Source organism: Onychostoma macrolepis, chromosome 07 (genome assembly GCF_012432095.1).
Source record: "Onychostoma macrolepis isolate SWU-2019 chromosome 07, ASM1243209v1, whole genome shotgun sequence".
Classification (NCBI taxonomy): Eukaryota; Metazoa; Chordata; class Actinopteri; order Cypriniformes; family Cyprinidae; genus Onychostoma; species Onychostoma macrolepis.
In genome coordinates, this window is record NC_081161.1 from 6,087,987 (window position 1) to 6,160,075 (window position 72,089).

At 35.7% G+C, this 72,089-nt stretch overlaps 1 protein-coding gene across 1 annotated transcript; it reads right to left on the reverse strand.

The window, feature by feature from the left end:
- Positions 1-22,409: 22,409 nt before the first annotated feature.
- Positions 22,410-44,488, reverse strand: hnf4b (hepatic nuclear factor 4, beta). The gene is made up of 10 exons (XM_058783201.1): positions 44,064-44,488; positions 39,089-39,272; positions 36,532-36,626; positions 32,472-32,575; positions 31,244-31,387; positions 31,062-31,149; positions 30,244-30,396; positions 28,638-28,901; positions 25,963-26,082; positions 22,410-24,015 (listed from the first exon to the last, which is right to left on the reverse strand). Exons 1-10 carry the CDS (start codon positions 44,176-44,178, stop codon positions 23,888-23,890), a joined length of 1,395 nt encoding a protein of 464 aa, XP_058639184.1. The 5' UTR covers positions 44,179-44,488; the 3' UTR covers positions 22,410-23,887.
- Positions 44,489-72,089: the final 27,601 nt, after the last annotated feature.

The window sequence follows — 72,089 nt, forward strand, 5'->3', positions numbered from 1 at the left end:
TTTGCTGACACACTCAGTGAAACTGGGATCCACTTGATCTTCATCATTACATTCTTAGCACAGCAGAAGTCTTCTTTTTCAAATGCCTTAACACTTTTTCATTTGTTTCACACATTTTTCACACCCTTTGTCAAAACAGTCACCACAGATCTCATTGAAAGACCCCAGACTCTATTGGATTCACTATGTTGAACAAAAGGAAAACATCTATTCACAGCTGATAGAATGTACTTGCATAATTATGAATCTCCAATGCACCTGTGTGAAACTCGTTTGCACAACTCTTCAATCAGCAATCAGTCCTCATCCCTCTACAAAAGATCAAAGAGGCCAAAGGTATGGAGTCAATTTAATGCCACATATACACACATATATATGCAAAAGAAAATAAAGTTTTGCAAAAGATAAATTACGTATTGCAAAAGAAAAATAAAGCATTGAGCAAAAAAAAAAAAAAAAAAACTTTGAGAGAAAAAAAAATTAGGTTTTGCAAACAGAAATAAAGAATTGCAAAAATGTAGATATAATTCATTGCAAAAATCAATGACAGTTGTAAAAGAAGCTTATGACCTTTGATTCTATTTCATCTCTGCAACACATTTTCCATGCTCACACCTACTAATTCATTTGCAACGCTCCATTTATTTTGCATTTCAGTCAAGCGTGAGCTTGCGATACCATTTTCCCTTTGCGCTTCACTTTTCTGTGCGTTTCACTTCATGCACTGTTTTGATGTGGGGGATGGAGTCAAGAAACTGGGGCGTGTTCAGCGGGCCTGGGCACGCCCCCCACAAAGCCACATCTTTAAACATTAAAATGGGTGTTGTTTTGTCAACTAAATGCGATTACTATTAATGTCGTTTGCCAAAGTTTAAGAAGTTAGAGATCATTTACTCGCGCACATGAACGTGTTGGAAAATGTTAGCATCTGCTAGTCATTTATCTCAATATGCATGCGTTTATACTGTTGATGGATTATGTTGTATACTTTTATTGATGGCAATAAGTGGCAAAACAGCTAAAACTGGGAAATGATTGCATTTAAGAAAATCGATGGGACACTGAGACGTCTGGTCACCCTAGTAACAAGCTAATGTACCCCATCAATGATTATCTAGTGAAGGCCAGGCTGATTTTGTGTACATTATGTTGTACGCATGAGTAGGCCTATGCCTAATAAAACCACCACTTAAACTGATCTCTAACTTGGCAAACAACGTTACAGTTTTTCCTCAATAGCTTAAACACACAGGCTGAAACTGACTCATTTTGTTTGCAAAATGCACCAACACTCACAAAACATTAAAAACATGCAACATAAGCAAATACTTCCATCAAACGCCACAGCTTGTGGTCAAATTAGTTTATTCTTTCCAGCAGTCATTACACAATGGACAACAAAATACAAAACACAGCTATCAATATGAAATTACACTTTTCAAAATCAGAAGAGTTGAATATAGTAAAAAAATAAATAAAATAGAAGCTTATCGGTGGTAATATTTGAGATACTCAGAACTTCACACTGGATGTTTTCTCTTGCAGTGTTGCAATGCTCCAATGGAAATATCTCGTTGCATTGCAAATCCATCAACGGCCCTCCCTCTTTAGGTGAAACCAGTCTATCATTTAGTGAATCAAGAAATGTGATGAGGTATTCTGTATTGAACTGATAGTTTGTATGTGGCAAAGGACACCATCAATGGAGATGGCAGCACACATGGTAATATTGGCATCCCTCTGACCTGGCACTGCAACAGTGACCCTCTGCCCAATAAATATTCCTCCCGTGTCTCCTCACTTTACAGAGGTTGAAGCTGGCTTCATCCACAAATTAATTTGTGATGTGCCCCTTGAGCTTCAAGTACATTACTCTCTAAAAAATCAAATTCATAGAGCAAATTATTTCAGTTGCATGTAACTGTATGGTATAACGATGCATTACAATAACAAATCTGAACAAAGAAAATCAAAATTGACATTATGGCAAACAAAAATGGTACTGATGCAACATCTGCATTACTAGAGACAAAGTTTGTTCTGCAAACAGGGCAATACAGTAAAGCTGAAATACACAGTGGTACAGAGTAACATTGTGACTTACCTGTTGTCATTTTGAAAAATGCCTGGCAATAGATGCCACTGCAGAGCTCCGACTCAAATGGGTTTGACCCTTTGTCCAGCCTCTCTAAAGGACCAAATGTGATTGATGACATGGTCAATAATTGTTTCTTGAATTTCATTTGAAACTAGAGCTGCATTTTCTCATTTTACAGTAATGCAGCTGCTGCACCATGTATGCAAACTTCTCTTTCTCTGGCCCTCTGCCGTAGTCTTTTACTCTCCTTCCATGCCTTTGGCCTCTTTGAGCCATACTTGCATGCAAATAGCAGGACAGAGGTGGAATCTTTTGTAGAGGGATGAGGACTGATTGCTGATTGAAGGGTTGTGCAAACGAGTTTCACACAGGTGCATTAGAGATTCATAATTATGCAAGTACTTTCTATCAGCTGTGAATAGATGTTTTCCTTTTGTTCAACACAGTGAATCCAGTAGAGTTTGGGGTCTTTCAATGAGATCTGTGGTGACTGTTTTGACAAAGGGTGTGAAACAAATGAAAAAGTGTTAAGGCATTTGAAAGAGAAGACTTCTACTGTGCTAAGAATGTGATGATGAAGATCAAGTGGATCCCAGTTTCACTGAGTGTGTCTCAGCAAATGAGAAAAACTGTAATAGTAATCGCATTTAGTTAACAAAACAACACACATTTTAATGTTAGTGAAATAAAAGGAAACAATCAACTTTACATACCTGCCATGCTGACTTTCGAACCTGTTGTGATCTGCGTCTCCAGCTAATGACGTGGCTTCATGGGGGGCTGAACACACCCCAGTTTCTTGACTCCACCCCCCACGTCAAAACAGTGCATGAAGTGAAACGTATAGAAAAGTGAAGCACACAGGGAAAACGGTATCGCGAGCTCACACTTGACTGAAACGCAAAATAAATGGAGCGTTGCAAATGAATTAGTAGGTGTGAGCATGGAAAATATGTGTTGCAGAGATGAAATGGAATCAAAGTTCATAAGCTTCTTTTACAACTGTCATTGATTTTTGCAATTAATTATATCTTAATTTTTGAAATTCTTTATTTCTGTTTGCAAAACTAATGCAGATGTTTCATCAGTACCATTTTTTCTCGCTCAATACTTTATTTTTCTTTTGCAAAACTTTATTCTTTTGCATATATATGTGGCATTAAATTGACTCCATACAAAGGCATGGAAGCAGAGTAAAAGACTATGGCAGAGAGCCAGAGAAAGAGAAGTTTGCATACATGGTGGAGGAGCTGCATTACTGTGAAATGAGAAAATGCAGCTCTAGTTTCTAGTTTATGTCATCAATCATAGTTTGTCGCTTAGAGAGGCTGGAGAAAGGGTACAACCCATTCTGAGTCGGAGCACTGCAGTGGCATCTATTGTCAGGCATTTTTCAAAATGACAACAGGTAAGTCACAATGTAACTGTATACTACTGTGTATTTCAGCTTTACTGCATTGCCCTGTTGGCAGAATAAACTGTCTAATGCAGATGTTTCATCAGTCCCATTTATGTTTGTCATAATGTCAATCTTGATATGCTTTATTATAGTTATTGCAATGCATTGCTATATCATACAGTTACATGCAACTGGAATAATTTGTTCTATTAATTTTTTTTTTTTTTTTTTTTTAGAGAATAATGTACTTGAAGCTGAAGGCAGCACATCACAAATTAATTTATGTGGAAAGTGAGGAGATGCAGGAGGAACATTTATTTGGCAGAGGGTCACTGTTGCAGTGCCAGGTCAGAGGGGTGCCAATATCACCATGTGTGCTGCCATCTCCAATGATGGTGTCTTTTGCCACATACAAGCTATCAGTTCAATACAGAATGCCTCATCACGTTTTTTGATGCACTAAATGAAAGACTGGTTTCACCTAAAGAGAGAAGGCTGTTGATGGATTTGCCATGCAAGGAAGTAGTTCCATTGGTGCATTGCAACACTGCAAGAGAAAACATCCAATGTGAAGTTCTGAGTATTTCAACTCTTTATATTGTTGTTTAGATATCCCCACCTATAAGTCTCCTTTGTTTTTTAATTTTAATTTAATTTTTAATTTTTTAAACTATATTCAACATATGTAATTTCATATTGATAGCTGTGTTTTGTATTTTGTTGTCCATTGTGTAATGATTGATTGAAAGAATAAACTAATTTGACCACAAGCTGTGGTGTTTGATGGAAGTATTTGCTTATTGGTTGTTTTTAATGTTTTGTGAGTGTTGGAGCATTTTGCAAACAAAATGAGTCATTTTGGCCATTGAGCTTCAGTTTCACCCTGTGTGTTAACTGTTTTGAAGATGTGATGTCTGAATGGAGAAATGTGTTTATGCAATTGAGCAATTAAGTGGACATTGCCTTACATATAACAGCAATCACAGTAAACAATGCAGGTGTCTGTGCCCACAAAACTCAGATTTCCACAGAGAAAAGTACAGTACCTTCAGCTCTGCTGGACACCAAAAACTAGGCCTGGTGGTCATTAACATTAGTCTTTGAACTATCATGATATCCAGATGTCTTTTCTAAAGTACAGTAGGTTTATGGTACATCCTTGTCTTCCGGCATGTGATATAGACATCTGTTCGAGAATCATGCTATAAGAGAGCGGTCAAAGGTGAGGGGCCTCAGAGACACTCAGGACCCTCCAATAACAGAAGCAAAGGAAATGGTGTGTATCTCAGGAGTCTGGGCTGTAGAAGAGCTGCAGTAAATCACCTGAGATCTGGGAACACCATCACTGAAGCTCTCGTCAGACAACCACAAATATTTGTTCACACTCTGACTAACATAAAAATATGTTATCTTACAGATACATTATATAATCAGTATATAAACACATCTGCATTTTATGGACAAGAAGACTTAAACTCTTAACAAACACAATATTCAGTGTTTTGAACTCATGTTATGTTAATTTCCCCAAGCTATGCAAAGATTGCATTGAGATTAATATATACAGAACCATTAATAAAGGTGCAAAATGTTTCTATTCCCTGTCTGAACCCTGACTGACTAACTCCTGATAGATTTATAACACAGAATCTGCAGATAATGAACTCTGTAAAGCCTAACAAATGAAATAGTCACAAAATTCATTTTCTTTAAATACGGAGCAGTTTATTAAACCTTTAGATGAAAAAATAAACATAAAACATTTGTATGTGTTTTTTTGTTCATATTTGATGTCAGGCTTTTATGGTTCATATAGGAGAACATGAAGCTCATACTTGAGGAATAAAAGCATCTCAGTTTTATTCAGAGGCCTAAAATGAGAAAATTATACAATTTGGTGAAGTTGCTGATATTTATAAGACCAAAAAGTAAGATGACATTCAGATAGCTTGTAATGTAAATTGATGAGATATTTAGCAATGAAGCAGAATACCTGCAAAAATAAATATCAGTCGTCACACTCTACCAGTATATTTCAATAATATGTCTTTAAGATGATAATAATTTTTTTGATCAAAGCTTTTTATTGTCAGGCAAAACATATAATGCAATGCAATACAATGATGATTGAGAGATGAACAAACAAACGCCCCTCAAAAGCCTAATGGATCATATTTGATAATTACTTTTCAATTTACAGAAGCAATGTTGCACAGAAGGCATGTAGTAGAATGTGTACACTAGGTTTTTCAGTGAAGGTCTGATCATGCTAATAATTTAGAGGACTTAGAAATTAGAATAAGGCCTTTGAAATGTCTTTAATTTCTGCAGTATTCAGCTAAACACAGGGTGCCATCGTGTTGTTTAGTGTGGAGAAACTGTTTATCATTCTGAGCCTGAGGGATATGGAGTATGAGTCAAACCGTGGTGTAGGTCCAACTGAACCACAATGCTGTTTTTTGGTTTACACTTTAATGGACTCATTTTTCCCAAAGTGACACACTTTCATAGTGGGAAGACATGACAGATGTTACAGTTTAAGTGTTCTATTCCTGTACTGCATTTTACCACTCTGCTAATGCACAGACTCCCGCAGTACTGCTGAGACGGTTAAAACAACAAGCTGAATCTCTGAGATGTTTTGCACCATTGATGCTCTGGTGGCTTGTTCTTAGGTGCTATTTGATGGATGTCAAGTCTTTTATTGCCACCATATGCTCATGAGATTCTCAGAAGATTACGCTGGCGTCCACAGGATGGGCTCTTTAAGGCCCTCTGCAGTGTTTGTAGAATTGTTGTAGTCAGTGTAAGTTCATCCATTAAAGTTAAAACCGTGAAAACCATATAAATGTCCTTCCAGAGAGCATTGCATGCAAATGCCTTTTATTGGATATTGCATAACCCAGAATTGTGTATTAAGACTCTAAGACACTGACGTTTTTGATGGTGATGCTTCTCAACAACGGGGCTCATTTTTTGTGTGTGTGTTATTTTGTGTTATTTTTACGGTTAAAATGCAGTAAAAGACATTGTGTTTTGAACAAAATGCTTGATTCATTACATTTTCTAGACACATTTTCTAAAATTACATTATAAGCATCTCAAAATGCACACCACTAAATTGATAAAATAAAAAATTATACCATTAAATATATATATACTGTGTGTATATATATATATATATATATATATATATATATATATATATTATTATTATTATTATTATTATTATTATTATTATTTTTATTTATTTTTTTTTTACATTTATTTTACATGAACATTGAACACTGCAGCACCAATTACACATAAAAAATTAAAGGTAAATGAATGGGAAATGCCTTAAATAAAATATTTACAAAAAGGTAAATTAATAACTGTTAATGTGGTGGGGAAAATCACTATGGCTGCATCCCAAATTGCATATACTATATACACAGAGCAGGCGAAAATAGTGTGTGAAAACAGTAGTATATCCAAATTCACAGTATCCTCAATTACATTGATTGCAAATATTCTCATTGATTTAATAAATTTTTCAGTATGCAATCAGCGTATTAATTGAAGCTACTCAGGTGACTGGCGAAACATCTTCAGAATAATTAATTTTAATATGAATATAATTTTATGAATAATATTATTAATATATTAATCAAATGCTATTAATTTAATAATAATAATACTTTTAAATTATTAGATGTTTTAATTGTTTTTATTTATTTATTTATTTATTTTTCTTTTTTTTCAAACTTACCCCGATGCTTAACCTGGAGTTTCTTGATTTTTTAATTAAAAAAAAAAAAAATTATTAGACAGACATAAAACAGTGGTTAGTAATGGCACTTGAGTAATACTTAACCCAGACAGAAACCACATGTCTAATAAGGTTTAATATTTCTCACACATAATAAATGATATTACAGCAACTCTTCTATAAACACATGTGATTCATTGGAAATACCCTCTTATCATCAGAGGTATACTCACTGTATTCCAAGAATGATTATGATTGTCATCAAACCGGAATTGTAGAGAAAACTTTCCCATATCACAGACTGTGCAGTCGTGACGTAGTCTTTATGGGACGGCCGTTCTCGCCAACACTAATGCCAGGCAGTTTACGTAACGAGCCCCTGTTACATTTTTGATAAGCTTACAACATATGATTGAGCTGTACAACAACAAAAAAAAAACCTCAGCACATGCGTAATGCAGGACCTCTGCGTCTGATCGGAAAGGTTCTGGGAAAGGTTTCTCTCCCAGACTGAAAGGACTAGACTGTGAGTGAGACGAGTTTATTCACCCCACAGGAGGCTCGGTCTCTCTAGGCCTTTTGCACTGGCATTACAGGAATAGTTCACCCAAAAATACAAATTTTCTGAAAATGTACTCACCCTCAGGCCATCCTAGATATGGATGATTTTGTTTCTTTATCAGAACAGATTTGGAGAAATGTAGCATTGCATCACTTGCTCACCAATGGATGCTGCAATGGATGAATGAATGAATGGGTGCCGTCAGAATGAGAGACCAAACAGCTGATAAAAACATCACAATAATCCACACCACTCCAGTCCCTCATCTTGTGAAGTGAAAAGCTGCATGACTGTAAGAAAACATCCATTATTTAGACGTTTTTTCCTTTAAGCCATTTCTCAAACCATAATATTGTTTCTCCAGTGAAAAAGCCATCTCGTCTGAATCAGGAGAGAAATATGCACAGATCAAGCACCGTTTACAAGCAGAAACAGTCTAAAACATTTTGGCAAGAAGCAATGGTTTAAAGTTAAAATGACTTGGCAATGCTAACTTTTCACTTCACAAAACATTAATTGATGGACTGGAGTGGTGTGGATTATTGTGATGTTTTTATCAGCTGTTTGGTCTCTCATTCTGACGGCACCCATTCACCGCAGAGGATCCATTGGTGAGCAAGTGATGCAATGCTACATTTCTCCAAATCTGTTCCCATAAAGAAACAAACTCATCTTGGACAATTTCAGCAAATTTTCATTTTTGGGTGAACTGCTCCTTTAAAGTTCATGACACAATACGCTTTTCGAAACGTTTGTTTTTACTTTGCTTTTCCCCAAAATGTCACCGCTTTCACAAAGACTATAACAAGAAATTGTCTCTTGATGTCAGTTTAACTCAACTCTGCGTGGGGAATGTTTTCAATCAAATTTCAATCAAAGCTGTAATTTACTTACTTTAACCATGTAGGACGTGAATGGCTTTATTTATTCAACGGCGTATAGTTAGAAGACTACAAGAACCAGATGACTATAAGAGGTGAAACTTGAGCTGTGTGTTGTTCCACTGAACCATAAATTAACTATATAGTTGGTTTGTTGTGACGTCTATCCGCACATGTTGGTCGTCGCAGGGTCTGGCTCTTTAAAGAGTTCAAATGCCCCAGCTTTGTTGATTCATATTTTTATTTCCCAGGAGGAAAAACACCAGTCTGACATGTGCAGAGAGTCACCGAGGCCTGCCGCTGACGTCTGCTGAAAGAGGAGGGAGCAGCAGCCCCGATTCCAGCCAACATTCTCGTTCTTGGAACTAACATTTTCAGCTGTGAAGAAGCAGCTTACAGAGAAACAGAGGGACAGAATACAGTTCATACTGTTCTCCAGAAGTCTCACATCCCTCACGTCTCTTTAATTTGTTCAGACACGGCATCCATTCCAATGGACGTCACTTTTCTCTGAGGTTTCTTTGGTGTTAGTCACTTGGTGGTGGCGCCAACCGAAATGTAAATATCAGATGCTACCATCTATGCAGTCAATGTGTGTCCTATCACATATTGTTGACCAAATTCTATTCAATTCTAAAAAAACAACAGCAAAAAAAATAGTGGATCATCCCTACAGTAAGTGCACATGCTTGAAAAAAGCAATTTCTGTTCTACTTTTTACAGTTGTTTTTGTTTTATCTGTTTGCAGAAAAAAGGTATTAGCCTTTATTAGGTAGTAGTCTACAAATATTTATTATTTAGAATTAACTTTTTTTAAAGACAATGATTAATAATTTAGAAATATTTTGTATTAACTCATAATTTATACATTTTTGTATTTATTTTATTTATCAGGTCCCTTATGTGTAATTATTATGCCCTTAAATGCTGAATTTAATATCGTCTCTCTAAAATATTTGTATAAAAACAAGGAACCATCATGTGGTTTAGTGAGGGGAAATTGTTTATCATTTTACACTGTAAAACATGTTTAGGATGTAGGATTTACAATTTTGACTGAGAAATTGCTAGTAAATTAAAAAAATTACAAAGAAACGGAAAGTGACTTATTAAATTGAACTTGACATTTTGAAGTAGAAAGACTGTAATAATAGTTTCTTGTAAAACGTACTTCAATCTTTAATTGCAACTTCAAAAAAAATTTTTACAGTGTAAGACTGAATGATTTCCAGCATCAAAAAATCCAGAGAATCCAGAAAAGATAAATAAATAAATAAATAAATATCAGTAATTGAAGTACAGCTATTAATTTTTCAAGAAAATTATTGATAACAACTATTTGGAATAATTATGAATGAAGTCATAATATATTTCAAATGGTTTAGATAATTATTTGGTTAATTATTTGGATGCTACTGTAATCAGAACCAATGCCTATAACAATGGATATTAAACATAACTATGAAAAGTATCTTCAGCAGAATTTTCCTGATTGATTGTCTTTCATGTTTGCATTAAAAATAAAGTAAAGTCATATTTTGTCTGCTAGTTAAGATTTGGGTTTGAAAGGTGTAAGAGAGATCTTGCCTATAGTAAATGGAAGAAAAAAAAAAATCACATTTTCATTTTGTTCTCATGGAATTATTTTGATTTACACATGTTTTCCCTGACTGCCTTATTTTTCCACAATAGTAATTCATGGTTATCTCTCCCGTTCTCCAGAGAGAGGCATTACTCAGAAGAATCCTGCAGTATAAGCCTATTTCCTGGCTCTTGTATAGAGCATCTTATAGCATCCTGACACTCTTTCTGTTATATTTGACTTTTTTTATTCAATATACTGTCATTCTGTAGGCTATTTGGTTGAATATTTGCGTTTAAAACATGCATTGCATGGTCTGAAAAAAGCAGAAGAGAGACTTTTCACAGATACACATAAGATACTTTTCACAAACTGTAAGGTTTTCTCCATTGGTAAAGGAGCCAATACCTGTTCAGGAACGTCTCAAGGACTTCGGGTTTCACATCAGTGTGTACAGACTCAGCTGGCAGGATTCTGTTGTAAACACTTTCAGAGACAAGACATGTTCTTCCTCTTTTAAATCAAAATCATTCAGGAAGTTCCAACAAAGGCTGCCAAATACTTTATGTTTTGAAAAACACAATGATCCACAAATGAAGCATTGCCTCCTCCAGCTGCAGAAAGTCCCATTCAATGACTGTCAATCATTTCAGAATTTAAATTATGTGCTTCTTCTAAGGCTTGTTTGCAGATCCTCAGATATTCTAGTGGGTTGCAGGTATTTTTGAGGCGTATTATCAAGCTTAAACTACGACGGCGTTTTAGTGCCACATTAAAAAAAAATAATAACCTAAGATTACGAGAATAAAGTCGAAATGTTTCGAGAATAAAGTCGAAATATTACGAGAATAAAGTCGAAATGTTAAATAGTCATGGTTTCAGTATATTTTATACTCATATTTAAGTGTCCACTTAAACTTTGAAAAGCATCATACATCAGAAATTGCACCCACATTTGCAGCAAAAAGATCATTTTGACCATGCAGATGTTGACCCAGAAAGAAGGGGACGATATGAGAGAGAAACAACCAAAAATTGAAATTGTACAAAATTAACAATGCATCCCTTCAAATGTGTTACAGTCTTCAACCCTATCACCACTTGTCACATTACAGTAAATTGTTATGAGGGACACATGAGCAGTAGGTAGAGGTTTGTTTTATAACAAGTTCTGTATAAAAAAGGTGTCTTAATCTGAAAAAAAAAAAAACTGAAAATAATAAAAGGTCTTTAATAAGTTGAAATGTTACCAAAATCCAGGAATTACCCAATAATAAATGTGGGCTGCTGTGTGTTATGGTAGTTAGTTAATGGCTATACAGGACCAGCATCATCAAGTCAAGTCAAGTCACCTTTATTTATATAGCGCTTTTAACAATACAGATTGTGTCAAAACACTTAACAGTATCAAATTAGAGGATAGAGTGTTAGTAATGTATAATGATAAGATTAAACACTCAATTTTCAATCAGTCATCAGTCAACAGCTTCTGTATTCAGATTGACAGCTACACACAGAGCTGACAGATGATTTCACTTTTGTTTAGTCTCAGGATGTGCTGTGAGATTTTGTTCTGGCTCAATAACAGCAAATATTTTTCTGAACCTCGAATGATTATAAACACACTCAGGTACACGAGGGTACTTAGAAAGAACACATTTGTCCCTTTCAATTAATTGTACCTTAAGTAACGTACATGAAAAACTGTATGGTTGAGAGCCCAACATATCAACATAAATATGAAGACACAGCCATGAAAATATAGTCATCGTAGCTGGGAGGAGATGCTGATTTACTATCCAAGAACGAGAGAAGATGCTGAAAGCCAGAAGTGGTGAGAAGTAAAGCACAGACCTGTCACTTGAAGCCAAGCATCCCAAAACCTCAGAAGCCGTGGTGGAATTGGCTGCTATCGTAGGCAGACCCAGGTGCCAGGGAAAGACAAGGACCAGAGCACACAGACAAAGACAGAGCGGTCAGCCTTGCATGTAGCCTGGCCTGATTTTCATTAAACTCTGCTGATCTGTGTCATAAACAGCTCCTCTCTGGATATATTCTCCACTTGGACTCCGTGCCCACAAAAACAAAAAACATCACTCTCTGAAAGTCAGCTTTAACTCATCTAAAATAAAATACAGATCCCTGCCACCATCTGATTTCCCTTAATTAATTTAGCTTCGCTTCAATTAACCAGAAACTACAGCATGTGATGGCAAGCGAAAGGACAGAACGTTTCTCAGTCAAGACCACTAAAGCAGTAAATTCAAACCACACAGTTATTCCTAATTTTTTTGCCCACTTTAAAAACAATAGAGTTAGCACAACACAAGCACCGCCACTCTGTTTATAATGGAGTTGCAAGCAGTCAGCTGTTTTTACTCTTCTCTCATTTCCCAGCTTCTACTGTGCAAACTTATTCATGACGGGAAACCAGATTGCTTAAATGAAGCATTTGCATAGATGCCAAAAAAATAAAATGAAATAAAATAAAAATGTTGTTCTTTTTTAAATTACCTAAATCTTGTTTCTTGAAGAATTTTGGAGGAATCAAAATTGTTAAAGAAAAAGAAACAAACAATTTCAAACAAGCTCAAAATGGGTTAAACTAAGTAAACAAATGTGCACTAATTACTAACTGTTTTTTTGTTGTGTTTGCAGATTAAAGGTAGTTTACTTAGCTAGCATTCTTAGCTAGTACACACATTGCAATGGTACATTTGCAGTTTAATACATTTCTAATATATTAACTTTACATGTACTGTTGAACACACTAGAGATCAATTATAATAAAGTTGTTTACATGTGCTTTATCAAAGCAAATGTAGGCTACTGTAATTCTTTAAAGCATGACAAATATTATTAACAATTAAAGATTTAAAATGTAAAATAAAACATTATTGCAAAGTGCATTTAGTCATGAAAGTCCTCACTTAAGCACTCTTTAAGACCCAGAACATATATATAATTAAAACACTTTTTATAGAAAGGTATTGTAAGTACAATCAATTTACAGTGCGTGCATGCACACCACTCAGCTAACTCTTTACAGAAACAGTCTATTTCTTAATTTGTAAAATTTTTTAAATCAGTGCCAAACTTCTGAATGCACCTTTCAATTGGTGTTGAAAACCAGACATCAAAGCTTGTGTTTAAGACTTTGAGGTTTAAACAAAGCCTGTCTGTTTGCAGTCTTTATAATAAGATGTAGAACAAAGCAGCACAATAGTATGCTGAGCCAGCGATTAGTCAGAAAAACAAAGTCTGACATCTTGATGTACTTTCAGCCTCTCAGTAGTGTTTCAACAGACAAGCCTTAATAGAACACAGGCCTTTATATGATAACACATCTACTGTTATCCAAATATGGTTATGACATACTATAAATCAGACATTGAAAGTTTGTGTGATTAACTCGTCACACATAATGAATTTCAGTAGTGGTAGCAGTTTATCATCTTAATTAAATCCTTTGGCATGTCATTCCTTTAATGTACATCACACATTATTATCAGTTCTTATATGGTAGCCACAAAATGGCTTTATCTAATGACATAGGTGCGATATGCTTCCTTTTTCTTCCCCCTCCATCCAGAATGAGCTGTTTTCTAAAAAATAAAGGTTCATTATTTATGGAAAATTTACTCACTCTCATGCCATCAAAGATGAATTTGTTTGAACCTGGAGAAATGTCGCATTACATCACTTGCTCACCAATGGATCCTCTGCAGTGAATGGGTGCCGTCAGACATTAATTGATGGACTGGAGTGGTATGGATTACTTGTGCATTATTGTGATGTTTTTATCAGCTGATTGGACTCTCAATCTGACGGCACCCATTCACTGCAGAGGATCCATTGGTGAGCACGTGATGCAATGCTACATTTCTCCAAATCTGTTCCCATTAAGAAACAAACTCATCTACATCTTGGACATTTTCAGTAAAATTAAATTTTTGAGTGAACTGTTTCTGGATCTTTGAGCAACATTAAAAATGATTCTTCTATGGCATCACTGCAAAATAAAAAAGAAAAAAACCTTTGGAGCCTTTCTTAAGAGTGCAGTCAGTGTTTTGTGAAATGTAACTGGCAATACGGGCATTATAGCACGTAACTCCAAATTTCACACACTGTGGCCAACTATCACAGCCTCCTCAGAGTGCCTCGAGTTGTCATTGTCAATGTTGTTTTACAGGAGAAATTCTCAGGCACATCTTTGTACTTCCCTTTTGACAGTGTTTATGGATGGCTCCCTGAATTACTATGTCTTTCTGCTGATGTTTGTCGAGAGGAAATCTAGGACGTGGGGTACTATAAATTACAAAAACGGAGCAGGGTTACTGAGGGCACATGGGCAGCTGTGTTTGATCTGACAGGGCCAGAATGTGTGTCCAGCCTTGACTCTATTGTTTAGCCAGATCATTCACAATACCACTATTTGCATGGCATGAATCTCTCTTATAACGAATGATGGAAGAGCCATGAGCTTCAATGCCAGATCTGTGTAGGTTATTGTACAAAACGTACACTGATCCTCCAGAGCGGAAAATCTGAAGATGAATGACCTCCCTGCAACCTCCAGCTCACATTTTCACCCTGAACCGCACATTCGCACCTGTAGCCTGGCTCTTGAGGCTGAGATATGAGTGAAAATAAGGAGCAAACGGGCAAGTCTTGGCAGCCCTTGTACTTTGGCTTAAATTGAGGCCTCTAGCGCACCTGATTACATACAGAGTGACTCCAGAGGGAGAATCAGGCACAAGCAACGAGGCCACAAGCAGGAGAGTACTTTTCCACTCATCTGATGTAACCATGTCTCCTTAATTCTGAAAGACCATTTACACATTACTAGTATTAAGCAATAACATTACATAATGTAAAATAATCTAGTGAAATACAGAAGCTTTTCTCTCTCAAATGGCTTCTACACAGTACATAAAATCTGTCATTTCTTTCTCATGTCAGCCTTGTATTGCTACCTCATGCCAGCAGCTGTTTGCTTGATGCATGTTCACTCTAGAGCTCAAACTGTGAACTGGAAGCTAGTTTGTAAGTTACATTTTCTAGTACAAGGAAAATAACCTAAACTAACCTAATGCAGTCAATTATAGTGTGCATAATATGCGATTACTTTCCATTAGTTTGAAATGATTTCAGACTGATTTTTCGGATTTGTATTCTGATTATTTTAAGTCTTATTTAGCATCAATTTTACATGAACTATAAGCTTAATACATCAGTTATACTGGAATACTTTTTTTTTTTACAGTTCATACAGTTCCTGAATCTTCTGTAATCACAAAATCAATCCTGGTTAACTTTAACATGTTAACACTCCTGGTTTCTGTTAATATATATATATATACACGGTGGGGCAAAAAAGTATTTAGTCAGCCACCAATTGTGCAAGTTCTCCCACTTAAAAAGATGAGAGAGGCCTGTAATTTTCATCATAGGTATACCTCAACTATGAGAGACAAAATGAGAAAAAAAATCCAGAAAATCACATTGTAGGATTTTTAAAGAATTTATTTGCAAATTATGGTGGAAAATAAGTATTTGGTCAATAACAAAATTTCATCTCAATACTTTGTTATATACCCTTTGTTGGCAATGACAGAGGTCAAACGTTTTCTGTAAGTCTTCACAAAGTTTTTCACACACTGTTGCTGGTATTTTGGCCCATTCCTCCATGCAGATCTCCTCTAGAGCAGTAATGTTTTGGGGCTGTCGCTGGGCAACACGGACTTTCAACTCCTCCAAAGATTTTCGATGGGGTTGAGATCTGAGACTGGCTAGGCCACTCCAGGACCTTGAAATGCTTCTACGAAGCCACTCCTTCGTTCAGGCGGTGTGTTTGGGATCATTGTCATGCTGAAAGACCCAGCCACGTTTCATCTTCAATGCCCTTGCTGATGGAAGGAGGTTTTCACCAAAATCTCACGATACATGGCCCCATTCATTCTTTCGTTTACACGGATCAGTCGTCCTGGTCCCTTTGCAGAAAAACAGCCCCAAAGCATGATGTTTCCACCCCATGCTTCACAGTAGGTATGGTGTTCTTTGGATGCAACTCAGCATTCGTTCTCCTCCAAACACGACAAGTTGAGTTTTTACCAAAAAGTTCTATTTTGGTTTCATCTGACCATATGACATTCTCCCAATCCTCTTCTGGATCATCCAAATGCTCTCTAGCAAACTTCAGATGGGCCCAGACATGTACTGGCTTAAGCAGGGGGACACGTCTGGCACTGCAGGATTTGAGTCCCTGGCGGCACAGTGCGTTACTGATGGTAGCCTATGTTACTTTGGTCCCAGCTCTCTGCAGGTCATTCACTAGGTCCCCCGTGTGGTTCTGGGATTTTTGCTCACAGTTCTTGTGATCATTTTGACCCCACGGGGTGAGATCTTGCATGGAGCCCCAGATCGAGGGAGATTATCAGTGGTCTTGTATGTCTTCCATTTTCTAATAATTGCTCCCACAGTTGATTTCTTCACACCAAGCTGCTTACCTATTGCAGATTCAGTCTTCCCAGCCTGGTGCAGGTCTACAATTTTGTTTCTGGTGTCCTTGACAGCTCTTTGGTCTTGGCCATGGTGGCGTTTGGAGTTGGACTGTTTGAGGTTGTGGACAGGTGTCTTTTATACTGATAACGAGTTCAAACAGATGCCATTAATACAGGTAACGAGTGGAGGACAGAGGAGCCTCTTAAAGAAGAAGTTACAGGTCTGTGAGAGCCAGAAATCTTGCTTGTTTGTAGGTGACCAAATACTTATTTCACCGAGGAATTTACCAATTAATTCTTTAAAAATCCTACAATGTGATTTTCTGGATTTTTTTTTCTCATTTTGTCTCTCATAGTTGAGGAATACCTATGATGAAAATTACAGGCCTCTCTCATCTTTTTAAGTGGGAGAACTTGCACAATTGGTGGCTGACTAAATACTTTTTTGCCCTACTGTATATTATATATATATATATATATATATGAAAATAAGCAGCTATATACAAGAGGAAATAACTTACTTCATTTTGAAGGGATTTTGAAGGTCTTAAAGTAAAAAAAAAAAAAAGTTGAGAACTAAGGATTTTTAGAGGAAGAAAAGCTTAGACGTAGCCTTACAGCTGAAGCTCTAGGTTTTCTTTGATTAAAGAATTAAACACAGATACACACTCATTTCCCCTCTGTTCTCTACCGCAGTGTTGTTTTAACATTTAGGCTCTAATTTCAATGTTCTCACAAAACATAAAAACATATAGCACCAAAACACTATTCTTAGATGTATTAAACCAAAAGCAGGATTTGCAGTGGGCGGTGATGTTCAGCTTGTTCAATTTTTTATTTATTTTTGCATTCGCATGGTTTCAGTTCTTACATTAAAAAAAAACAAAAAACATTTTAGTGTGTGAATCATGAATCATGTGTTGGTGAATCATGATTGTGAACAATCATATGCAAATTGCATGCTCAAATTCTTGTGTATACATGCTTAAGGAATAAGACCCATTATTTATGTCCACTTTTTTCTGGGTTTTGGCATTGTTTTTATTGTTGTTTTCATACCTGCTGAAGGTAATGACTGATTAGTAGTTTGACCAGGCATAGACCAGGCATTGTGCAGGCATTGAATATATTCAACCAATCATGAGGACAAAGAAGGTTGGCTTTACAGAGCCGTCAAAACAAGGCAAACATTGTGCACAAAAGGGGTGCTTCTCAAACAGAAGGACACATCCTAGTAAGTCTGCATATTTAGGCTGCAATGCCAAAAAGCTCTGTCGAAGGATGTCTCAAATGGAAGGATCCTTAGCAGCAGTCTTTGTTTTGCGTCCTTCATTTGGCCTGTTTTGAAGGATGCATCAGGTGTATCCTTTGCGTCCTTCGATTACCCGCAATCTTATTAAATCTTAGTGTATATACAGATCACTCACCAAGCTCATGCACAACAGGCTGCCTGCATTTCAGTGAAAAAATTATGAATTTCAGGCCAAATTTACTCAAGAAATATATACACTCACCGGCTTTAAGCTACTATCAATCTTTGTGTCATGAGCCAACTACAGACACCTGTACAGTCATGCAAGAGCCAGGAAAGATGACTGAATCCAGACATGGATGACAGCTGTTCTGGATAGCAGCAAGAGGGATGCAACTTAGTTGACTTTTGAACTTTTCCACAGGCTTCATTTCTTGAGAAATGGGAGAATTTGGATTATAGTCTATGGATCAGTTTGCGTTTGGTCATTTTGATTCATCATTACCATTCTTGTTGGCAGTACTGAAAAAAGAGATGTGTTCCTAAACATTTACAGATGCCTACTGCCCTTTTGTTTCTGAGCATATTTATTCTCCAACATGTATTGGCTACTGTGCTGGAAATGGTTATAGACAATCTTATTTAAATTGGCTTATAATACATAGTGAATGTTATGTAACGAATCACAGGATTCATTAGAAATACCTCAGAACATTTTATGTTAGGTCTGCTAATACATTTGCACTACAGCTGTAAAATCTGTTACAGGAGCAGAATGAGGAAGTTTTTTATTTATTATTTTCCATAAAGCAAAACAAAACAAAACAAAACATAAGCACCACAAGTCCAATGTTATTTTAGGATCATTGATGTACTATTATAGTTTTCAATATTTTAAATCAATTCCATTTGCAAATTTTCTGTTTTCCTTTTAGTTTTAATGTTTATTTTAGTTTGAAGTATTTCACATGTTTTTTTTTAATGCTTTTAGTTTTTGTTTGAGTTGATAATGATATTAACCCTGACCCAGTCACTCAAAATGACATGCTGTATGATGAGAAACTGCTCCAACTCCTACTAATGCGGTCACCTGTTCACCCTTTACTTGACTCTGTATTAAACTACTGACTAATGTCTGACTGTTCATTATAGTCATCACCAGTATATGGTATATTTTTCTTTCATTGGAAACATATAAGACGCACGACAGTTCCGAAGCTGTGTGTGGGTGTGATTGCGTGTCTATGAACAGTGTGTTTATGTATTTGGATGAATGTTTGGGAACGATGTTGAAAAAAAGGCTGTCTAGTCAACTTCCTCTATTTCCCTGAAATTCAACAATGTACTGTTTTTCCGAACCTGATTTATTAACGATATATTTATTTATACATTTATGCATTTATTTTCAACATCAAAATCAGTATTACATAATTTTTGTGTTTTAAGGCACTGCTAATTTTTGTACGATAGCTGCATATCTAACATGGAATTTTGCTGTTAAGCTGTTTAAGAGATTGCAATTAAATGAAAATGTATTATAGTTTAAATATTATTAAATATTATTATAATATATTAAATGGAATTACATTTGACCAACTTAAGTAGGACTTAAAGCACGTCTTTATATGCAATTTCATATTCACGTCTATTGTCTTTAAAATATGGTTATACTGCCAAATACACAGACAAGAATTCATGGTAAACTAAAATATACTTTAAAAGTCATTTCTGAAATGTGTGTTGTGCATTTAATTATATTTCTAATTACATATTTATAATGAGAAAATTGCAATTTAAAATATGCTAACTTTGAATGTAATATTAAACAACACAGTACATGCACTATAATCAAATACTTTACATGTGGTTTAGTATGTTAGTCAACACATCAAAATAAGTGTACTTCTCTAAAACACTGCAAAATTGTATTAAAAATAGTAATTTAAAATGTACTATAAAGTAAAACTTTGAATTTGACATTATTACACTCTTTTAAAAAAATGCAGTGTACCTTTTGAAAAAGTGCTGCCCCATTGACAGCTTTTGTACCCTTTTTTTCTGAGAAAGTTGGAAATTTACATGAAATTAGTCTTAACAATAATAAATAATGTCACTGACTTGCCAAAAGTGGTGGCGAAATCAAGTTATCCTTCCAGCAGAAACTCACAGGCCCTGCCAACAATTACAGTAACATCCGGAAAAGAAGAAACCTGGTTTTACAAGGTCTCACAGAAGCAAGACTTCAGGTCAATAAGTGCGACGGCATGCTGAAAGACCCAGTTTGTGCTAATGTGGACTGTGTGGTTTGTCGTTTATTCAATCTGTTTTCCGATGACAGCAAAGACGGGACTGAAGCAGCATGGAAAAGCCCAGGGAAGAGCACAGAGAAAGGGGTGTGAAAGGCAGCCAGCTGGAAATAAGTGGAGTTCTTGGAGAATTTTGAACGGCTTTTCAACACCAGTCAGCAGCCCCGTATAATCATGAAGAAAGAGGTATCTATCTACTTGAATGAAACCTGTGGTTTACACAAAATAAACTGTTATAATAAAAGGAGAAAAACTTTATATTTCACTGTTGTATTTTAAAGTGATGACAGGCATGCAGTGATACTGGATGATAGAATATGTGGCATGGATGGTTTGGATTATTGTTACAGCAAAAAAGGTGAATTTACTCATAACTGGCATGAATTGCCTTAGACACTGGTAAAAAACCAATAGGTCAATTTTTTTTAAATTTTTATTTAAATGTAGCTAAAATAAATTGTTTGCAACCACTTACCTTAAAAAAAATTTAGTATCTCTTTTTTTTCAGTGTACAAGTAATGCACGTAATGTAATCAGATTACTTTTTCAAGTAACTAAGTAATGCATTACATTTAAATTCACAACAAAATAGCTGAATTACTTTTTCAAATAAGTATTGCAAGTTATCACTGACACCTCTCCTGTACTGTGTTGAGAGAAATTGGGAGTGTGGTGCTTATTAATTTCACTTTTGGTGTGAAAGGGCCTTTGTTGCCAAAAAATGCCTAAGCCTAGCCCAGGTGACAAAAAGTAATGCAAAAGTAATATAATGCATTGCTTTCCATAAAAAGTAATGCAATTAGTTAAATCTTATGGAGTAACGCAACATTGTAATGCAGTTCACTACTTTTAAAAGTAACTTTACACAACACTGGTGGTGAACACAAGCTCAAGATACATTCACCTTTTATTCTATGACATAAAATACATCAATAACACCCCCTTGTGATTTTTAGAAAGATTTTACTTGTCTTGAAAAAGGCGGTTGTTAAACATCACTTTCACAGCCTCACCATGTTTATAATCACAGTCTTGCAAACTATTGTAACAAATTATAACTTTCAGGAGAAATGTTCAGCGTTGGTGACGTTAAAGTCATGTGGCTGTGGTGTAGATTGTTTATAACCTATGTTTAGCTTTTTACTTCTGCCGACTAAATTTATGCTTCAAAATGCATCAAATTTGTGTTACTTTGTACAGATTATCATGATGGACAAGAAGTGTAAGAACTACAAACTTTTATCAGTCACAGAGTTTATTTTCTGCAATAATCCGAAAGCCAGTGGAAAAATCCTATTGGGTTTTTGTCAAGGGACCGTGGGTGATGTGAACGTACGGGTTGGCTTACAAAAATACGTCATCACTGCAAGTACTTTATTTACAGCTATTCAGAAGATCTTTTTCCAATCTGACTTTCTGAAGGCCCTTAAAAACATGAAATAAACTTTTTTCCTTTGAATCTGAATCTGAACTGGATTACAAACACACTCTCAACAGGTTTTTTTGTACTCACTGACAAAATATGTGACCTACTTACTGCTGTGATGAAATTCTTTTTCTGATAATTTACAGACTAAAAGTGTTCTCCTGTTATGTTTTCTGTCTTTCTGTCATTGCATTAATGCATAAAATTCACAATGCCTATGGCAATAACATAGTAACATAGTGGCAGTTTTTTGCTAGCTGGGGACATGTCTTCACAGGTGAGGAGAAAATTGTACTGAACTTGGCGCAATTAAAGCATTACTCATGCATTAGCTATGATTAGTTTTGCAAGTGTGTGTGTTTATGAAATCACAGGTTTGACAAAAAAGAGGTCCTATTGAATAAGTGTTACCAACTGTAGTTCTTTGTTATTTGGACAGATCCTCTCGTTGTGGCTACTGTTGCCAGGGGGGGCAAATATTTCTTGTTCCATCTCTTTATTGATGTATAGCCGCCCACTAAGCCCCTCTGCTGCTGGTGAGTCAGACTATCCCTCCTGAATGCCTGACCAGCATAGTTGCTAACTTTAACTTGTTTCTTACCTACTGAGGGAGGGAGAACTCGAGAGAGGCTCTTAAAGGGACAGTCCACCCAAAACATCACCCTCTTGTCATTCCAAACCTGTATGCATTTCTTTTTGAAATGCACAAAAGAAGATATTTTAAAGAATATTGGTAAACAAATAGTTTTGGGTCCAATTGACGTCCATAGTATGGACAAAAAACCGACAGGACTTGGTCACCAAAATTCTTCAAATATCTTTATTTGTGTTCAGCAGAAGAAAGACATACAGTTTTGAAATGACATGAGGGTGAGTAAAGATGACAGAATTTGATTTTTTTGGGTAGACTATCCCTTTAAACACAAAATATAGCGATAACCTCATACATGGTAATTTAAACGATAATATTCATACTGAGTTCGGCGATAGTACAATGCATCTTTGTAATGATGATCTAAATAAAACTACTTAAAAGTGCTTCACATGTTCAGATTAGTTTTGTCCTCCTTGTACAGTTTTTTTTTTGAAGTAAGGTTTTGGTTGTATGGGATTATTTCTCTTCACAATTTGTTCTATTATGACTTGCTCTAAATGTATATTTATGGAGAAATAAGTCAAATAATATGAAAGAATAACAAGCCTCTTCCTGACATGGGAATCTTGGATAATAAGCATTTGGCGCCCTCTGGTGAATTTATTTTTCCACATTTAGGCCTATTGGTCTCTCATTTATTCTAGTTTGCCTTTCTAAACAATTTAAATTAAATTCTAATTCACTTTGACCTGATAATCAACAAAAAAAAAAAAAAAAAAAAAAAAGAAAAAAGAAATCTAACATGAGCATAAACTGCAAAATATGCATTTAAAAAAAAAAAAGTGACAGAAACAAACATATGATAGACTGACAAAATTGGTGTATTTTTTTTTTCTTTGAAACAATTTTCACTCAGACATTGCTAGTAAATTTCACAAATAATTACAGAGAAATGGCAAGTAATACACATAATTAAATTTGAAATTTTTAAGTACAAAAACTGAAATAGTATTTTCTTGTAAAACCTACTCCAATAATCTGTTTTATTTACAACAACAACAAGAACAAAATCATTTTTACAGTGTATGATATGATAACAAAACAAAAAATCTCTTATGATATATTCAAGTGGAAAAAAATCAGGCAGTCCTTTTTCTACATTTAAGGCAGACCAACCCTCATGTGTTTGACATCTGGTATCTGATTGAACCATGAACCCATGAGAGTTGTTGAACTGTAATGTTTATGCACACGGCCTGCCATGTCACCATCCAATAAATTAGACAATCATTTACCAGTGATCTCCATACAAAATATTTATATACTGCTTGGAGACCGTTTATTGTGTTCATTTTTCACTCTCATTAAAATTTTAACACTGTTAGATTTTAACACTATTATTAAGCATGATCCTACTCACTATATGTAAAATATAATGACTCCTTGTCCTCAGTTTTATGTGTTTATCAGCTGAGGTCATAAGTATATAAAGTTATTCATGTCTGTTTAACTGAGGACCTTTACACATGTGGTTAAAGGCACGTGTGGACAGTTGGCATGGCGAGACTGTTGGACATTTCTCTTGGCATGTCTGCTGCTTGTCCATGTGTGAAGACCTCATGCCCGGTGTGTGTGGGTAGCAGGGGATCTTCAGACAAAGCTGTTGCATACAAAAGGTCAGAATGACAAAAGTGACATTAAAAATGCAGTATATACCTAATGAAGTAATATTGGATTGAAAATGCTTTGAAACTATGTATTGTGAATAGTGCTATACAAATATAAGGCAGCTTGTTTGTGCCATGCAATAAATAAATACATTTTAAAAATGACCTTTTATCTCAAAATACCGACTTGATAAAAAGTTGCAATTACCTTTTTAATTTAATTTAATTTATTTTTTATTTTGTGGCGGAAACAAGCCACAAATTCCATGTAAACACTATAAAAACCTGGAAAAAGAATTATGATGGAACAAATAAGCCCTAATATTACAGTTTTTCTCGATTGCTAACACACAATTCATGAAACAATTGACCATTTTCTCACAACTATAAACACAATCTCAAAACTACACACCAACTTGTGCAAACTTCAAACTTCCAGGTCAAAGTCAAACATTTTAGTCAAAAACATATTCTCTTTTGTCAGACTCAATCTTTGGCCTCAGATGACACACAAAGCTGTCAAATACACAGACTATTTTCCTGACCAGAGAACACTAGTGAGATCAATTCAAAACACAAAAACCTCCTTTTGGGAAACACAAAACATCTTGCAAGTCAATGTCTGTTACAGTATGCAGCATAAATAGAGTTGTGCAGACACAGTAAAATTCACCAATAAACTTTAAGAAAAGTTTACTTTCATTACACTACTGTAAAGTTTCTTATTCTTCTGAGAAAAGACTTTCTCTACCTCCCCTCGACAGTCGACTCTCAGTTCTGCACAAATACATGTAAAAAGTACTTGGCTACAAATCAATTCAACGGTTACGAGTTTGAGGGTGTGTGCTACTGTATTTACAGTACAAGTTCTCTTATCTGAAGTACCGCTACTATGTACTGTAATTGTAATGTGTAAGTAGATGAGCCTGCAGGCAGCTTTCCTTATGATCATTCCATGCACAAGAACATGCTCAACTATAGTGCTTTATATTTCATCAGGAACAAATGACCTTTGACCTCATCCCCTTTTCCCCTCCAATTCCTCTTTGTCTCCCACTACCAGGATTCATTTTCCAAAACACATAACCACCTGTGCTCTTGTTCATATCATCCTGAGATTCTGACCTGTGTGTCATAAGTTTTGCTTCTTAATGTTCAAACACAGATAAATGTGTGCTGCTTGAGCTCATTTTGTGATTCTTGAGTTAATTATATTGTGTGTTTGTGTTTTCTGAATGCGAACATGGTTAAACCTTTGCAAAATGATGGTGTTTTTGTGTAGAGTTTTGCAGAAAACATTGAGCAAATTGGAGCGTGTGTGCAGACACGTGAAATGTGTTAAAAGTTTTGAGAAACGTGTCTTTATTTCGAGAATTGTATGAAAGGTTTGGAAAATTGGGCCAAATGAATCAGTTATAGTGTGTTAGCAATCGAGAAAAACTGTAATTAGATAATAATACTAGCCTTATAATAATAATAATAATAAAATATAATAATCGTCTTGCTTTCGTCAAAGGCATCAGCCATAGGCGATATCTCTATCGTTCCATACACAATACTATATTATACTAACGTCTATCGGCACAACCCTACTCTGCAAGAAACATGGAATTAAACATGCAATTTTGAAGCAGAAAGACTGAAATTGTATTTTCTTGTAAAATGTACTCCAGTAATCTTTGTTTTATCTATGGAACATCTTCAAAAAAAATATTTGTTTTAGAGCATGATGTTTAATTTGACTGTTTGGGAGAAGCTTCTGGTCACTGCTTTCATTGTATGGAAAACAGCAGCATGGATATTGTGCAAAATATCTTCTTTTATGGAGGTAGAAAAAGTCAAATGCATTTGATACGATATAGACTGTTGATTTTTGGGTGAACTATCCCTTTAAACGCTATAGGACTGACAGCTCGACTACCTGTGCTTGCGATACTCACAGGAGGGTACAGGAAGGATCACGGATGTGAAGTTTGGCATTGGGATGTGCTCCATCAGTATTCCTCTGGAGAGGGCAGACTCTGTAGCTGTGGTGAATATAAGTGGCTCAGGATTTGACTCTACAGAAAGGCAAAAAAAGAAAAAAAAAGAAAAAAAGTTGACTGTTTTATTCCATTTCCAACCTGTTCATACTTTAACTGCGGGTAAGTCAGAAAGAGCCCCCATTCCCTCAGAGAACTAATGGTGGGTCTTATCTTAAGCCCGAGAGCTTAGACTGAGACAGATGGACTCTGGACTGAGATCTCCTATGGAATCTTAACCAGCTCTGAGTTCGCTGAAGTTTATGCTGGAAAAAGTCTACAGTAACTCTCCACGATGTCTCCGGACCAGCACCGCTCTTCCAAGAGTCTATATACTGATCCTAAATCAGCAGTGTATGGAAACCCAGAGGAACATTTTATAGTTCAGGAGAGTTTATTGAATTCTCAGCAATCTTAGACTTTTGATTTCATTTTGTCTCATATATGTTCCTCCTAAAATTCCTTGTGAGACATAAACATAGAGGAGAGACTATTTTTGACATACACTATGAATATAAAGCTATAGAGCTTATAAAAGAGTTCTTATTATGCAAATAATATGCTTTAAAAGAATATACTTGAGTGCAGATTGACTATAATGTTTTCGGACACAATTGCATGTTAACTGCTAAAATGAACATGAACTAAACATGTATTATAGTACAAAACCAGTCTTAAGTGTCAATTTTTCGAAATTGAGATTTATAATAATTCCTTACATTTATATAGCGCTTTTCTAGGCACTCAAAGTGCTTTACATTGTGGGGGTCTCCTCATCCACCACCAGTGTGTAGCATCCACCTGGATGATGCCACAGCAGCCATAGTGCACCAGAACACCCACCACACACCAGCTTATTGGTGGAGAGGAGACAGAGTGATGAAGCCAATCAGCAGATATGGGGATTGTTAGGAGGCCATGATGGTCAGAGGCCAATGGGCGAATTTGGCCAGGATGCCAAGGGCACACCTCTACTCTTTTCGAAAGACATCCTGGGATTTTTAATGACCACAGAGAGACAGGACCTGGACATCTCATCCAAAGGACAGTGCTTTTTACAGTCTAGTGTCCCCATCACTATACTGGGGCGCTAGAACCCACACAGACCACAGGGTGAGCACCCCCTACTGGTCTCACTAACACCTCTTCCAGCAGCAACCTAATTTTCCCAGGAGGTCTCCCATCCAGGTACTGACCAGGCTCAACCCTGCTTAGCTTCAGTGAGTAACCAGTCTTGGGCTACAGGGTGACATGGCTGCCGACATACATCATCTGAAAGCTAAATAAATAAGCTTTCCATTGATGGTTTGTTAGGATCGGACAATATTTGGCTGAGATACAACTATTTGAAAATCTGGAATCTGAGGCTGCAAAAAAAATCTAAATATTGAGAAAAACGCCTTTAAAGTTGTCCAAATGAAGTTCTTAGCAATGCATATTACTAATCAAAAATTAAGTTTTGATACATTTACGGTAAGAAATTTACAAAATATCTTCATTGAACATGATCTTTACTTAATATCTATTGCTACAAATATACCCCAGCGACTTAAGACTGGTTTTGTGGTCCAGGGTCACATATTAAATGCAATAATAGATTGCTTTTTTGACCTAATTAAGTAGGATTTAAGTAAAAGACATTCCATAATTGCTTCTATTGTCTTTGAAATATGGTTAAAGTTATTGCTGAATGTACTGAGAAGCATTTATGGTAAACTAAAATATACTTTAATGTTATTTCTATTGAAACTTGTATGTCATGTATTTAAAAATACTTATAATTACCAACCTAGGTAATTACACATTTGTAAAATTGCAATTTAGTACAATACAGTAATTTACATGTAATCTAGTATGTTAGTCATGAAAATAACTGTCCTTCTTTAAAGCACAACAAAACATTATTATCATGATTTTTAAAACATAATGATTTAAAATGTATCTAACATTAATTTGACAATTAAAAAGTGTGTTAGGACAGACATTGCTTTTTAGTTAGTTAATATTGTATAGTCTGCAAGTTCAGTAAGTTAAAAAAATGTATAAGCTTAAGATTTGAAGTATACTACAAGTGAACATGTAATTGGCCTTCAATTAAGTGCACTTCTTGAAAGCATTTGATGAGAAATGAGTTCTTGATGAGATCTTTGATACTGAATTGCAGACTTTAATATCTTGGCTACACTGTAAAAAGTGATAAGTTGACTTAACTTAAAAAAATTGAGGAAACCCGTTGCCTTAAAATGATTAATTAAATAATAAAAAATAAATAAATAAAAAAAAGTTAAGTGAACTTGACAATTCACTTAACTTATTTTTTAAAATTATTATTTAATTAATAACTTTTAGGCAACAGGTTTCCTCCATTTTTTTTAAGTTAAGTCAACTTATCACTTTTTACAGTGTATCTGACCAGAGTCTGTGACATTGTTGAGATCTTTTTTTACTGGAGACACATGTAAGATTTTATCAGGAGAATAATCTGAGAAGCATGAGACTTCAGCAAATGTCTTAATTTGATCTCCATTTAAGCTCACGGATGTCTAGGAGGAATAATTGAGATCTCATTTGAGATTTTTAGATTGGTTTTATACCTGAGGCTGCCAGTGCTTCAGATCCTCTGCTTGCTTCTTCTCCCAGGAGCATCTCCATCAGCAGGCTGTCCACACTGGCTTTGCCCAGGAGACGCATCAGCTGCAGCTGCTCCACCATCTGCCAGGCCACACTCTGGAGTGTGGTCAGCAACAACAGCAGCTCTCCAAACCGGCCTCGCTGCTCGCTCGTGGCCTCATCCAGCAGCACCTGGGCCTGGAATCGCAGGCGGCGCACTGCCTGAGAGCACTGCAGTCCAGGACAGTCTGAAACACACAACCGGGTTCAGTGACACTGAGACATGTATCAAGATTAGCTGAGACTGCATTCGTCATTTGGTGCATGGATTGGATAATCAAGATTTGTATGTGCATGTCTGTATGTATTTCTGTGACAAAGTATATTTGAATAAGCAACAGACAGATCATTAAACTCTTTGGAAAGACAGCTGCAAATGGTTTTGGGGAAAAAATTCCAAATCAAGAGCTGAAAGCAAGTCAGTTCTTCAGTTCTTCAGTCTTCTTCAATTCTCTTTTGTACAGTTTTTTTCCCCCATACATTTTTTTCTTCTTCTTTTTTTAAGTAAAATTGGAGCATGTTTTAGAAGAAAATAATATTTAAGATTTTTGTACTTTAAAAGTTTTGTTAAATTTACTATCAATTTCAGAGTGAAAATGGTTTCTACACCGTTTTTTTTTTTTCTTTAAATGATGCCACTTCCTGGGTAAGAATGTCATTAAGGCTTTTGTAACGTAAAGCATATTACAAAAAACTAACAGGATGGAAATTATTTACACAGGTAACACATACTGTATAAAATAATCTGCAACTGAAATTTTCAAGAAAATGTACTTTGTTTAAATTACAGAAAATATATATTTGTAATATATGCTAAATATATGTTGTAAACAGTAAAGCTCAATGAAATATATTTTTGAAATTATAATATAATATTGAAATATATGTAGTTTGTACCTTCATATGCCAAAGTCAAAACTAGATTTATAATGATTAAATAATATTTTTTTTTATGTGCAATGTTATTTCTTCACACATTATAGACAACAAATTAAGTTTTTTTTATTATATAATAATAATAATAATAATAATATATATATATATATATATATATATATTTTTTTTATTATAAAATATTTTGCAACATATTGTAGCAAATATATTTTGGGGATAATATATATATATATATATATATATATATATATTTATATTAGCAAAATAAATATATTAAAAGGAATTTTGAATACTTCCAAAAAGAGAAAACCTGCAATATTTTACATTTTAGCTTTTCATGTTAGATCATAGCACATGGGTACAAAAATGGCCTCTGCTGAAACCAAAGAAAATTAAACAAAGCAAATCTCACTGACCAACCTGGCTCCACTCTTATAATCAGACCTCCAGGCCAACAGGCAGGAAAGTCTATAACTCAACAATCCTCACCAGCACGTCCCAGATATTAATAGATCCCCATAAAACATCATGAAACCAAGAAAGACAGCACAACCAAAGAGTGCCAGGAACAAGTGCAGACGCTCCTGGCATGGACAGAGTGTTTGACTGGGAACACAGCGGTGATCCCTGACTAACCTGGGGCGAAGAAGACGATGGTTTTGAGACAGACAAATTCAGTGTCTGTGATGTTCAGCTCTTTCAGAGGTCTCACCAGCTCTTCCAGGATACGAGTGGCTACCTTGGACATCTCCTGCTCGGTGCCTCGAACAGGAATGATGAAGTCGTTTCCTGTACAAACACAGTATAATGACAAATCTTGCTAACATTAAGGTTGTTACTTTCGAGCCAATACCTTGTGAGCTCTGTAACTTAAAAAAAAAAAAAAACTTATGTTTTTAAGCAAGCATTTATATAATTTATAAATTGGAACAGGTACTTAAAATTGATCGATTATACATTTGATAACATTTATACAGTGACAATAAAGTGAACAACACACCAAACAGGATGGAAGCTAGTAAATGAAATCTTGAAATCAATATTATTTTAGTATCATTAAGGTACTATTATAGTTTTTTTGTTTAATATTTTAAATTATTAGCAATTTTTTGTTTTCATTTTAATTATAGTTTAAGTTTTCATAATTTTGCTGTGTGTTTTTGCCATTTTAAAATATATTAATATTTAAAAATATAAATATCTTATTTTAAATTGTATTTAATTAATAAAAAAACAAAAAATAGTTTTAGTTAAATAATAACTGTGCAATTTTATAAGTGCAAATCTTTCAAGAATAGTTCACTAGTTTTTGAGGTAAAAACTAATATGATTTCCTTTTAATTTATGTATTTTAATAATTTATCTAATGCATACAATATGATTGAGACATGAAAAATGCAGTGCAAAGAGGAATGGCCAGTTTTCAAGTGACCCCAACCCAGCCACCCGCTCACCCAGCAGGATGATGTCATTGTAGGGAAGTGAACGTCGTGCCACCCCTAAGATGAGGTGTTCAGCGGAGTGAGCTCTTAACAGTGCCACCTGCACACACACACAGACACATCAACACACAACACACTCATAGACAAGAAGTGACAGCTCATGATCAAACAAACACGGTCAGGAACAGGCCTACCCTGTCATCCACCGAGAGCTCGCAGAACTCAGGGATGCGCTTCGCCCATTCCACTAGAAGGAGTAGCTGCTGTTTCATGGATTCACACACATCTCCCACGCCGGCTATCTTCTTGGTGTTGATGTCCCTCATGGGATTCTGGTTCTGCAGATGGCAGAATGACTCTGAGCTTAATATAAATAGTTCAAATACAGATACATGTGCATTTATGCATTTCCCAGAGGCCTTTATCCAAAGCGACTTACAACAGAGAAGCAGAAGCAATTTGTCTCAGAGTGAGCAGTATTTGCAGTATGCAATGGCACGTTTATTAGAAAGCTAGATTAGGACCAAGGCTAGAGCAGAGGAGAAATTCAGAGGAGAGAAAGAAGAAGATTTTCTATGTTTTTGTTTGCAAGTGCATTGGTTTAGTTGTGGAGTGTGTTTTCAGCTGCTTCGTAAAAGCTGTAATGGTTTCAGCTGTTTGGAGGTTGGCAGCTCTTTCCACACAGAGAGGAGCAGAGAGGGTGAAGGTTCTGGAAAGTGATTTTGTGCCTCATTGTGAAGAAACACCAAGGTGAAGATGAAAATGGGCCAGCATGAAAATATTTTTTATAACATGAATCCAGCTCAAGAAGCAAAATCAATGAGGCAAAGCTGTGGCTGTCTGATCCTTTTAGATGTATTATCCAAGACTGTAAGGTTCTTCAAAAAACAAACAAAAAAAAAACACTTGTTGACACAAAATATCTTGATTTTCAATTGTTTCCTCTTATTTTCATGCTTTTTTTTTGTCTTATTTTAAACCAATTTAAGCCATTCTGAGGTCAAATGCCCCCTATTGGTTGTCTCACTTAAATCATTGTTTAGGATTTATACTGTTTACTTAAAGTGTATTGTGTAAGAAAAGGATATTGTACGGTGGCCGAGAGAGCTCAACGCGTTGCAACTTCAGAAAACACATGCAGAGAGAAAAAGCACCAGCAAATAAAAAAAAACATCTTCATCAGTTTGACAGCTGGTGCTGCAAATGCTCACAACGCAAACAAATAAAGAAATTTATTTGCAGAGCGTTTCTTTGTTTGGTTGTGTTGTGAGCATTTGCAGCACATGTGTTGTCAAATCGATGGAGTTGTTTTCTTAATTTGCAGGTGTTTTTTTCTATTTGCAGCGCTTTGAGCTCTCTCGGCCACCGTAATATTGTTTACAAATGTGAATGTTTTGAAAGTAAGTTCAACAGAAAGTTCACCTGATGAGTGCAAGCCTCTGCCTGCATCAGCACATCAATGGTGAGAGTCCCGACGCCTTGACCTTCTCTACGACAGCTGATACGGTCACGCTCATTCTGAACAGCTAAGAGACACAAACAAAGAGAAACATAAAACCAACTTTCCTAATGTGTTACCTGATAGAAAACAGATAACAATATAGCCAGTGGTTGCACTTTGATAAAAAATAAATAAAATAAATAATAATAATTAAAAAAAAAAAAATATATATATATATATATATATACTGAAAAAGAAGCATGCTTAATCATATTTAATGTGCACTTAATGTATTTAATGTAACTTAATGCATTTAATGTAATACTGGTGAAATAAAAGGCCACTTAAGTGTACTTGAAGGGAATACAGGCTCTTACACAGTTAAGTACACTTTTAAAAAGTAAAAATGCCAAATTAGAAGTTATACTTTAAAGTATGTTTTAAATCATTATGTTTTAATAATCTTTTGTTGTGCTTTATTAGTTGACTAGCATACTAAAGCACATGTAAAGTATGTTGTTATAATTTTCATTTACATTTAAGATTCATTTATTTGAAATGCACTGAATTGCAGTTTCATCAATACAAATGTGTAATTACAAGCACATTTTAAATACATGATATGCAAGTTTAAATAGAAATGACATTAAATTATATTTTAGTTTACCATAAATGCTTGTCAGTACAGTCAGCAGTATACTTTAACCATATTTCAATAGAACTAATTATGAAATTATATATAATGATATACTTAAGTGCTACTTACAGTTTTTCTCGATTGCTAACACACAATTCATGAAACAATTCACTATTTTCTCACAACTAGAAACACAATCTCAAAACTACACACCAACTTGTGCAAACTTCAAACTTCCAGGTCAAAATCAAATAGTTTAGTCAAAAACATATTCTGTTTTGTCGTAATCTAATCTTTGGCCTCAGATGACACACAAAGCTGTCAAATACACAGACTATTTTCCTGACCAGAGAACACTAGTGAGATCAATTCAAAACACTGATACAAAAACCTCCTTTTGGGAAACACAAAACATCTTGCAAGTCAGTGTCTGTTACAGTATGCAGCATAAATAGAGTTGTGCAGATACAGTAAAATTCACCAATAAGCTTTAAGAAAAGTTTGCTTTCATTACACTACTGTAAAGTTATCTTACAGTAGATGAAAAGCACTAGAAGAGAAAAGTACAAAAACCAAACAACAGAATATACAGTAAACACACATTGGAATATACTGTCAGTTTCTGTACAGCAATAAATAAATACAGTTTTTCTCGATTGCTAACACACTGTAACTGATTCATTTGGCCCAATTTTCCAAACCATTCATACACGTTTCTCAAAACTTTTAACACATTCCACCTGCTTTCACACATGCCTCAATTTGCTCAGTGTTTTCTGCAAAACTCTACACAATAACAGCATCATTTTGCAAAGGTTTAACCATGTTATCATTTAGAAAACACAAATACACAATATAACTACCTCAAGAATCACAAAATGAACACAAATAGCACACATTTATCTGTGTTTGAACATTCAGTAGCAGAACTTATGACACACAGGTCAGAATCTCAGGATGATATGAACAAGAGCACAGGTGGTTATGTATTTTGGAAAATGAATCCTGGTAGTGGGAGACAAAGAGGAATAGGATGAGAAAAGAAAAATGAAGGGGATGAGGTCAAAGGTCATTTGTTCCTGATGAAATATAAAGCACTATAGTTGAGCATGTTCTTGTGCATGGGATGATCACAAGGAAAGCTGGCCTGCAGGCTCATCTACTTTCACATTACAATTACAGTACATAGTAGCGGTACTTCAGATAAGAGAACTTGTACTGTAAATACTGTAGCACACACCCTCAAACTCGTAACTGTTGAATTGATTTGTAGCCAAGTACTTTTTACATGTATTTGTGCAGAACTGAGAGTCGACTGTCGAGGGGAGGTAGAGAAAGTCTTTTCTCAGAAGACTAAGAAACTGCTATAGTATAACAAATACTGCATACTGTAACAGACATTGACTTGCAAGATGTCTTGTGTTTCCCAAAAGGAGGTTTTTGTGTTATGAATTGATCTCACTAGTGTTCTCTGGTCAGGAAAATAGTCTGTGTATTTGACAGCTTTGTGTGTCATCTGAGGCCAAAGATTAGATTCTGACAAAAGAGAATATGTTTTTGACTAAAATGTTTGACTTTGACCTGGAAGTTTGAAGTTTGCACAAGTTGATGTGTAGTTTTAAGATTGTGTTTCTAGTTGTGAGCAAATGGTGAATTGTGTGTTAGCAATCGAGAAAAACTGTAAACACAGCATCCTCTGCCAAGTTGCATTACAGTATTGGTAATATCCTTATTTGTTATACTATAGCGGTTTCTTATTCTTCTGAGAAAAGACTTTCTCTACCTCCCCTCGACAGTCGACTCTCAGTTCTGCACAAATACATGTAAAAAGTACTTGGCCATAAATCAATTCAACGGTTACGAGTTTGAGGGTGTGTGCTACTGTATTTACAGTACAAGTTCTCTTATCTGAAGTACCGCTACTATGTACTGTAATTGTAATGTGTAAGTAGATGAGCCTGCAGGCAGCTTTCCTTATGATCATCCCATGCACAAGAACATGCTCAACTATAGTGCTTTATATTTCATCAGGAACAAATGACCTTTGACCTCATCCCCTTTTCCCCTCCAATTCCTCTTTGTCTCCCACTACCAGGATTCATTTTCCAAAACACATAACCACCTGTGCTCTTGTTCATATCATCCTGAGATTCTGACCTGTGTGTCATCAGTTTTGCTACTGAATGTTCAAACACGGATAAATGTGTGCTATTTGTGTTCATTTTGTGATTCTTGAGGTAGTTATATTGTGTATTTGCGTTTTATAAATGATAACATGGTTAAATCTGTGCAAAATGATGCTGTTATTGTGTAGAGTTTTGCAGAAAACACTGAGCAAATTGGAGCATGTGTGAAAGCAGGTGGAATGTGTTAAAAGTTTTGAGAAACGTGTCTTTGTTTTGAGAAACGTGTATGAATGGTTTGGAAAATTGTGCCAAATGAATCAGTTACAGTGTGTTAGCAATCGAGAAAAACTGTAAGAGGACAAAAACATTCAGCTACAGTAACTATAATATAATGAAATTTAGACTATTGCACATTTTCATTTAATTTCCATTAACATGCAATTGAGTGTCGTGCAATTGCAAATGATTTTTTTAATAATAATTTTTTTGAAGTATGCTTTTAAAGTATACTTCTTTTTCACAAGGGCAATTAGTGCATTTATACAGTCAGCTATACACTCTTTCTTCAATATCAGTCTGAAAAACAGCCCTGCCCAAGCTTGAAGTGGAAATAAGTATAATTTATTTTATGTGGAGTTTGTGGACCAACCTGAAACAACATGCAACATTTTCAACCAAATCATTTTTAAGCCAGCTTAGTGAGTGTCTGAGTCTCACTGACAAGCTTTAGAGAGTTAAAAAGCTAGGTGCATCTTACTCAAAGAAAACAACGACTTTTAGCACTTTGGAGAGACACTGATACCTTCACCAGGGTCACTCAGCATTACTGTATTTCTGGAGCTGTGTTTCTTATTACATGGACACAGCTTCATCCTGCTGAAAGCACAAGCTCTATTCTACAGATGGAAAGGACATTGTGAAACTTGGCATTTTTAAAACAATATTTGATGAGATGTCTTAGACTCATGGCTCAGAACAACACCTTTATAAAGTTTTAATCAATGGCCCAGATACTTTTACATTGTTTCTTTGCTTTTCAGCTTGAGAGTATATAAAAAATGTATATGATGGTTTTGGGAATTGCCTTATTGTAATAGTTTGAGTTCACCCAGTTGTTCAATATCTTTAATTCAGAGAGAGATGCAGACATTCACAAGTATTGGGATAAGTCCAATAACTCAATTAGTTTATATGCAGGCCTAGCCCAGATCCGTGACCTTGAAGAAACTCTTTAAATTCTGCATCATAAACTAAAATGAAATGGACTCAGGCTTTTACCTTCTTTCCTCATGCCGGCTCTGAAGCACTTTCGAAGTCTGCAGTATCGACATTGGTTTCTTTTGTCTTTGTCCACCACACACTGCCTGCTGAACCTTCACACACAAAAGACAGAAGTACATAGGCGACTATAATTCTCACATTTGAAGAGATCCAATGAAACACTTCAGGTTATGCTCTTACACGTACTGATGAAGGTGGTCACAGATCACAGATTTTTTTTTTATAGGACACAGACATTGTGATCATTTATAGATGGGCTCCTGCCACAAAGACAATATATCAGTCAGCTCCTGTGGAAATGTGAAATAACATAGAATACAAATGTATATTGTCTGTATTTGAAACACTAATTATTAATTTCATGAAATATTTCTGTAAATTCTATAAAATTCATATAAAATATAAACATGCTAACTGTATACAATATGGTTTTTTTTCTATTTAATTTTCTTTTCTTTCTAAAGTTATTTTAGTATTATTTATATACTATCGTATTTTATTCATTATTTATAAATATAGCTTTTATTTTTATATTTTCAGCTTTTATCTTAATTTTATTTTTATTTTTTAGTAATTGTGCTTTTCTCATTTCTATTATTTTTTTATTTTTAGGTTTAATTTTTATTTTTATTTTCTAAAAATCAATACATGTATAAATAACCAAAATAATTAAAATAAAATAACTAACTATACCTAAAACTAACATAACAAATCATACATCATACAATATCTGCATACATTACAAACAGAATACAGAACAACAACATACCCAAGTTTTATAGACTCTTCCAATCTTAATAAATAACTAGTAAGGAACCATATGAAAATTCAAATATGCGTACAGGTCTGATTTATTTCAAGCCAACGTTTAACCGTCAATGTGAAAGACTTTGTATCATGTATCACTTTAAACTCATTTGGCAACATATTCCAAAGTTGTGACCCCTTTACAGAAAATGCTCTTTGCCCTTGTGATGTTCTACAAAACCCATGCAATCCTACAGTTTCCTTGCCTATTTACCAAATTACATAAAACAGAAGGTGCCTTATTATGCAAACATTTAAAAATCAGTTTCACGTATGATACATTTTTAAAATGGTAAAATTAAGCATATGCCATTTCTTTAAAATATGACAGTGATGCCATTGGTTTGGCTTTTTATCCACTATTTTTAGAGCCTGATTGTACAGCATTTCAATTTTTCTAATCAAAGAATCACTAGTTTGAGACCACACTGTAACAAAATCATTGTATGCAGAAACAAATGAACTGCCTCAGTCATAATGTAATACCTAATAAGTTTAAAACAATTTAAGTTCATCTTAACTATTTTTGACAGCCTATTTATATGTTTGTCAAATCTGAGTTGTGAGTCTAGAACTACTCCTAAAAAACTAACTTCATTTACCTCCTCTATTTCTTTGTTAAGTACCTTAATTTCTATTAGAAAAACACATAAAGACAGTTTTCTTAACATTTAATGTAAGATTATTTTCCTGGAGCCATCTAGATATCTTTTCCATTTGCTCATTTAAAAGTGCAGCAACCTTAGCTGATGACTTAACAGATGTACTGTATACATTACCGTATCATCCGCGTAGAGCTGACATTGAACATCTGGACAACTACATGCCAGATCATTTATAAACAAACTAAAAAGCAATGGACCCATTTTATTCCTTGTAAACAATGATTTTGTATCCTCAATTTTTACACACTGTTCCCTTTGTTTTAGATAAGAGGTAAACCAACTGATTGCTTACTTAAAGTTAAATGTACTTAGTTTAGATATCAAAACAGTGTGATTAACTGTGTCAAAAGCTTTTTTTAGATCAATAAAAACAGCACCCATTACATGCCCCTGATTCAAAGAAGATCGAGCCTTTTCTAAAAAATAACAGATAGCCGTTTCTGTTGAATGCCGTGGTCTGAAACCAAATTGATGCTGATGAAGGAGTTTATTACTTACTAAATAATTTATTAATTGTTCAGCCACAACTTTCTCTAAAAAGACATAAACAGTAAAATTGATATTGGACGATAATTTGAAATCATATTAGAATCTCCTGATTTGTAAATTGGTGTAACAACAGCCTTTTTCCAATGACCCTGGACAACAAAACCAGTCTTAAGTCGCTGGGGTATATTTGTAGCAATAGCCAAAAATACATTGTATGGGTTAATTATCGATTTTTCTTTTATGCCAAAAATCATTTGGAAATTAAGTAAAGATCATGTTCTATGAAGATAATTTGTAAATTTCCTATACCACAAATATATTAAAACTTAATTTTTGATTAGTAATATGCATTGCTAAGAACTTCAGTTGGACAACTTTAAAGGCGATTTTCTGAATATTTAGATTTTTATGCACCCTCAGATTCCAGATTTTCAAATAGTTGTATCTCAGCCAAATGTTGTCCTATCATATTTGTCCTATCTATAGCAAAATAGCATGGTTGCAGTTGTCCTATCCTCAATTTAGAAAAATTGACCCTTATGACTGGTTTTGTGGTCCAGGGTCACATATAGTAGATAGTTGTGAGTTCTCACCTGCATGTGTAGGCATGGTTCTTGCGCACACTCCTCCTGAAGAAGCCCTTGCAGCCATCACAACTGGACGCACCGTAGTGCTTCCCTGTAGCTCTGTCTGCGCAGATAGCACAGAGATTCATGCTGCTCTGCTGTGGCGCAGCCACTGGTACTGATGCAGGCACATGTCCTGGGATTAGTGGCTCTTCATTGGAAAAAGAGTGGACAAAACAGAATTTGACATCTGTAGCATCACTTTGACAATGTAGATGCTACCGTTTTTTTAAAATACTTTTGAAAGACGTCTCTTATGCTCACCAAGGTAGCATTTATTTGAAAATCAGTAAAAACAGTTTACAATTTAAATTTTTAACAGTAACCTCTGGCCATAATCCTTAATCCATAATGAATGAATGAATGAATGAATGAAGCATTTATATAGCGCTTTTATTGTGTATTGCTATACACCCAAAGCGCTTTACAATCATGTGGGGGGGTCTCTCCTCAACCACCACCATAATCCATAATCCATAATAACGCTTCCTCCATTGAAAAAGTCCATCCACTGTTGTTCTCTCACATCAAAATCCAGCCATATATTTGTTAAGGACTGTTGTGGACTGTTTTCGCTTGTAAACAAAATGTCTTTGATCTGTGCATATTTCTCTCCTGATTCAGACAAGAAGACTTTTTCACTGGGGAAGGCAATATTATGGATAGAGGACTCATGTTTTAGCCAGAGGCAATGGTTTAAAATGATAAATGAAGTCTTAATGATTTCCACTTCACAAGATGATAATTCATGGGCTGGAGTCATGTGGATTACTTGTGGATTGTGATGTTTTTATCAACTGTTTGGACTATCATTCTGACGGAACCCATTCACTTCAGAGGATCCATTGATGAGCAAGTGATGTAATGCTATTCTACAGATCTGTTCCAAAGATGATACAAACTCATCTACAAACCCGATTCCAAAAAAGTTGGGACACTGTACAAATTGTGAATAAAAACAGAATGCAATGATGTGGAAGTTTCAAATTTCAATATTTTATTCAGAATACAACATAGATGACATATCAAATGTTTAAACTGAGAAAATGTATAATTTTAAGGGAAAAATAAGTTGATTTTAAATTTCATGGCATCAACACATCTCAAAAAAGTTGGGACAAGGCCATGGTTACCACTGTGTGGCATCCCCTCTTCTTTTTATAACAGTCTGCAAACGTCTGGGGACTGAGGAGACAAGCTGCTCAAGTTTAGGAATAGGAATGTCGTCCCATTCTTGTCTAATACAGGCTTCTAGTTGCTCAACTGTCTTAGGTCTTCTTTGTCGCATCTTCCTCTTTATGATGCGCCAAATGTTTTCTATGTGTGAAAGATCTGGACTGCAGGCTGGCCATTTCAGTACCCGGATCCTTCTTCTACGCAGCCATGATGTTGTAATTGATGCAGTATGTGGTCTGGCATTGTCATGTTGGAAAATGCAAGGTCTTCCCTGAAAGAGACGACGTCTGGATGGGAGCATATGTTGTTCTAGAACTTGGATATACCTTTCAGCATTGATGGTGCCTTTCCAGATGTGTAAGCTGCCCATGCCACACGCACTCATGCAACCCCATACCATCAGAGATGCAGGATTCTGAACTGAGCGCTGATAACAACTTGGGTTGTCCTTGTCCTCTTTAGTCCGGATGACATGGCGTCCCAGTTTTCCAAAAGAACTTCAAATTTTGATTCGTCTGACCACAGAACAGTTTTCCACTTTGCCACAGTCCATTTTAAATGAGCCTTGGCCCAGAGAAAACGCCTGCGCTTCTGGATCATGTTTAGATATGGCTTCTTTTTTGACCTATAGAGTTTTAGCCGGCAACGGCGAATGGCACGGTGGATTGTGTTCACCGACAATGTTTTCTGGAAGTATTCCTGAGCCCATGTTGTGATTTCCATTACAGTAGCATTCCTGTATGTGATGCAGTGCCGTCTAAGGGCCGAAGATCACGGGCATCCAGTATGGTTTTCCGGCCTTGACCCCACGCACAGAGATTGTTCCAGATTCTCTGAATCTTTGGATGATATTATGCACTGTAGATGATGATAACTTCAAACTCTTTGCAATTTTTCTCTGAGAAACTCCTTTCTGATATTGCTCCACTATTTTTCGCCGCAGCATTGGGGGAATTGGTGATCCTCTTCCCATCTTGACTTCTGAGAGACACTGCCACTCTGAGAGGCTCTTTTATACCCAATCATGTTGCCAATTGACCTAATAAGTTGCAAATTGGTCCTCCAGCTGTTCCTTATATGTACATTTAACTTTTCCGGCCTCTGATTGCTACCTGTCCCAACTTTTTTGGAATGTGTAGCTCTCATGAAATCCAAAATGAGCCAATATTTGGCATGACATTTCAAAATGTCTCACTTTCAACATTTGATATGTTATCTATATTCTATTGTGAATAAAATATAAGTTTATGAGATTTGTAAATTATTGCATTCCTTTTTTATTCACAATTTGTACAGTGTCCCAACTTTTTTGGAATCGGGTTTGTACATCTTGGATGGCCTGAGGTTGAGTAAAATGTCAGAATTTTTTATTAACCTTTATTATAGACAAGATTGTTTTTAGTTTTTTTCATGTAAAAATACAATTGAGAAAAAATAAATACTAATAATTGTCAGTCCCCCTGTTGCAGATCCCTGACGTAAATCATTGCAATTCCAACTCAGCGGAGGAAACGTGTCCAATCACCCAGTGGATTATCCGCCCGGCGTCAGAGTGTCTGTACTTATTACTTTGTGAAAGTGAAACTCCATTTAATTAAGCAGGTCAGTGAAAAGACTCAGTCTACAGCTATTTCCCAGGTAATTTCGCAGTGTTAGCTAAAATTTAATTCAATTCCCTCATGTGTTGCATTAAATTGCGCTCAGAATTTGATTGCCACCAGTTTGCATCCCAAGCCAGTGAACGTCACATCTTCACTTAGGCGACGGAGGAATAAAGCCTAATGTATGCAAATAATACACTCAGCACTTTAAAGCCACTCAGAGAGGTAATATGCTCTAACATACAGAACGCCTCTAGGTTCAAAGGGCAGTTATATTATATTAAGAGTCTACAATGCTTCTGGCACCCACGCATGTGAGCTTTGGTAAGATGGATCCAGTATGTCTGAATCAGCAGCGCTTCTAATGATTAAAGAAAATGAGATTATAATGGAAAGCAGGAAAAGGTTGAAGTGGTGCGCATAGGCTTTTGAAAAGTCCTCTTATGACCAGACAGTAATTGAAATAGCAGCATCTCATGCTATAGGAACTAATGTCATTGCGAAGTTACCTTTTAGTGCCCTGCTCTGTGAGCAAATGGCCTAAACACTCAAGAATGGAAGAGTTTAAAAATGAGAGTGGTTAAACACATGCTCTACTTGGCTTGCATTGCAGTTCTCCATGTTCATTGGCAGCAGACATGCATACAAATGCTGACAGACCGCCTTTAAACATTTATCTTTGTGTTTATGTTTTAACTCAACCGTGCATGTAGTGTATATGCAACTCAAATGCAATATCAATCATATTCAAACAAGCTTCCCCTGCTGAAAAGACCAACTTTGCTGGTCAACAGCATAAATTGTGTTTTGGAAGCTGGGCTGGAGAATGGGATGCTACTGCTGCACTACTGTGGGATTGTTAACTAGGTCAATGATGTTACACTTGTTTTTTTGTTTTATCTATCAATTTATCTCCATTTCATTTCAAGAATGTCAGGGTGAGACAAATGTTTTGACGTCATAATGAAGAAAATGAATGAATGAAGAATGAAAAAAATGAGGAAAAAGAATGATGTTCTTATATATAAAATATATATATTTTCCCTACAAATTATATTTACATCACACACACACATGTTCGTTTTTGTGAAAAGTGGGGACATCCCATAGGTGTAATGGTTTTTATACTGTACTTACTGTATGTGCTATTGCCCTACACCAACCCTACACCTAAACCTACCCCTTACAGGAGACTGTGCATTTCAATTTCCCCAAAAAAACCTCACTCTGTATGATTTATAAGCGTTTTGAAAAGTGGGGACATGGGTCAATGTCCTGAAAAGTCATCTTCACCTTGTAATACCTATGTCATACCTTTGTCATTATACAAATCTATGTCCTGACTTTTCACAAAAATGCGCGCACACACACACACACACACACACACACACACATATACTAACATTAACAAAAATTAATAAGTGCTGTAAAAATATATTGCTCACTGTTAGTTCATGTTCATGTTAGTTAATACATGTGAACAAATGAGACCTTAATGAGAATATATATATGTACACATATGGATTAGTCGTGAAATGTAAATTTGAAATCAGTATAAAAACCATATGAAACCAACATGAATACAAAGAGTACAATTCCAAAGCACAAACCTACATATGTGAAATGTTTGTCCTTTTCTTTTTCATAGACATATAAGTCAGTGCCCCAACTACCTTAACCAGCCACACTTTTTTGTTTAACCAGATTCAATAGAAAGATCATGCTGTTTTACATGGATAAGCTGGTTAATCAGCACTAACCAGCATTAACTAAATTCTCAAAACTTTGGCTAAGGGTTTGGCAAGGTTTTCTCAAAGTTATGAACAAAGAGTAACATTAATAGAATGTTCATTTATACATTACTACTTGGTTTAGAATGTTAGAGAACATTTAAAAGTATGGTTCCCATAAGGTTTTCAAAATGATAAAATGGAATGCTCCCTTAACATTGTTATTAAAATGCATTTGGACCATTCCAAGAACATTCAGAAATTCTTAGACAAAACATTCTTAGAACATACTTGGGCAGATAATCTGAAAAGCTGTTTTTTTAGCAGGATCTTCAAGTATAGAACAACATCCACGAGGCCTATCTTCAGAAATCATTACTGTCTTTTTGCGTCAGTAACTGGGTAATGAGTCAGTAGACCAAAGGTTAGACGTACCTGCTTGTAGAGGGAGAACACGTAGACCGTCAAACTCCAGCATGGTGAATGTAGGGTCCAGGGTTATTCCATAGTCTGTTGCACTCAGGTCGAGTGAAGTCCCAGAGATCTTCATGGTAAAGTCAGGATTCGGCCTGTATGTAAGAATCAACAGCACACTGTAAAGCTCACCAGAGTTTCACTCAACGGCCTGTTGAGTCCATCCGAGCTTGTAAACGCTTCAGCCTCAGCACATTAGTGCGCTCTTGGATCTTTTACTCTGCCCTTCCCAATCAATGGACTTCAAATGGTGGAATCACGTTGAGATCTTTGTTCTGCCATACGTTGCCTGCACCCAGGAACTGAAGCGGAGCTCTTTGATTTTGCTGAGGATACAGTAATTAAAGTCCAAGGCTCATCAGAGCTAGACTGATAGAGAGGCTGAGATTTTGCCAAATGTCTATGTGTTTGCTGTTCTCTTATCAGTGTAGAGGGAATCATAAAGGGGAGGGATCTGGACCAGGTAAACATGACTCAGTCTTCAGTGGGGAATAACATCAAGCTCATATTTATTGTTCAGTAACAACAGCGTAGCGTTGCTTTGTTGGTGGATTTGCTTTATTTCAGAGATGCATGTTGAGGCCTGAGGCCATGAGTAGCACTGAGGCCTACAGCAGGATCACGCGCTTGTCCCGTGCAGACGTAGTGTGAATTCTATAAGTCTGCGAGGAGTTTTCGTGACTGGATGCCCATCTCTTTTCTTCAGGAGAGCAGCCAGTAGCTTTTATTTTCAAACTTTGCCCTTTTGCTTATTTGCTATCAGGTCAGCGGTGCTATTGATCAAAGGCAGCATGATAACATGCTATTGCGTTACATTCCTTCTCTTTTGCCACATTCAAATTGTATCACATTTCAAGCGATACAATAAGATTAACTTGAGCCCCTTCAACAAAGAATTACATTAGCTATCAACACAGTCAATAAGAATGCTACTGAGTGCTTTCTTAAAGGCTCAGTCAGTAAGTTTTTGTTTTTGTTTATCTCTTATTCTTCTGAAAAACACCAGTGGTTTTAGACTTTATTCTTACATGTACTGGTCTTGTTTAATGGTTGTAGCCAGTATTGTCAGGTTTTGCTATTGAAAGAAGTGGCTTGGTCTGAAAAAAAAACAAACCCAAAGTAAGTAACCCGGTCTGGGAAAATTACCCAAAATAAGTGACCCCTGGGACGTGGGGCAAAATCATCTGCATAGGGAACCCCTATATACAGGTGCTGGTCATATAATTAGAATATCATCAAAAAGTTGATTTATTTCACTAATTCCATTCAAAAAGTGAAACTTGTATATTATATTCATTCATTACACACAGACTGATATATTTCAAATGTTTATTTCTTTTAATTTTGATGATTAGAGCTTACAGCTCATGAAAGTCAAAAATCAGTATCTCAAAATATTAGAATATTTACATTTGAGTTTGAATAAATGACCATCCCTACAGTATAAATTCTGGGTATCTCTTGTTCTTTGAAACCACAATAATGGGGAAGACTGCTGACTTGGCAATGATCCAGAAGACGAACATTGACACCCTCCACAAAGAGGGTAAGTCACAGAAGGTCATTACTGAAAGGTGTGGCTGTTTACAGAGTGCTGTATCAAAGCATATTAAATGCAAAGTTGACTGGAAGGAAGAATTTGGGTAGGAAAAGGTGCACAAGCAACAGGGATGACCGCAAGCTTGAGAATACAGTCAAGCAAAGCCGATTCAAACACTTGTGAGAGCTTCACAAGGAGAGAACTGAAGCCAGTCAGTGCATCAAGAGTCACCACGCTCAGACGTCTTCAGGAAAAGAGCTACCAAGCCACTTCTGAACCAGAGGCAACGTCAGAAGCATCTTAACTGGGCTGTGGAGAAAAAGAACTGGACTGTTGCTCAGTGGTCCAAAGTCCTCTTTTCAGATGAAAGTAAATTTTACATTTCATTTGGAAATCAAGGTCCCAGAGTCTGAAGGAAGAGTGGAGGCACAGAATCCATGTTGCTTGAAGTCCAGTGTGAAGTTTCCACAGTCAGTGATGATTTGGGCTGCCATGTCATCTGCTGGTGTTGGTCCACTGTGTTTTCTGAAGTCCACAGTCAACGCAGCCATCTACCAGGAAATTTTAGAGCACTTCATGCTTCCTTCTGTTGACAAGCTTTATGGAGATGCTGATTTCATTTTCCAGCAGGACTTGGCACCTGCCCACACTGCCAAAGGTACCAAAAGCTGGTTCAATGACCATAGTGTTACTGTGCTTGACTGGCCAGCAAACTCGCCTGACCTGAACCCCATAGAGAATCTGTGGGGTATTGTCTAGAGGAAGATGAGAGACACCAGACCCAACAATGCAGATGAGCTGAAGGCCACTATCAGAGCAACCTGGGCTCTCATAACACCTGAGCAGTGCCACAGACTGATCGACTCCATGCCATGCCGCATTGCTGCAGTAATTCAGGCAAAAGCAGCCCCAACTAAGTATTGAGTGCTGTACAGGCTTATACTTTTCATTTTCATACTTTTCAGTTGGCCAAGATTTCTAAAAATCCTTTCTTTGTATTGGTCTTAAGTAATATTCTAATATTTTGAGATACTGATTTTTTACTTTCATGAGCTGTAAGCTCTAATCATCAAAATGAAAAGAAATAAACATTTGAAATATATCAGTCTGTGTGTAATGAATGAATATAATATACAAGTTTCACTTTTTGAATGGAATTAGTGAAATAAATCAACTTTTTGATGATATTCTAATTATATGACCAGCACCTGTATAGTTTTATATAATGTTCTTCCAAAATGTTGCTTGTTTTCATTCCTTTAACCATTTCTAGTCCCTTTCAAAAAACCAAAACCAAAAAAATACCCTCCCCCAGTACATTATTCAAGCATCAAATGACCATCTCATCACAACATAAATGCACTGAATTAAAATTTATAGACCATGTAAACTCTAGCCATTTTATCTTTGGCAGTATTTTAGTAACCTCTTAAGAAAACAAGCCCAAAGTTGCTTATAATAAGTATATTTGGCAACACTGGTTGCATGTCACTTCACACCGAAATGGTTTTATTCCTTTTATGTGTGTGGTTTTCATCTTACACTACAAACATTCATATTAATGCACATTTTGGATTAAATCTCAACAATTCTTCCCACATTTATTTATTTATTTGAAAGTCATAGATATACTATGGTAACATTTTTTCTTTTGCTATTAGGCCAAATCAGAACACACAAAAATATATTGTTGTAGTTTGGTTCTGATTGTCAACAACTTAGTCAGAATATTACTTACTGTATTTGTATTTTTAAGATAATAATGCAGTGATTTCTGAATAGTGTGATGTCTGTGCTATTAAAAATTCCATGATGTTTTTTATTAATGTCTTTTTTTTAATATTGTGCTCTATAAAATATCTTCCTTAATAACAATGAAGGGATATTTCTATTCAGTCCCTTTACAAAATGATAATAATATACCATTGATGATAGCTTACAAATATTACTGAAATTGGAATAATATTAGAAGTCTTTCTCATGCCACTATTCAGCACAATAACAAAAAAAGATATTTAAAAGAGGGAACAGATAATAAAATAAAAATAAAAAGCACCGAATGTAGTAATTTTATTTTTACAAATTATAAAAAATTATATGTCAGGCAGCATATTACTTTTTTAGAATAAAAAGATCCATCATTCTTTGCTGTAATGGGATTTCCTCGGTGAGCATCGCTCCTTCTCTAAATGTCAGGCTAGGCCGTGGGTCAGACCTCCCCCAACACACGATAACACACACAGACCACGCTTTAGATGATTGATAGCTCATAAAAACCTGTCAGTCACTGCACAGCTGAGCAGTGTGCCACGGTCCCCTAGAAAGTTATTGCGGCTTCATACTGAGGAAATAATCAGCAGTTGGAATTCTAGGTTATTATTTTATTTTATTTTTTTATTATTTTATTTTATTTTATTTTATTTTATTTTATTTTATTTTATTTTATTTTATTTTATTTTATTTTATTTTATTTTATTTTATTTTATTTTATTTTATTTTATTTTATTTTATTTTATTTTATTTTAATTTTATTTTATTTTATTTTATTTTATTTTAAAGAAATGGCCTGAAATGGTTTTTGCACATGATCACTAGGTGGAGACAAAGTACAGAGTATACATCAATGCCTCACTTATATGTTTTTGAAGTGCATTCACAGAACAAATGCCAGACCTAAAACCATATGCAGCTCTTTATGGGGAAACAGCATGAAACATGTCTTACCATTACAAGAAGAGAAAGTCTCTGGCAGATACCAAAGGTTCAGATTGCTCTCTATTCTATGCCTTAAGTGAATAAAATAAGTGGCTCACCTGTCTTAAATCTGAATGCCTATACAGCCAGTGTAAGGCTCTGTCAGTGAACCAGAATTTACTCCTCACAGGTGCACTAGAGGCAGCTCTACCTGTCTGCATGTGTGGACTGAAGAGTGATTGATGGGCGAGAGCAGCTGTATTTCAGACTCAGTGCCTGTGCAGTTTGGAAAGGTAAAGTGTGGAGAGCAGCAAAATTGGACTTGGCTGTTGCTCAGTGCTGTCACAACCTTGCCTGTAATGCGGCTAGGGCTATTAACCAAACATAAATAAATGATGGCTCTGGTGCTTTGTAGCAGCCTGGTATCTGAAACTTTCTTTTTCAAATCTCTTGTTTTTGGTGGAGTCAAAAGTAGCTTTTAAATATATACAGGCATATACACTATAGAATTCTGCGCAATTGATAACTAGAATATTCCACATTTTTCTTTTATATGTATGTGTGTGTGTGTATGTGCATCATATAGCACACATATATGCAAAAATATTGTGCAAAATTTGCAGAAAAAATAAATTATATATGTATGTATGTGTGTATAAATAAATATATTTAAATTAATTATACTATATATGTATATATGTGCATAAAAATACAAAAAATGCAAAAAGGGTAGAAAAAAGTATTTATTTATTTATACAAAATATGATCATATTCATTAACTAACAATATTTTTATCACTAAAATAGTAACAGTACCTTTGTTATCACTAATTAATAAAACTTATTGAAACTTTTTATTGTTAGTTTATGTTCAGATCCATTAAAAATAATAAATACAACTGTTGATTTTTGATTTTGATTTCAACACTAAGGTCATAAATGCTTGAGATGTATTTTGTCATTGTTGATTTATGTATATCTGTCTATCTGTCTATCTATCTATCTATCTATCTATCTATCTATCTATCTATCTATCTATCTATCTATCTGTCTGTCTGTCTGTCTGTCTATTGAGTATATATATATATATATATATATATATATATATATATATGTGTGTGTGTGCGTATACACACGCACACACATACTCACGCACAAATAATTATATATAAAGCTCAGGTTTATGATTGGAATGAGCAGAGCTAGAGGTAATCAGGCAGTAGAAAGTATGATTACACTATGGAGATGTATCATATCCATGTTACATATTTCATACAGACCGCAGTTAATTCTGCAAAAGCAATAGCTGAAATAATGCACTGTATCATTACTGGGGCAGTTTCCTAATGGGAAAAAATCTGAGCATAAAAATACATGACCAGGAGGTGCAGAATGAGAATTACTTTGTGGTATTCAGGACGATGATGCATTGCACCATCTAGTCATTAAGTGCTGCACAATTGAATTATCAACTAAATTGAACCACTCCAAATATTCACTTTATTAGTTAGTGCATCAAGACTTTTAGTTGAAGAGACTTAATGGTTTTTGTGCTTTCCATTTGCTACCATTTCAATAATGAAGCTGCAGATTTTTCAGACCGATCATGTTTTGAAGTCCTCTAATATCCACAACAATCCCAACCATGAATGTGAGCACATACTTATTGGATGTTTTTGTGAATTTGTGAATTAGAAACCTGCAAACTTCATGCAAAAAGTCTCTTAGGCCTGTATGTTCCTTATTAGAAAAAAAGAAGACGTCTGTAGTTTAATTCCAAAAAACGGAGGGGGATAAAAAAGCAGCAAAAATGGGTTATAAACACATGGCAGTTGTATGATTTAGTGGAGCAATAAAGAACAGAAAGGTGGCCATTCATCATGGGAGCAAGCTCACCAGGAGAGGACCTGTCATGGACACCGCCAAGTCCGGGAGGCAGTTCAGAGCACACACTCCAAAAACGGGCTCGGACCGATGGCTTTTCCAGACATCTTTAGATGCAGACGAGCACGCTGAGCGTTCAGCACTGTCCGCCATTTCTAAGCGGACACAAGGGGAAGATTCCGGGCAGATGGACAAAAGCGTAATATGCACAGCAATGCAGAGCAAAGGCTGAAATATGCCATGACCCGCACGAAGAAAAGACCCTGCATACATCAGTGGACTGATATGATGACTTGAGAGTCAAAGAAATAACATGCGATTGAAGTAATTACATTTGATTGCATGAGACTTTCAGCAGAGATTTTATAGAATGAACCATAAGTACAGCCATAGATGATGTGCTTTAGCGCAAAGCGAAGGTTCATAAGATAATTTGTAATTGCTCACATCAATTCTTCCTTGTACACTACACTATTATTTTTTACATTATTTTGTAAATGTGTGTACACATTCATTCTATATATAATATAATGTAATGTAATATAATATATTTAATTAATATAAATGATTAATTTATAATAAATTTTTATATATTTTAGCATTTTATATAATTGTATATTTTATACAATTATTATATTGTATAAAATAATATAATAATAATATACATTATTATATATTGTTGTTAAATAATAATAATAATAATTATTATTATTTATTTATTATGCAGGAATAAAATATAGTTTTTATTTATTTATTATATATATATATATATATATATATATATAAAATCTCTGTGCATATCTCTTATATATATGAGATATAAACGGATGATTGATATTTACAGAGATGATAGATAGATAGATAGTATTAATAATGCTAACTATATATGTACTATAATATAAATATGTATTTTATTTAAATATGTATTTTTTTAACGTCTCTTACAGTATATGGGTAAAGTATGTATACAATAAAAAAGTTTGTTGAATCTATTTTAAACATAAAACAAAATAGGATGCAGTTAGCAACATAAAACAGTTTCATATAGCCAAATCCAGCACAATCAAACAACGTCTCCAGAGATTATATTTAAAGACGATACTCTTTCATATGCATTCTGTTGGATTTTAAGGCTATGACACGCCGTATATAGGCCATGATCTGAATGGATGTGGTTGTGTGATTACACCCATATGCAGTAGACTACCCTGCTTTAAAATGTGAGGTCAAAGTGTCACACACTCGTACTGAAAATCGGTATGGCAGTAGTGTTCATTAACTCTTATAAACTTGAGTTCACTACATGTGGGTGGAACAAACTGCTGTCAGCACAAGGTCATGAATGTTTCCCATGAAGATTCCAGCGGAGATCCCTAACTATTTCCTCTGTCGGAAGCTGTAAAATTGATTTTTTTTGTTTTATTTCTTTTTTTCCTCCCTTATCCATCCGATGTGCCACTCAGCATGTTTTAACCATTTATTTAGTTTCGCCCACAAGACGTTGTATTTTCTAAATATGGCTATTTGAACTCGTTTCCATCTTCGTTCCATTTACACCACCATTTACATCAGCTTTCCCCTTCAGTCATTCTTCACTATTTAGTCGCTCTCCAAAACTTGAAAGCCGTCGTCGAAGAGAAATATGGTTTAGATAGCAGTGCTTTGCTTTTAAGTTTCTGCAGAAAATGTGCAACACCTTGTGCTGACCGAGTATGTCCATAACTGCTAATAAAAGGAAAAACACATGCTGGCTCCTCTGAAGAATTATAAAAAAAAAAAAAAAAAGTCCAGCCATTCAAGGCCTCTACGAAGCAGCTTTTAATTAAAACCACTTGTTCCCGAACTTGTACTTAATGTTTCCCATTAGTCATGTTTGAGGGATTACAGACAGCTCCAATGAAAGTCAAGGATTAAATGGAAAATGCAGATGTGCGAACAATGCAGCTTGTTTTATTGTGATCACTGTCGTTTAGTAAGTATAAAAAATTTACTGGGTTTGACAAGGTTTCCTAATTTCTTTTCAATTAATGTAGACTTTGCTTTTTGATGGGGCTACTCGGGTCTGCGAGAGAGGGGATTGGGTTCAAGTACCTCCATGTAATGAAAAAGTTTGATTTTCTCTTTATTTTATATATTCAATTAGTTAAAATTACACCTTAGACCCATTTTGTTAAAACTGAAATGAATATATTTCTTTATGATTTCATATAAAAGAAAGTCTACTTTAGACATTCTACTAACTATAAGTAGCTTTGCAACTACATGTCTATGTAGTCAACTCTATTAGTCTAATGAGAGTTAAATGACGTGTTGCAAGTTACTTACAGTTAGTAGAATGAAAGTGGACTATAAAACAAAGTGTAACCAGATCAATGCTATTTTTTCAATGCTATTTTTAATTTAATTTAATTTAATTTAATTTTATTTTATTTTATTTTATTATTTTATTTTATTTTATTTTATTTTATTTTATTTTATTTTATTTTATTTTATTTTATTTTATTTTATTTTATTTTATTTTATTTTATTTTATTTTATTTTATTATTTTATTTTATTTTATTTTATTTTATTTTACAGCCTGATCTCATTGTTTACATGTAGTACGTAATATGTTTTGATCGATGCTGAAACATACAATTAGGACATAATGAAACATTTAAACTGTAAACATTATGTTTTCACAGCTAAACAATGTAAAATATTGACAAATATTCTATATCCTAAAGATATTTGTATAGATGAACTTTTATCATTTTCTCGAAAAATGAATTCGATTTATAAATCCCTTAAACCTACCACTAGATGTAACCATTTTATAGAGTATAAAAAGAATGTAACACACAGAAATATGCAGGAAAATTACCATTTTAGTTACAAAAAAACCTTCCTTATTTTTATTTTTCATTTTTTTTTCAGATTTGCTAATCCCAACTCCTACCTCCAAACCTAACCATAACCATTTCCTAAAAATACAGTATACATTACGCAGAAGCATGTAGTGATTCAACAGAAGAACCGTTTTTGGATCCCCATAGAAGCTTTCAATGAACAGATTTTAAAACAACCATTTTTTTCTAAGAGCTAAAATTCTAAAGAACTTTTTTCCACTATAATGAAGCTTTTGCACAATGGGAAGATTCCGTGGATGTTCATGGAACCTTCAATGAAGAACCTTCATTTTTATGAGTGAAAGGAAATAGTTTTGAATTGCTCACAGGGGCTCGTATTCCATTCCTACTCTATTCACATTTAAGATGCTCGGTAACCTTTGACACTTGGGGTTTCCCTGTCGTGCGGATATCCCTGTTGCTCTGCAAATGTTTAAAGGGCAAGGTGAGTCTTGGAAGACGTCTTGGCCCCGTCCATCATTACGCCAGTGCCCTTGGCTGGAGCATCATGTCCACACATGCTGAACTTGGCAGAGGATCAGTGAGTTGGAAGCGCATGCCTGTACATTAATTATGCCTCTCACGTACCCACCACTGCGCTAGGTGTATGTCTTTAATTATATACCCCGAGTTTGACCTCTTAGCAACGGAGTGCTTGTTTTCCTCTAAAGTTTTGAGCGGCCCCTCTGAGATTGGTAGAACGCGCGTGAAGCGATGCATCAACAGTGTGTTTTGCTGATTAAAATGCGGAGAGGTATTATTCAACATAAGTGCGTCGGGTGAACTCATCTCAGGAGTTTTTCTCAAAGGGAAAGTGAGTAAAATAAGTTGAGATGAACTGTAATTCATTTTTAGACTAGACTGTCTGCCAGGCATGGGTAAAATGCAAGTGATGTGTAATGGGTTACTGGTATTATTATTATTATGAATCTTTACAGAGAAAACGATGAGCAATTTCATTGCGCTGATACTTCTAATTAATGTGTTGTTTGTGCTCTTTAAAGCATCCCAACTCTGCATTCACAACGGAGGCTGATTTGTGAGGCTAGAAAGAGAAAAGTGTGTGGAGTTTGGGGGGGGGGGGGGGAAGGGGGTTGAGAAGAGAAATGAATCTGTGCGACGGTCTCAGTACAAGGTATGAAAGTAATTATTTTTGCTTTTCAAGATTTGGGCATATTTATGGGGCATTACTGTAGAAGCGGGCTGTTTAATGTTATTTGCAGAGAGCACACATTGTTTTCATCAAGAACATGAGAAGCGGAGGGCACGGCTGAGAGAGATGTGACCTCAACACTATAGTGTGCAGCTTGACTCATCCGATGGGGCCTCAACAGTTGTTATGGAAGCTACACGCAATTAATAATGGAAGCAGGTCTGAAAGCTGACAACTCCTTGAATCACCGTTTGTCTGGGATCTTTTGTGAAAGGCAGCTGGAGGCATGAGTACAACCCAGGGTTATTTTTGCTAACTAAAACTAAAACCATAAAAAATATTTCCATTTTACGAAAAAAAAAAAAAAAAAAAAGTAAAACTTTTAATTATAGCTAGTTGCCCAGGCCTAAAGAAAACTCATTTTTGTTTAGGTTAAGTCAAAGTACTAAAATAACTCAAGATAAATAAACTAAAACGCAAAACTAAAACATCATACAATCTATATAGACATATATATGCATAATTATAGACACAAAAGAAAAAACACAAATGAAAAAAAACAAAAAAAACACAAAATTACTAAAACGTTAACTAAAATTAAAATGAAAACAGAAAGTATAAAAATGAAATCTGTAACCATAAAAACATTTTCTTTACTTCAAATAAAATGAACATTAGCTGAAATAAAATTGGGAAAATAAAAATTAAACACTTTTTTTTTTCTTTTCCTAATTTCAGCTATAGTTGCCAAAGCAAAATTTCTAATTTTTATTTGGTTAAAGCTGAAGTATGTTTGTTACGAGTTACGACCAATGTGTTTCTTGTATTTTTGTTGCACTTTGTTTTTGATTCTCTCTCTCTCTTTCTTGCACTGGCTGTCATTTGATAGGTTCACTATCTATTTATTTGAACTAAATAAACTACAATTAAAAACTAAAACCTAACGATAAAGTATATAGATATATTAAATTTTTTTTTTTTACAAAAGCACACAACAAAATTACTAAACCTTTAACCAAAATTAAAATGAAAACAGAACACATAAAAATAAAATCTATAACCAGAAAACATTTTTCATTTAGTTTATTTTTGAGCTTGAAATACTAAAACAAACAAACAAACAAACAAAAAACTAAAACTACAATCTAAAACTTAAAAAAACTGTGTAGACATGTTTAAATAAATCAACTGTAACAAAAAACAACAACATGAAAATAAAATCTAGTTCAAAATATTAACTATAACTATAATAGTATATCAGTGTTTCTAAACTAACACTGGTATAACCCCTGGTCAAAGATATCGTATGATATGAGTGACATAGCTAACACTGTCTGACATTGACCGTGGTTACGCTATGCTGCAGCAGACAATGGATCGCATGGAATGGAAATTAAACTTGGTCGTACAATAAAAACAATTATTCCACAGCTCTGATGGAGCCAAGACGTGCTGAGCGTTTGCAAAATGAGTGTGTCTTTCACATCAGTGGCTCGTAAATCATTTAAATGCATTCTTCAAGAAGAATTTTGGAATGTACCGTCAGATACTTGGACGGCACGGTGTGTTACGTCCCATCGTCCTCGGCTCAGGTTGAAGGGGTTAGGTGTGTGGAACAGATTGGGAAAAAAAAAAAAAAAAAATCGTATCATGTTATATTGGTCTGTACAATAGGCTGTGTAGATGACAGGGGTGGAAAAGCCGGGTTCTTTTTTGCCGGCTTGACTCCAGAGCAAAGAGTAAGTGCTGACTCGCGGGACCCACTTACAACTAAGACATGGTGTGCTTTCATCCCATCTGGCTGAATGGCGAAATAAATAAAAAGAATGGAAAATGGCTGCTCTCTGGGCTGTACCCCTGCTCCCCGGCTCTTTGTTAAAACCCTATCTCTGCTGCTCCATTGCCCCCAGCTACATTAAATCCCATTAAATTCACCTTCATTAAAGCAGCCCCTCTCTCCTCCTTGCTGTGGCCCCTAATGTGGGTCCTCTCAAGGACAGAGCCGTAATGAGGGTAGACTGGATTTAACCTTGAAGAGTACAGGTTTTCATTTCAAAATCAATAACTTATGCTTCAAACCACTGCTAGATCCAGGCTATAATTTTCAGGCATTAATTGCACAGATTATGTTTCTCCTCCAAAACTGTATTGCCAAAATGTCATTTAACTCGAAACTGCACCGTGCATTTATGCTTTTTTTTGGAAATCCTACCATCTCACTCGTGACCGATGGCGATCGACAGCTCGCACGTTTTCTTTATCAGCGAGTCTTTGTGCGTACACACAGCGTGCTTGTTCTGGCCAGACGGCGGGGCAGATGGGATTTCAAAGGGTCGCTACACTATGTATAAACAATTAGGCAACAGGAACGTTTTCCAAAGCGAAGCCAGAAAGTCGCAGCACGGACTTTGCTCGGGTCCTCGTGAAATTGCATGGCAGTGTCGTCATACGCGGCCGAGAGACTTCCATTTGAGTTATTTGATTCAGGAGGAAGTGGAAAATGGGGAATTATGAGAAGAGATTTGAACATGGAGCATGATGGGAAAGACAAGAGCGGAAAAAAGGCGGAACACCTGAGATAAAGGAAGAAGTTCACACTTCATTTTCCCTTTCTGTAACTTTCTATACATTCGCCTCCTCCGCTTGTCATCGCGGAGGTCCCGTGAAATGTATTAATTTGTCCTGCGGTGATAATTTCTACTCGACATATTCATAATGTGAAATATTGGATCTCATCCTAAGTTGGGGTGGGGGGAGGGAGTGATCGTGGCAGCTTAATTTTTTAATCAAATCCTCCCTTTAATGGAGCTTTATTAAATTACATAGCTCATACTGGGGGAGTGGAGCGCCGCTGCTATGGTGTAAAAAGAGCTTTTTAGGATAATTAAATAAAATTAATAAAAACCCAAAGCCGAGTGGGAAGTAAAGAGAATGGGAAGGAGGGAAACCCAGCGGCCACATCTACGCTCAGATTCATTCTGTCTCATTTGGGTCCTTGGGAATGCACCATGACATATTAGCAGAGTGGGGGAGGCTTCTTGAATTAAGAATATGTCACTTTTTCCATCATAAGAGTGAGCAATGTGCTCGCCTATGCAAATCAGGGTAAAGGAGGATTAGATTTCTTATAGAATGCAAACTGAAGGCTGATATATTGATATCTAAGGCTGCATTATATCCTCGATGAATGCTTATCAATCTTATTTTTCTAAATCTAGATTATTGCATACTTCGATCAAAGACCTGAAATGTTGCCTAGAGGCTAAACAAAGCAGAGAATTCTGGACCTTTTTATTGTCACTGAAGAGCACCGTGACACTACCATAAATATCGTCATACAGAATGTTGTCATAATGTGTACTAATGTAATGTTTTTAAACTCATCATGTGTGTTTTTTTTTTATCCGTGTACGTGTGTTGACAGATATTTGGCACAGATGATGCATGTGAACAGCTTAATTGAGCATGTAACAGGGCTAATTGGAGCAGTGATGTATTGCTATTGTTACAAAAATCCCACAGGGCCTCTGTTTGTCCTCGCTGGCATGACAGTAGATTGGCATTGCCTCGCTTTATGAAGCAAGCTTTATTTTTTACCTTAGTGAGGCTCAGTCTTAATGTAACTGATATAATAGAAAAAAGAAGCTAAAAACAGAGTAGCATGAAACTAAAAATAAAGTGAAACCCGATCACTTTTTGATTATAAAACATTCAGAAAACCTGAATCAGTTCATTAGGCAGCATAGGCTCATTGGAAAAAATTTGCTTCTTTTGCAATGCTCCAAAAATGTACCTATACATATACAATTCACTGCGGTTTAGTGGCAGTAAAACACCAACACCAACCTTTATTCCTTTTCACACAAATTATGATTACAGGGGCAGATTATCAATTAATAAAGACTTGTTTTTAAATTATTTCTAGCACAATTCTATGTTATGACATCAAAACACTATTACGTGTTTTATTTGTAAATTAATACATTTTGACATTTGCATCACAAAACCAGCTCCATATGTGTGGTTTGAAATGTGAACACAATGACTTTTATACTCAAGCGAAAATGTCATGGTTGCATCAGCAAATGCATTTTTATCTCACGTTTGCTTTTGTTAATGCTATCGGTTAGGTTTATGGATTTAGGTTTAGGTATATATTTTTTTAAACATGATTAACCTTTTAGCACCACTAACCGGACATTTAAATACTGAACTGCCATGCTACAACAACCAACATTATAAAATGTTCACACATTTGTGACCCTGGAACACAAAACCAGTCTTAAGTCGCTGGGGTATATTTGCAGCAATAGCCAAAAATACATTGTATGGGTCAAAATTATTGATTTCTCTTTTATGCCAAAAATCATTAGGATAATAAAGTAAAGATCATGTTCCATGAAGATATTTTGTAAATTTCAAACTGCAAATATATCAAAACTTAATTTTTGATTAATAATATGCATTGCTAAGAACTTCATTTGGACAACTTTAAAGGCAATTTTCTCAATATTTTGATTTTTTTGCACCCTCAGATTCCAGATTTTCAAATTGTTGTATCTCGGCCAAATATTGTCCGATCCTAACAAACCATACATCAATGGAAAGTTTATTCAGCTTTCAGATTATGTATAAATCTCCTAATGCACTGTAGAAAACCTAATGCACTTTTAGTGCCACTCACCAGACATTTAACTTTGAAAATGGCACAAAATGTACAAGAAGAAACATAATACTGCATCATTTTGCAGAAATGTTGCCACAGGCAAATGGGATATAACTATAATAATTCAAGCAGAATGAATCTGGTTGTAGATATGTAGAGAGTGTGATCACCTTTTATTATTCAATTTGGAGTAAAAGTCAATGTACTTTTAACATTTCACCTATTAACTGAAGTAAAACATGGTAACATGACATATTTAGCCAAGACCAGATGCATTTCCCCATGAGACCAAGTTGTGCAAACCCTACTGTGACTTTAGTCATATTTTATTCCAAAGGGCTTCAAGAACTGGGCATTAGCCAGTTTTGTTAAATTTAATGCCAACATATGAAACTTATATGGGAAATAATAGTGAAAAACCCAAGAGGGGCCTTCATTATGTTGTGGCGATCTTGTGTTGTTGCCAATGATCACATTCCTGGCGATTAGGGTTTGAGGTTCAAGGCGTAATGAGTCCAACACATTACACACACACACACACACACACACGCATGGATGTTGCTAGCATCTAGGTGCTTACGATGTGTGCCAACCTGTTCTCAACTTATTCAATCTCTCTTTTTCTCCTCACAGGAGTGATCTGGGACACGGGCTGCAGTGGGGTCTTGTTTGATTTAGTTCACAAGTGGTATAAAATGAAGAGCACCCCACTGTGATGTGGAGGACCTGGCCTGAAGGCCCTCACAGACTATCTAAAGTTGAAAGGCACATTTAAAGTAATTAACCACGCATGGCTTACAAGGCTACTGGTGTTGCTATGGCTGTGTGCAGTTTTGGTCCCCAAAGGACCAAAACTGCAATTAAAACACAGATTCAAATAAGGAAAAACAGGCACTAGATGCAGAACATGAGGCCCAGGACCTTTTTCTAAAATGTTATATGCATTGGTTCACAGCAGATCTGTTCTGACAGGGCTGCAGATAGCGGGGAAAATAATGCAAAATGTATATATGAAAATGTAACTAACCATATTGCCATGCATTGAGAACGAACGAATGAATGAATAAATAAAAGGATTCACAGCAGGTCTGTTTTGATATGTTTGGAGAAAAACAATGCAAAATGCAAATATGAAAATGCAACTAACATTTGTCATGCACTGTAAAAATAATATAAAATGGCATTTTAAAATAAAATAAAATAAAATTTAATTAAATTACATATCAGCTTTTAAAAGGATTCACAGCACGTCTGTTCTGATGAAGATAGGGTTGGAGATAGCAGGAGAAAGCAATGCAAAATGCATATATGAAACTGCAGCTAACCATATAGCTATACTACATCACTATAACAAATTCCTCATATGTGTAAACATACCTGAGGATAAAGCTAATTCTCATTCTCATATTGTCATGCATTGTAAAATAATGTTTTTGTTGTTGTTGTTGGTGCTATGTCATTTGAGCAATCAAAAATGTTTGTATCTTGGCAGAAATACAACGGTCAAATGGTAAGCAGCCAAATAATCCAAATGCTACCATGACAGGTTGCGTCACATCCCTTCATCCTTGAAAAATGTGAACAAATCCATAAAACTACAGTGCATTAAATACGGGTTGTGTTTGGTACTGTGTTGTGTCACCACTTGATGTGCAACGCAAAATCTGGGTCCTGAAGCAAAACCAGTTGTAAAGCACTTTTTACTGACTAACCCCCAGTCTTACACAGTGCTAAAATATTCTTTGTACAGCTCAGTGTCCCCAGGTTTGGATGAATCAACCCAAGGGTGTTTTGTTCAGTTTCTGTGGTAAACATTATCGCTGGATGAACTAAAGTATTTTAAGTGTGATAGCATTAAACCTTACCGCAGCTGAGATCATCTTCCCCCACTCTCAAAAAGACACGTTATGCTCATATTTCAGATCTCGGAGGATAATGTCAGAGATTAGCGTAAAACTCAACTGATCCTCCCTCAACTCAAGATGTTGCATCAAGTTATAGAGTTACAATGGCTCTCAAAGCTGGAGAAAGGATTTTATGCATCCCTTTTTCTTGGATGATGGAAAACCGAAGCACCCTGTGCTTGTTTAAACTGTTATGTGACGTTTAAAGGCAATTAAATAACATTGGAAGTTTCATTTTGGGTGAGTTTGTAACCTGCAGTGTTGTAAACGGGTGTGCGGTTACAGAAATTGCAATGCAGTATACGGACCCTCTATCCTTGACTATTTTTGGTCTGGGCTTCTTGTTGCCTTGATGTACCAGACTATCCACTGCTTGTCATTCCTGGTAAGAGCTGTAAAGTTACAGATAGCGAACTTGACGATGGCTTTGGAGAAGAGTGCCAGACACTTTTATGTCTCTCTGTCCATTGAACTTTTTAATGCACTGATATTTTTTCTTGCCGTTACCCCACTGGCTGTGTGCTTTAATTAGATTACACTCAAGGAATCACTGTGGTTCAGAATGCCAATTTGTGTCCCAGACTGTGTAAAATTTGCTTTTCCACTTGCTGCCAAACAGAGCAGGTGAGAGCAGACGAGGTCCTCAGGCAGGAAGAAGAACAGACGACTCTTTATACGTTTTGCTCTCGTCCTTTCAATCTGCCTCTCTCTCTTTCTCATTTCCTTGGTCTCTTTGCTCGGTCCCTCTTTAAAAACTTTCTACATGACAGGTTAAACCTATTATTCAGAAGTCTAAAATACAAAATCAATCAAACAAACAAACAAAAACAATACTTGAGATGACTTGATATATATATATATATATATATGTCTGAAAGTTGAAACATTTGCATTTTTTAACCTATTAAACCTAATTTAATATTAATACTGTTTCATAATTTGACACTCCACATTATTATTATTTTTTTTATTTAGTTGATCAACAGATTACAGTTTTACAAGTAAGCTATCAACCCAATGTAAACACAGCTAAGCTGATATTTAGAAGAGAACAGGGGCCTGTACCATGAAGCCGGTTTAGCTGGCTAGCCAGGTAAGTTTCAGTTTAGTTTGCACTAACTCTGGGTTTTAGGTACCATGAAAGTGGTTTGGCTTTTAGCAGTGTTCATCGCCATAGTAACTTACGCTCCACAGCTAACCTGCTCCGGGGCAGCTTATGTTCTGGTTTAGAGATCTCAAACTGAAATTTGACCGATCAGCTTCAAGCAAAGTGACACATCTCTGACGCAATAAAGCGTTTCTTTTACTCCAAATTAAAGGACGCTACATAGTAAAACATTTTTAAAGATAAAATCATCTGATTTTTTTTTATTATTTATATAATTATTATACCCTTAATCCATTACACAAGCCAGCTTAGTTTAATAGTAATTATTAATGTTTTATTTTAAATTAATATAAACATATACATAATATGCAATATAAATAAGTTTTAGAATCAATAGCTGTAAACATGACTACATATGAGTTTAGATTTTTAAGTGTTGTTATATCTATAGATATTATACACTTTACAATTTTTACTTGCACTTATATGGTAAGATAAGTTTTCCTCTTTCATGGATAGATCGTTTCATCTTGCTGTGTAAATGTGTTTAAATTCTTCATATTGTTCAATCTTTTAATCTTCGGTAGTGAATCGCACTGATTCTTTCATGAGAAGTGAATCACAGTTTCAAGGCATGTGATTGGCTGCTCATTAATGTCACACATTCATGTGCACGTGCTCCATTAACTCAGGATCAAGCCTGAGTTGAAAGAGAAAGTTGATGATCAGCTTCATGGTACCAACAAAGCCGGATTGGACTGGTTTGGTATTGTGAACTCAAAATTAATCCTGTAACCCTGAGTTTGTTCAGCCACCATCACGGTACAGGCCCCAGCATTACTGCGAATGTGATGCATTTTTATAGTCTATATTTTTAAACAGTTTAAAAATAAGAAATTCATTAATAACTTACATTTTAGACAAAGTATTGCCAGTTCGTCTGTTTAAAAAAAAAACTCAATAGGGAAGTTTTGTTTCTGAATTAATCATGAATCCTTTTTTCGAATGATTTACTCACTCATTATACACGTCGTCGCCATCTTGGAGCGATCAACAGAATGGAAGTCAGTGCAGATAGTGATGAACTGTGTTTGTTTAGCAACACCGTAAAGTTCATCATGTGTTGTCTGGGAGCTAACTTTATTTGGAGTTTACATCGAAATAAATCGCCGTCTGAAGTGAAGTCACAGAACTTTTGCGACAGGTAGGATTTGTTTTTACCACTAACCATGTTTTTTGTGATTTCTGCCAACCTATTTTTAATTATGCACAAGACACATTATCTGTTTAATATCTTTAATAGGAGTTCAGTTAATAGAAATAAATATATGTATAAAATGGGCTGTCAGAGAATGAGTGTGGATGAGTGCGCAAATTACATGATTAACGTTACGCTAGTAAGTGGCGATAACTTACTGAGCCACTCAACTGATTTGTTCAAAAACACAATTCATTTAGGAATGAAACATGGCTATGTTGCTAAGGTACGCTCAATGCTTATATTTTTATTTTTTATTTTGGAATATATTAGTTTGCAGAGCTAAAATACACAATGTCAGTTATTTTAAAACGTATACTTTACTGAACAGTTGAATATACAGTAAATAGCCTTGAACAGTTACTATTATTAATAATATTTTCACTTTTGTTACTCATTTTGTGATGCACAAAAAATTGTATATAGCTTTAATTTACAGTAATTGTAATTGTGTAGTAAAATGGTGTAGAAACAAATTTCACTTAGAAATTGCTGTTAAATTTCACAAAAAACTACAAAGAAGTCTCAGTTAACACACTAAATTAAATGGGATTTGTTTAGTTTTTTTTAAACAGAAATGTGTCAAGGCATTTCTATTCATTTCCATTCTATTCATTTTTATTTTAATAATAATTTGTTACATTTATATAGTGCTTTTCTAGACACTCAAAGCGCATTACATTGTAAGGGGGGAATCTCCTAAACCACCACCAACTCAACTTAAGTTCTTTTTTTTTTTTTAACATTTAGATTTGATTTGATTTCAGCTTGAATGATTTTCAGTAGTTCCAGTTTTAGTTAACAATAACAACACTGATACATGTATAAGTATAGGCCATGAAAAAGAATAACATCTCTGTTATCTGCCCTGTAAGTTCACCACAATAATACTTCTCATTCTGTTCTGGATAGATGCCAGGGAAGAAAATGTCCCGAAAAACATGAAATATCATTATTACTCTAGGACATGTTGCTTCCAATAACAATCTGACTTTTTATTTAGTCTGTCACAAATCTATAATTTACATTGAAAATATAGTCTGTGTGTTTGAAGAGATGGGCCAAGGAAAGCAAAGGAGAAGTGAACAGCTGTGGGTGATTAGAGGAGGCCTTGAGATGGCCAGGGATTCAAAGTAAACATGGACCCTTTCCACAGTCAACAACATTTACAAATGTAGAAGAAGGAAGCTACTGAATTTGTGAAGAATGTGCGGCAGAAATGGAAAGCATGGAGGCATGAAGGCAACAGATGGTGAAAATTAAATCCATGCAGCCGAGCGGCTAACAGGACTGAGAGTTTATTCTTCTGATGGTGGACCTTGCCGTGCTTGCAGGGCAGAGGAAGACTGTTCCGGGTCAACACTCACAGGTTAACATCTATCCTCCTCGCTGTCCCGCTGTTCTCTCCACATTCCACAAGAAAAAAAAAAAAAAAAAAAAAAGTTTTCTTAAATGGCCATCATCCTTGCCTCTGTAGGCATACTACATAGCAAATACCATAATATTGATATCTCATTCAGAATTGATATTTCTTCATGATATATGCATCTCTTATTTGAGATTTTTTGACTGAATAGATTGTTCATCACCAAATTTTATATCATTTATATTTATTATATATTTTGACAATAATCTAATAAACAATACTAACATGAAATAAATGATCAATATTAAAACAGTTGATTATTATTTACACAATCATTGATTCACAAATGTTATCAAATTAATCACAAGCTGATTAATTAATCAAATTGATTGCACATATAGCCTGTCTATAGTTGGCAAAAAAGCAAAAAAAAAAAAATAATAATAATTTGATAGTCCAGAAACATAATTAAAAGACTTTATTACATTACTTTGCCAGACAAGAATATAATTGAATAGTCAAAAAATGGTTTTAGAAGTCAATATATTCTATTTTAGACAGTGTTATAGAATGGTATAATAAATATATGTATATGCACATGTAAATAAATTATATATATATATATATATATTTAATATATTTTTAATTTTATATATATTTAATATAAATAGGATATTAATATAATTAGTAATATATTTATTTAAATACTTTGCAGCCTAACATGCATTCAATTATTTCGTTTTGAAAAAATTTTTTTATTTACTTTTTTTATTTTTTTAAATATGCCACTTTTTTTTTTTTCCTAAACATTTTGGAGTGCAATATTTCACGTGAATTGCTGGCTTAAGAAAGCCTTTAAGAAGCAGAAGTTTGCTATCTAATTCCTGTTTAGCGCTGTAGCTCATGCCCTGGTTAAGCAGTTGGTGCTTGAATAAGTCTTAAATCTATCAAAGCTCTTTCATGCCTGACATCGCCTTGCACAAAGAAGAGTGGTAGGTGGAACAGAAGCTGTTCTGGAGCACTTGTCTGTTTCTCCCCATGTTCCTGAGGGCACTAGCACTTGGCACTTGGAAACCTCTCCACAAACACAAATCCTGGTCTTTTTTGCCTGTTTACTCAGAAGAAACAGCTGTGGAATTTGATTTTCAGTGGGTGAACTGTTTTGTCTTCATGGATTGTCTTCATCCATGATGCTACAACAGGAAAAAAAACATAAATGTTACAAATGATGTGCCCTGATTTGAGAAGGCATTTGATTTGACTTGCAAAATGATGGGTTAGTCTAGGTGAGAGGAGCTGGGTATTAGCTTTCAAAGCCCGGCACAACTTCAGAGAATCGGGGTTTAACATTTGCTTTTTGTTTAACCCCACTGCTTGAAGAAACAAAATATTGCCTTTCAGAGAGACCGAAACACCTCGTTGATCAGATTTTAAAAAATCATGGCACACCATTCACTGTCGGTCCATTTCACTCTCAATATTTCAACATCTCACTAATATGCATAGGTCGGTCTTTATAGCGAGTTCAGAGGCGGTTCCGGCGTACTGTGCCATGCATGTTATCTTAATGCTTGCCTGAGTTCCTTGGATTCAGATTTTGACATTTTTATGGATTATTATGTCAGAAAACGTGAAAGGTATTTTGGAGCTTTTCTGAATTTCTGACAAGATTAATCGCTATTTTTCAAAAGCCTTTTAAAAATTTTTTTTTTTTTTGTCTTAAAAGATTACATTTTATAACAATTTGCTTAGAAATAGCTGGTCTCCAGGGTAGGGTTGCACCAGTCATTCGTAAGTTAGTAAGTATGTAAAGTTCACGCTAGAGGCTTAGTAATTTCTAGCTAGTTTGTTAGTAACTCTTTACTTTTTTGGATGCATTTGTTCTTAAGACTGAACGTTGCTAATAGGTCATAAGTAAAGTATGAAAAGTAATGCGTAATCACATTATATGATGTTTACTCTCAATGATCCAATAGCAGCCTTCAAATGTGCGAGCAGAAGTTGCATTGAAATGCTGTGAATTTCAGTTTATCCTTGATTCTTGGTCACGTAACTAACAGTAAACATATTTTTCATTTTAACATGCACAATACGGACTGATGTAAACAGAGTTGTGCTGTTTAGGTCGGGTTTGTGTTGAAGAGCCGCTAGCAAAGTAATTTATTCACATAATGTTCTCTCTCTTAAAATGTAAACAAGTGTAAATGTCAACATATATGACTAAAGGATTGAAGTCTGTCACGTAAAACAAGAGCTTATTGATGTAATTCAGTCAATCTGCTATATTATTCCAACCGTTGCTCCTGGTTGGAGGCTTCTGTAATTATTCATTTTATATGTAGAGTTATGTTTCAACTAAGTTTAATGGTGCAATGTAAAAAAAATATTTAGTAGTGTGTAAATTGTATCTTATTGCAACCAGCCCCAGCCGCGTTATGTGATTATTTAAGAATGAAGATTTTGTATCAAAACAGCCGGTCCTTCCTAAGACAGTGATGGCTGTTGATGCTTGATGTTTGGGGTTTTTCAGCTTTTGCCCAGATGCATAAATTCACCCATGCTTTAGATATGTCTCTCTCAATACCCTGAACCCCCAGTACAAGGCTCTCGCAGGGGAAGTGGGGCCGACACGGACCTCCCTCTCTACTCCGAGTGGCTGTTCTGTTCTCCTTTTGCTCATCTGGAGAGTGGGAGTTTCTGTGGTTTTTATGACTTAATGACTCCTGTCGGCTCTGATCAGGGAGCCGAGATGAATGTTGCCAGCTGTTGTAACCCTTCTTTCCCCTTCTCACATGCACCCTCTCTCTCTGCCTTGCTTCCTCTGGCCTCACGGTGGGGATGGAGCCTCATTTTTAGAGGGATTTCGAAAGTTTTAACACGCTTTGAGATGGTAGTCACCCACGGCAAACCTTGGGCTTTGCCCTGGCAGTGCGATTCCACACCATGGGTGTGCGGAGGTGATAATGGTCGGACTGACAAAGTGAAAATCAGTCATGAATAGATGCATCAGATTAGAGCCTCGTTTCTGTTCTGGGACTGACGGAAGGTGGTAAAACGTAGTGTCAGTTTCTTATTCTGTATTCTGTGTTAAAGACCAGAGTCAAGGGAACAGTTAAAATCTTCATTTAAAGACTGAAATCTTAGCTGGCCAGGATCTGAGGCTGGAACGACACTCCCTGGAGGTGGGCTGGGGTCATTAGTTTTAGTTTTTGAAGTGTTCGCCCTTTTGATGTTGAGTGTTCTCTTAAGGCGGCCTGGCCTGAAGGATATTTAATTTTGCTCCAGCAAATTTCCAGTTAGGAATAATTTGAACTGAGCATCTGTCAAAGGAGCAGCCGTTTAAATACATTGGTCTCGGTTAAAGAGGCAGAAAATGAAGCAGATTAGTCCGAGTACCTTTTGCCGGCGAGGACTAGGCCTGGTCGGGGCCGGTTTCAAGGCTGCCGTGCGGAGGGCAGAGAAGAAAACGCTCCCACTCCCATCTCATTAGCGCCCATGCCCAGCACCTCTGGAGTTCAGTCACGCATCTCTCTCCTGAGCTGCGCCGTACACTCCGGTGCATGCTGCTGCGGCTGAAGCGGGATTGTTTCAGGATTCTCCATGCCTTGATATTTTATTTACAAATCTTCAAGGAGAGAAAAGGCCAGTACAGGGCCCTCATTGCTTTCTCAGACGCCCATAGTAGCTTGGGAACGCAGCATCCCTGGTGTCTCTACATCAAAGATCTCCTTGTGTTCCTACAGGGTGAGCGGAGGGAACTTTTATCAGGGTACACAATCTGAGGCGATGTTTTATCACTCGGAGAGTGTTGAAAGAGCATGCATTAGAGTGTCTGACAGCTGCTGTCAGGCTTTATTGGAACTGACTGGGCCGGTCTGTTGGAAATCATCTTGGCTTGTCTTTTTGTCCAACAACAGTAAAGGGGGTTGTGCTAGAGCTCAAATCACCATGTGCACCCATCAACTATTCACTCGGTAGAAGACAGGAAGTGACATGGCGGTGACACAGATGACACAGTAAACGCAAGCTCTGACTGTCCTGTCACCTGCCGTTTTGCATATTCTCAATGCAGGTTTTATTATTGTTTCCTGTCAGATGACAAGTCCTTCATATTGATTTCAGGTATTATTTTATCACTTGCCACATATGAGGAAGGTGTGTAATGGTATTGAACCAGAACTTTGAAGCTAAAATGGCTTGTACAGTCTTTATGTATTTTTATCAGTATGTGGGTCAGTAACATGAAACAAATTTTTCGTTAAAAATAAAAGTACAGTTCATACTTGCAATAACTCGCAAGCACTACTACTACGATGATCGTGGTTTTTAATTTCTTCATTAAAACTGATTTTCATATTTTTGTGGGGAGCATAATGTTAAAAATGAAAGGGTGATACAATTGTCTTCATACAATGAAATTCTTGATTTGTTTTATTTTTATTTTTTGAGTAGATTGCCATAACGTTTTACTATTTTATTTTTGGAAAAAATCAAAGAATCCATTCATGGCAACTCTCGGAATAGTTTTAGCATGGACATGATGTTAATGTATTTTGTTTTGATTGGATAGATCTGCTAGCAAGCCAGTGAGCTTGTAAGATATGCTGCTGCTGTGTGCAACTGCTGCATACATAAATTCAGTAGCACATCTAGACAGGTGGAGCTGGAGGAGGTGGCGGGTTTCAAAGGAATTCTAGTAGTGCACTGCAGGACCAGCTTAAAGCAAACACTGAACCAGACTATTTAAATGTTGATAAAGCAATCTCATTGCCTGCAGATTGCATGTAAAGGACCTTTCAGACTGTGCCTTGTAGAGTTTCATGTGCGAACAAGATATATAAAAACAAAAATGCATGCAAATGCAAAAAAAAAAAAAGAAGAAGAAAAAAACAAATGTCTGTAGGTCTCTTAAAATATCTGGTAATTTGAAAATAACTTTTTATGATGTTTATTGATTCATGATATTTGTAAAAAATAAAATGCACCTGGAAAATGTATTATAAAAAAAAAATATTACAAAATTATTGAGTTATGTAAGATGTTTTCAGGGCCTGAGGAAATGTATTCTTTTTTACTTAAAGGTTACAACACCCATTTTTAAGAGAAGTTTTAATTTAATAATTATTCAATTGAAACTTCTCTTAAAAATGAGTTAATAGTTTTTTACCTTATGAAAAAATAATATGAAACCAACACGAATACAAAGAGTACATTTTGTAGAACCTGGCACATATGTTTTTAAAATTTTAAAAGATTTTCCTGTTGTTTCTTTTACTTGGTGTTGCTGCAGCCCTGTATTAGTTTCTGCTTTTATAAGAAATAGAAATTCATAGCAGTTTTGCGTAGGACTCGTTTAAGGTTGATCTCTATGAGAGCATGTATTACTTTAACATTCTGCGAAGTCAATGACGTACACCTGATATATCTTTCAGCTCAAACATTGTCAGAACAAAAGGTGTCATCAGAAACTGACATATTATCAGCAGCGCAGCAACCATTTCAAACACTGATTTCAGCACCTCCTCTCACATATAACTTTATAGGGGACAGCGATGATCTAAAAATATTTAAATCCAACAAGGAACACAAATATCCGTCCAAATCCTATTCCTTTCCCATCTCCCCATGTCATTTTCTCTCTCTCCATCCACCTGTGGGTGGATAAAGACAGGTTGCGTGAGCCGAGCAGCCCAGACGCTATCTTCTGGGAAAAATAAACAGCACATTAGTTCCAGATCATCTTGGAAGAATATGAAACAGAGGAGAGCAGTGGAGGGGTTAGTGGAAGTCCACTCCAGGGGGGAGGCCGGGGATTATTAGGGAGCTGGGAATCGTATTAAACTCAGAGCTTTCCCTTTCTCTCTAGCCTTTTTTCCATCCTCACTTCTCTGTTTTTGCCATGTGCTGTAAATTAACAGCACCCTTCAACTCAAAGTCCGCCACTTTCTCTCTTCATTTTAGCAAGGCAGTGAAATATGTTTAAGGGCCAGGTTCACAAGCATTTTCCGCTTTGTCTTGGTTCCTCTGTCTAAAATGTCCTGCTGGCCTGATTCTCCCAGAGGTTGTGAAAAGGAATCCGTAAATCTTGCTCCGCTCATACTTCCTATGCCCTGTTGAAATTTCATTGTTGCCTGTAATACTAGAGGAGTCTCACAATGGGATCCACCACGCAATTAACCTTAAAGACACCACATATTAGTATCAAGGATTAACTAGTTTTTAGTGTTAATCATCTACAAATTAAAACTACAGAAAGGTTTACAAAGGTCTGATTATTATGTTGAAAATACTCTTTTGTCTCTAGAGTCTATAGTACCTTGATTAATCAGTTTGCTTCCGATCGGGCCGGTGCATTTCAAGATGTACGGTATAACGTTATTCTCTCTATGTAATAATCTCCCTAAGTATGGCTATTAGTCAGCATGCTAATGCCAGCATGTACGGTATCACTCTGTGCCCCTGGTACAAGTGATGGGTAGTTAGTGCTGAATTTTCATTGCAGGGATGAAGCTTCAAGCCCTGGTGGTAGGAACTAATTGTGCCACCTGAGAGCAGGATTGAATTAGAGAGAGAGGCAGTTATTGAACGAGTCAAAGTGGGAGAGGAAGATCGGGAAGTGAGTGTGTTTGATGTCGGGGAGTCGTGTTGCTATTACAGGCTTTGAAGTAGGATTGGGTGTTAAATAAGCAGGAAATGGGCAGCAGTTAGTTTCTCTAAAGTTCTTCCATTCCCTGTGCTCGTCGATGCGGGGCCGAGCCGGGGGCGGCTGCATCCGGGTGAAATCTTCTCCTGTGCGGAGCTCCTCTGGAATGGGCTGTCAGGCTTCATTAGCTAAACTTGTCTCCCTTCGGAGCAGAGCAACTTGGCCAGTGATTTAAAACCAATCTCCAGTACCTGGTCTCTCTTTTATGAACTTCCGCGCCATTACCACAGACTCATCCACAGTGTTTCACCTATAAGAATTCCTCTGGAGTGAGGCAGAGGGAGACCATCTCCCGTTTAATGAACTCTGCTCCTGACTGAATGTACTTTTCTAAACTATATTTGATTGAGTGTTTATATATTTGTGAAAGTTATGACATGCACAGTTTCCTCTTTTCTTTATGCTATACTTTAAATTTAAAAGCGACCTGCTGTTTGAGCTGTGGCTTAGTGGTTGGTGCATAATGTCTCCCTTGTGAAAAAGAAGCGCACCTAGTATTGAATATGCACTTCCAGTGTACTTCAAGTTGAGAAGCATATTTTATTAGATTGTACTGTTTTTAATGTAAATAGACAATGGTTTTATTTAGGGCTGGGCGATATGACCAAAATCATATATCACGATATGAGTAAATTTATAGGCATTTACACTAAGTGCAAATAGCCAATGGATTCTATTTACACTAAGTGAAAATAGCAGTATTTTTTAACAATATGCTTTTTTACACTAAGTGCAAATAGCTTCTATTTACACTGTTAAAATAGCTTTTCTACTATTTATACTACTTATTGCAAATAGTGGCAATTATCTGCACCTCAGTATT

What these genes read in the sequence shown, in the direction of transcription:
- hnf4b (XM_058783201.1), bottom strand. Translation starts at nt 44,178, where the DNA reads ATGAAGATCTCTGGGACTTCACTCGACCTGAGTGCAACAGACTATGGA. An exon ending in AACCATGCCTACACATGCAG is followed by an intron (nt 36,627 to 39,088) that starts GTGAGAACTCAC and finishes TTGTGTGTGAAG; the next exon opens with GTTCAGCAGGCAGTGTGTGG. An exon ending in CATCGTCTTCTTCGCCCCAG is followed by an intron (nt 28,902 to 30,243) that starts GTTAGTCAGGGA and finishes TGTGTGTTTCAG; the next exon opens with ACTGTCCTGGACTGCAGTGC.